The sequence below is a fragment of the Triticum dicoccoides genome, chromosome 2A (assembly GCF_002162155.2).
Source record: "Triticum dicoccoides isolate Atlit2015 ecotype Zavitan chromosome 2A, WEW_v2.0, whole genome shotgun sequence".
Lineage (NCBI taxonomy): Eukaryota > Viridiplantae > Streptophyta > Magnoliopsida > Poales > Poaceae > Triticum > Triticum dicoccoides.
Window position 1 is genome coordinate 67,247,398 of NC_041382.1, and position 72,089 is coordinate 67,319,486.

A 72,089-nucleotide genomic window follows, 5' to 3' on the forward strand; every position below is an offset into this window, starting at 1 on the left:
GTCCATATATACATCATTCATCCTTTCAATCTATTGCCCCTTGACTTTGCATGTAGCTTCTATGACGTTGTTTTGTTGTCTTAAAACAGTATAAAAACAACCTGACCACGTCACCTTGCTATTCTAATTCAAATCCAAGGTAAATCTAGTAGGATACATTACATTTTTTGTTGGGAGCTAGACTTTTCCCCCTTTGTTGGAGAGGAACCGGAAGCGGGCATTTGAGTTGTGACAACTCCTGCGTGGATCACCCATCCAGCATTCTACCAGACCGGGATTCGGGATCAAGATGCGGCAGATCACCTATCCAGGGCACACGCGCCTGCATGCATGGAGATAACAACTTGAGGATGGCTTATACGCGCGACGGGCTATGAGGGCGACTCCCCGGGCGACGGTGGAGGCGACCACCGAGGCGCGTCGCCCCGCGGCGACGGACTGGGCAGGCGTCGGCGGCCGTTTCTGGGCTCTTCTGGATTCGGACGACGAGGATGCCGACGGGGACGGAGAGGATCCAGGGGGTTCACCGACGTCGCCTACTCCATCGGATTTGATTTTAGATTTATTTCACGCAGGTTACTCCGAGGATGATGTAGCCACAACCGTAGACTCGGTTTTGCCGGTGGAGGATCCGACGCGGATCGGGCTACATCCGGACGAGAGGAAGGAGATGGTGCGCCGTGTCGTTCACCGGAGAACGGCGGCGACGGCGGTCAGGCCCTGGAAGGGCCCCATACCTAAGGTACGCCTTCCAAACCTCACGCTTTTCGATTTAATTCATCCGAATTCGTGGACGGTGGTCAAGAAGAGAAGGGCTGATCGCCGGTCGAGAGCCGGATCGCTGCCGGCGGCGGCGGCTGTGGTGACGTCGAGGTTGCCGAGCGGGATCTGGGAGGCTCGCAGCGAGCGCTTGAACGAGCTGCTGGGCCGGTTTGGGCCGGATTCAACTTGCGTTGACGCCTTGCTAGGTGGGCCAGAGATGGCTGGGTATGAGGCCCAGGCCATACCGGGCGCCACATGCATAGCCGCTAGCGCTGCATGCGCGGACGTGATTGATTCCTCCTACGCGTGCGTGTTTGCATCTTCGCCTAGGGTTCGTCGGCGCGGGACACATGTTCTACCTCCCTGCGGTCCTGGCGGTGCTCGCCGGATTCCTCCACTACGTGCGATGGCCGATCGAGGAGCGGGTGGGCCGCCGGCGGCGAAGCCCCAAGCGGCTACGAGTAGGGCCGGGGCTGTCGTGCCGCCGCCGCCTGGGAGTGCTGGTCGAGGGGCCCCCGGCGCGGGGCTTAGCGCAGCCGGTGCTGGGCTAGTTGTAGCCGGCGCCGGGTGAGGCGCTCCCGCCCCCTCGGGACGGGCTAGCGGCAACCATGGGACACGGCCGCCCGTGCCTGCGGCGGCCAGGCCGCCGGTGTTACCTACTGGAAGAGGAGGACCCGCTGGTCCCCGACCTACAGGGCCAATGCCTGCCAGGCCGCCGGTGTTACCCGCGGGAAGAGGGGGCCCAATAGGGCCGCGGCCTCCGGGGCCATCGCCTCCGGTGGCTACTGCCATGGGTCGTGGTGGCGGGTCTGGCCCAAGACCTGTGGTGCTGGTCCCGGGTGGTGCTCTGCCTCGGGCTGCTCCGCTGCCGCACTATGCCGCGAGGCCGACTCAGTATCGGTCGGGGCCTTCGCAGCCTAGGAAAGATTCGACAGTTCGAGAGTCTTTTGAGTCACCCCGAGGTCAGTGGGGTGATGATGGTGTTGATGCGTATGGAGACGGACAACACCGCGGTTCCTCGTCTACCGGTGGAGGCCGAGGCTATACTTGGCAGAGTGACGGGTCTGCTGAGAGACCATTCCTCGGACCTCCTGGTGGCTTTGTCGAGGGGGCATCCGGTCCGGATCACCGCCAGAGAGGTGGCTACCGTGGACATCGGGGTGGTCGGGGCGGTGGCCGTGGGAGGTATCGTCGGCAGCCTCCGCCCCCGGCTGCTGTTGACCATGCGGCTACCGCTGCTGAGACAGATAACACTCAGCCTACTGATCTTACTAGTCAGGCGATGGAGGTGGTAACGGCCCTGGCCAAGGTTGATGTTCCTGTGCCTGGGGCTATGGGTGAGGCGTCTGACAGATCTGATTCAGAGAGGGCGTCCAAGTGGGCGCGCAAGAAGGAAAGGATGCTCTGTTACCGATGTGGTGAGAAGGGCCATTTTATTGCAGAGTGTGTGGCAGAGCTGTGTGACTCGTGTGGCAAGTAAGCACATGATTCGGGACAATGCCCGTTAGTGCGTGACCAGGCTCCATCTCTAACTGTGTATGGGCTTTACTGTGCGGAGCTTTTGTTCTTCGAGTCCCCGGCCGCGAGGGAGATTCCAAAGGAGACACAGTGCTTGACTACCGGGATTGTGAAAGCAACTCAGGGCGAGGTGACTGAGGCTCAGATTATCCGAAGGCTTCAGGAGTTGGCACCGGTGACTTCCAGTGGGAGCTGGTCAGCCTCGAAGCTAATGTATTCAAGGTGGATTTCCCTTCTGTGGAGGATTTGCAGAAACTGCTGAGCTTTGGCTTGTGTAGAGTTCCTGGTACTACGTGTATTTTGGAGTTTCACGAGTGGACGAAGGTGGAGCCTAAAGGAAAGCCCCTTACACAGGTCTGGTTGAGGCTTTCTAGGGGCCCATCTAAGCCTTTGCAGGATGTTCGAGTTGTGGCCAGTATGGGTATCATGGTGGGGAAGACGGAGAGAGTGGATATGGCTTTCACTCGGGCGCATGGAGTGGCTCGGATCTTGGTGAGTGTTCTGAATGTTGATTTCGTGCCTGATGTGGTACACTGGACATATAGGGGAGAGGTATTCCCGCTCGACATTGAGTTTGAGGACGTTGAGATGTTTGCTGAGGAGGGTACTGGGGATGATGTTGATATGCACGAGAGTGACGGCGGTGCAGGAAACACGGGGGCGCCGACCGAGTCCGCTCGAGAGGGGTCGACCAGGTCTCGCCCAGATGATCAGTTGCCTGTGGAGGGGACAGGGGTTGAGCCGGCACCGTCACCTTCGGTGCCTGCGACGTTGTTGCGTTTTGGGTCCTTTGCGCCTGCTTCTGCGCCTCCTAGACTTTGGAGTGATAGGGTGGAGACTGAGGATGTGTTTGAAGACACGCTTCCTTTGTTGGACTTTGAGGGGGTTGCAGTTTGGGAAGTGGAGCCGGAGGTCGCTCCTATTTCCCTTGCTTCACCGGTTGACGCGGTTCCGGTGATATCTTCTACATTCGAGGTGGGCCTTGGGGGAGGGGGTCAGGGAAGGTGGCCTTGACCTCTCCCCTACCTATACAGACGCCGGTGACGCCGGTCGCGTCGGGGCCAGCCAGCACTAGGAGTGGAGCCCGAGGTAGGCGGCCTCGGCTCTTCTTCCTCAGGTCCTGGCAGTGGCACCCGGGTCTCCCGTGGCGCTGGGGGAGGGGGGGCTGGGGCAGGTGACCCTAGACCTCCCTTCCTCGTCTGCGGTCAGGAGGACCGCGCCTTCTGCGACTTCGACGCTTCGCTCTGAGCCGGTGGGTGGGGCAAGAGGAGGGAGTGGGCAGGTGGCTCCAGCTGTCCCGTCTCTTATCCTACCCGCCGGGCACTTGTCCGAGGGCCTTGGGAGCCCGCAGTCACCTCCTCTGTTCACTAGAGAGGAGGTTGTTGCCTTTGGCGGGATCCCAGACCCAGTCTCGACGGGGAGACGGATGAGTGCTCGCGTTCTGGACCTTCCGGAGGTGGACGATATGCAGCAGCGGTGCGCTATGAGGGCGGCCAAGCTTCACGATGCTGCGATATCTTCTGGTATGTCCGTTAACATATCTAATTCTTTATTGCATTTTCCTCCTGAGGAGATTATTAGTAATGCAAACCAATTAGGAGTTTCACTAGGTGCCACTGATAATGAAATCTCCAATTCGGTGAATGATATGTTAGATTTAGAGGCGGAGCGGGCCTTAGAGACTATTCGTAATCTTGCTGCGGTTAAACCCATGAATGATGAGGAGATTGATGCGTTAGGGGTTAGAGTGCTAGATAATCTGTGTGCGGATCTAGCACCTTCTAATCAGGAGTCTGAGGACGATGATGTGCCCTTAGATGTTGCAGTTGTTAGTTCCGTTCAACCCGGTTATGAGGATCGGGTGACAGAGCCCACTAAGCCAAAGCGTAAGTGGAAACGAAAGATTTATCCCGATTCTGCAGTTCGTAGGAGTGCTAGGATTCGGACTGCTAAAAAATTCCATGATGAATAATAAAAGGAATCTTTTGGAATAGCAGAGGTCTGAAGGACTTGGCTAAAAGAAGGTTTCTTGCTGAGGCTTCTCTGGAACATCGGTTAGATTTCATTGCTCTATCGGAAACTGGTAGAGAGAATTTTACACCGCAGTTTCTATCCTCTCTTGTGGGTGGTATTGATTTCGACTGGCATTGCCTCCCGCCACGAGGTAGATCGGGCGGTATCTTACTGGGTGTGAGATGCGACTCCCCTGAAGTCCGGAGTGTAGTAATGGGCGACTTTGCGGTCAAGTTTTGAGTTAGGTCTAAAGTTGATGGGTTCAACTGGGCTTTGGTGGCGGTTTATGGTGCTGCACAACCCGAGCTTAAACCGGAGTTTCTGGCGGACCTTGTTTGGATCTGTGGGTCTGAACAGCTTCTGATTTTGGTCGGGGTGATCTCAATATTATTAGGAGGAGAGAGGAGAAAAATAATGATAACTTTGACGACAGGTGGTCGTTTATGTTCAATACCATTATTGAAAGCTTGGATCTGAGGGAGATAGAGCTTTCTGGTAGAAAGTTTACCTGGGCTAATGCTCTGCCAAACCCGACATATGAAAAGCTTGATCGAGTTCTTGCCAGCGTGGAGTGGGAACAGAAGTTTCCTCTTGTTACGGTGCAAGCTCTCACGCGGGGAATTTCAGATCACACACCATTATTCGTAGACTCAGGGGAGCCGAACCATATGGGAAACAAAAACACCTTCTCATTCGAGATGGCCTGGTTCGAACGCGAGGGGTTCCTAGACCTCATAGCCAGGGAATGGGCAAAGGGTGTAGGAGGAAGGACGGCGGTCGAGCGCTGGCAGAATAAAATTAGGCATTTGAGAAGTTTCTTACGGGGTTGGGCTAAGCACCTCAGTGGGGTGTATAAGATCGAGAAGGATAGGCTCCTCTCTCTTGTACAGGCCCTAGACATAAAAGCCGAATCCGCGATTTTGCTGCCTCCTGAGCTCCAGGTCAAAAATGAGGCGGAGAAGAGGCTGAAAGAACTTCTCCGCGAAGAAGAATTGAAGTGGGCTTTGCGAGCTAAGGTCCGCAAAGTGGTCCAAGGGGACGCGAATACTCAATTCTTTCACCTCATTGCTAATGGTAAGCACAAAAAGAAGCGGATCTTTCAGCTTGAACAGGATGAGGGTACTATTTTAGGTCAGGATAATCTCAAACCTATATTACCGAGTATTATAGACAGTTATTTGGACCTCCGGAGGACAATTGTGTGTCCCTCGATGAGTCTAGGATTGAGGACGTGCCTCAATTATCTGCTGCTGATAATGATATCCTGGTTGCCCCGTTCTTAGAAAAGGAGGTGTTTGATGCTATTGCACAAATGAAAAACAATAAGGCCCCCGGTCCGGATGGGTTCCCGGCCGAGTTCTATAAAAAGTGCTGGCACATTATTAAGGGGGATTTACTACCTATGTTTCATGATCTATTCTCTGGACAGCTTCAATTATTTCACTTGAATTTTGGAACTATCACATTGCTCCCTAAGAAAGCGGATGCTGCGAGGATTGAGCAGTTCAGACTGATCTGCCTCGTCAATGTTAGTTTCAAAATCTTCACCAAGGTCGGGACCAATAGGCTCTCACAGATTGCGCAGTCTGTGGTGCAACAATCCCAAACTGCTTTCATGCCGGACAGGAACATCCTTGAAGGGGTGGTGGTTCTTCATGAAACGCTTCATGAAATCCATTCCAAAAAATTAGATGGAGTAATTTTTAAGGTGGATTTTGAAAAATTGTACGATAAGGTTAAGTGGCCATTCCTCCAACAGGCATTGCGTATGAAAGGTTTTGATGAAGCCTGGCGCCGACAGGTCGAATCCTTTACGCAAAAAGGGAGTGTGGGAATTAAAGTGAATGACGATATAGGTCATTACTTCCAGACACATAAAGGCCTCAGACAAGGAGATCCGATGTCCCCTATCCTGTTTAACATTGTGGTGGATATGTTAGCAATTTTGGTAGGAAGGGCTAAGGAGAATGGTCAAGTAGGTGGTTTGGTACCTCATCTCGTTGATGAGGTGTATCCATCCTTCAATATGCAGATGATACAATCATCTTTATGGAGCATGATTTGGCCAAGGCGAGAAATATGAAGCTAGTGTTATGCCTTTTTGAACAATTGACCGGGTTAAAGATTAACTTTCATAAGAGCAAGTTGTTCTACTTTGGTAGAGCCAAAGAAGACCAGGATTCTTATAGGCAATTGTTTGGGTGTGGGTTGGGGAGTTTACCCTTCTCCTACCTTGGTATTCCGATACACCATCGTAGGCTAACAAACAAAGAATGGAAGTGCATCGAGGATCGCTTTGAGAAAAAACTGAGCTGTTGGAAGGGTAAGCTCATGTCATACGGAGGCCGTTTGATATTGATTAATTCGGTGCTCACGAGTATGCCTATGTTTCTCTTATCGTTCTTTGAGGTCCCAGTTGGTGTTAGGAAACGACTGGACTTCTATCGGCCACGTTTCTTTTGGCAGGGTGATGAACTTAAAAGAAAATACCGGCTTGCTAAATGGGACATCATCTGTAGACCGAAAGACCAAGGGGGCCTTGGTATTGAAAATCTTGAATTTAAGAACAGATGCCTTCTTAGTAAGTGGTTGTGGAAGCTTTCTTCCGGAACTGAGGCCATGTGGGCGCAGATCCTCCGCAACAAGTACCTCCAGACTAAAACATTGTCCCAGGTCGCAGTCAGGCCGACTGGTTCGCCTTTCTGGAAAGGACTAAGTCAAACAATCAATGTTCAATAGGACGAGATTTGTTATTGGAAATGGTACAAGTACACGTTTCTAGGAGGATACTTGGCTTGGAGACGCACCTTTAGCCATTCAATATCCGTCTTTATATCGGATTGCTCAACGACGTGAGGTGTTCGTGGCAACGGTATTTCAATCTGTCCCCCTTAACATTCAGTTTAGAAGGTCGCTAGCGGGTAATTGTTGGGAAGAATGGCTCCATCTAGTTAGGAGACTGATGGAGATTCAACTTTCTCACCAACCCGATGTATTACACTGGAAGTTGACTAGTTCTGGAGTATTTATAGTCAAATCAATGTATATTGATGTTATTAATTCGAATGCTATTCCAACTTCCAAGTATGTTTGGGCTGTCAAAGTTCCTTTAAAAATTAAAGTGTTTATGTGGTTTGTCCATAAATAAGTTATTTTAATAAAGAACAACTTGATCAAGCGTAATTGAACAGGACCTACTAGGTGTAGTTTCTATGATCGGGATGAGACGATTAAGCATTTATTCTTTGATTGCCCGTTGGCCAAAGTTCTTTGGCGGACGGTCCATATTGCTTTTAATATTACTCCATCGACTTCGGTCAATGCATTATTTGGGACATGGCTTAATGGGGTTGAGCCAGACTTAGCAAGACATATTCGGGTTGGAGTTTGCGCTCTGTTGTGGACCATCTGGAATTGCAGAAATGATTTGGTTTTTAACAGAACATCACGGTTTCATTTCTTGCAGGTTATTTTCTAAGCTACGGCACTAATCAGTTCGTGGTCGCTACTCACTCCGATGGAGGCCAGGGAGCATTTGGTTACTGGATCTATCCGTTGGGAGATGGTAGCTCGGGATATCTTCAACCGGTTTGGATGGCGGTCATGTAATAGGATAGGCAATTAGTTTTCCTATCTTTTTTAGCCAGCCGGTTGTGGCACCTTTCCCTGGCTAGTCTGTGTGTCTAGCCTCTTTTAGCTCTGTGTGAGCTGCATTTATCTTTTTTCTTTCTTTAAGCTGGAGACTTTGGAATCTTGTTGGCACATTTTGTTATTTGGTTAATAAGATGGCCGTATGCATCACTCTGATGCAGAGGCCGGGGAGCCTCCTCTTTTCGAAAAAAAGATAAATCTAGTTGAATGCCCTTGCGTTGCCATGAAAGAACAAACTTATCTATGGAAACATATATCGAAATATGATTATATGCAGAGTGTACATCACATGCATATCACTATGTCGTGACAAATAGTTCTTGTCTATCTCTCGCTTTTCTCTAAATATGTTTTTCCAAGCATGCATTTCAATTTCCGCCCTCAAAAAAATATCTAATTTTATGTGCTCCTTCAACCCCACAAATATGTTTTGTTCGCCCCCTCCACGAGATTCCCTTTGCATAGTTGTGTTGCACATGTGATCTTTAAAAACATGGCAAGTGAGTGGCAGCATTAGTCATGTGCATTGGGCAATCAGGAAGAAGGTACAATAGGCTTCTCCGAACAGATTTGATTATGTCCAGGTGTTACTCTTCTATATTGACGAGCTCCGTCTCTGAAGCGAATTCTGGGCTTCCCCTTGTTCAACACAAGTACTAAAATTGAGATGGAAAACTTCAAGACATACATAGTTTCTTGCACAAATAATCTTGCCAAATCATGGAGCTTCAAATTTCCTACCGACAAAATCATCTGAGTGCAGTGTATTGCAATGCCTGAGTAATACTGGATATCGAAATAGTGTCACCAAGTGTAGAAACAGACACTTAAGTTGGTAGCATGAGATATATTAGCATACATAAATTATTTTTCTACCCCACACTATTTATAGTAACTACTTATCGAGCAGCTTTGATTCGCACACTATCCATAGTGAGTAGGGTTTATAGTCAATGCAAGAACAAACAATTGAGAAACATATGGCTAAATCAAGCACTGCTAAAGAAAACATAGTATGACCCCTCCTATGTTAGCAACCTAGTAAAAAAATTACGTAAAGAAAGAAGCTTCTAAAATGTGATAAGTATCTACTACTTCAAATGACACAATCAGTTGAACTAACTAATTTAAACCTTAGTTCTTAATATTTTTAGCAAAAAGGAGTAGAACATAATCCTGACATTTGAACTATGTATACGTTACACATAAGAATTGCCAGACAACTGATAATACCAATAAATTTAGACATCAATTTGAAAGAACCCAAACCCGATAGCTCACTTGGTAAATAACTGATATTATTTACCTCGAGGAATGTATATCAAGTCATTTTTCCTTAACAGAAGTATGACACAATTTGGTGAGCTACGATAATTCTGAGCTTGTGGTACCGCTACCACAACCCTAGCCTACTAGCTAGCCAATAGATTTCCCATTGTTCATTGTTGCGTTGCACTAGGAACACCATACCAACCGTACTATATCCATTCTCCAACCAAAATAGACAGTACCGGTTGTCATGTTACACCAAATGGACTGTCACGGGCTGCACAATCGCTTGAAATTTGTCAGCTATATAAACGGATGTATGTAGTCATGGTAATGCAGGCCATTGCATAGAGCTTTCATCTCAACAGGATTAGTGCCTGCTTGCATACGGAAGTACACTGATGGCAATGGCAATGGCCTCTTCTCTGTCGGTGCTGTTGCTCCTGTGCCTGGCGGCATCGTCCTCGGCGCAGCTTTCGCCTAGGTTCTACGCGACGTCGTGCCCCAGGGCGCTGGCCATCATCAGGAGGGGTGTGGCGGCCGCCGTGAGGAGTGAGCGCCGCATGGGAGCGTCGCTGCTCCGGCTGCATTTCCACGACTGCTTTGTCCAAGCAAGTCCCTCACGCCTTCTCTCTTTACTTACTGTAGTTTCTACTGCATACACTGCTGCTAATCTCTCCAATTCATATTAATTGTCGTTGATTTAGTGGATTAGAGGGAGTACTTAATTTAGAAGGTCTCAGTTTAAACTGTAGTCAAAGTCATTACACTATCAATAAGTTAGTGGCGTGGATCACTACATGTGTACCTAACTAGTGATAAGTTGACACTCTTTAGATCGATAATCCTAGATCTAAGAATGACTCACCTACCTACAGGTTAACATACCTTCCTATATGTTCTTGTTGCCCCGCTACGTAAATCACGTAAGTTGTTTTACGCAGATGTAGCATTACTCCTCTTTAGACTCTTCACTTGACAGTGACTTTCCAATTTATTTTTTTCTTGGCACTTTGACAGTGACTTTTCAGTTCAAATCAACTAACGCTGCGTTTGGATGTTCCCATTGGAGGCTTGGAATCCAAATTGGTATTGTAATCTTTCAATTCATGTGTTTGGTTGCACAGCGAATTGGCAGGCTATAATGAAACGAAAACACCGGCTGAATTACATCCCACGCGAAGTGCCTGCCCACGATACGGAGCCCTCCTGCTCTGAAACGCGCTGAAATCAGCCTGCCCGCAAGCGACCAGAAAAAGGAAGGGGATAGGATAGGCTGACCGCGACGACCTAGCAGAGGCCGGTGGCGGCGGCCACCACCATGGAGTCCGGCGGCGGCGCAGGTGCCTTCCTCCCCTCCTCTCCAGCTCATGCTCGCCGTCCCCTTGAGCCACTCCCAACCATGGAGTCCGACGGCGGCACATGTGCCTCCTCCCCGGCTGGCCCCGCCCTCCTCCCCGGCTGTCGTGCCCCGCCGTCCTTATCCATGCCTGGCCGTCCTCCCTGCCCGTTGTCCCCTACCCCTCTTCTAGTCGATTGGCCCTCGTGCTCGCCGGCGTGGAGGTCCTGTGCTCTAGATCTCGCGGCCGTCGGAGTTTCCCATACACGAGGGGCTGCGCCTGCACGAGTTTGAACCATCACGCTCGCCGGCGTCGCTCCATCCCGGCCGCGGATGGTCGGCTGACTGTCGGGGACGACTGCGTCCTGTGCTCCTCACTGCTGCTCGTCTGGCTCCGTTCATGGCGCAGCTCAGGCAAACCGTCAATGCGATTGTATGGCATCCAAACATAACATTGGTATTGCTAGCTTGTCTAATTCCAACCTGCAATATTTTGTACATCCAAACATCTGTATTGGTATTGGAGCCCATTGCAATACAAAGGTTGATTTGGTATTGGATCCAATGCAATTCAAAGGCTCTTAATGGAGACATCCAAACGCAGTGTAAGGGAATTAGAATGTACTGAATTTATGTTGACGGAAGTAGTTTCTTATGTGTGTGACAATCGATGCATCAGGGCTGCGACGCGTCCGTACTGCTGAGCGACACCGCCAGCTTCACCGGCGAGCAGGGGGCAGCTCCGAACGCCGGCTCAATTCGTGGCATGAACGTCATCGACAACATCAAGGCGCAGGTCGAGGCCGTGTGCACGCAGACTGTCTCGTGCGCCGACATCCTCGCCGTGGCCGCCCGCGACTCCGTCGTCACCGTAAGATCGATCCGGCGCCGCTGCAGTCAATTTGCTGAACGCATGCGACAGTAAATTAAGCAACTTATTAGTTCTTTATTATTTGCTTGCAGTTGGGAGGGCCTTCGTGGACCGTTCCTCTGGGAAGGAGGGACTCGACGATGGCGAGCTTGTCTCTGGCCAACAGCGACCTTCCGCCGCCATCCTTCGACGTGGCCAACCTCACGGCCAACTTCGCCGCCAAGGGGCTCAGCGTGACCGACATGGTCGCCCTCTCTGGCGCCCACACCATCGGTCAGGCACAGTGCCAGAACTTCCGGGACAGGCTCTACAACGAGACCAACATCGATACGGCCTTCGCAACATCTCTCAAGGCCAACTGTCCCCGGCCGACCGGGTCCGGCGACAGCAGCCTGGCACTGCTGGACACGACGACACCCAACGCGTTCGACAACGCGTACTACCGCAACTTGATGTCACAGAAGGGGCTCCTGCACTCTGACCAGGTTCTGATCAACGACGGACGCACCGCGGGCCTGGTCCGGACGTACTCGTCGGGGTCGGCGCAGTTTAACAGGGACTTCAGGGCGGCCATGGTGAGGATGGGGAACATCAGCCCGCTCACCGGGACGCAGGGGCAGGTCAGGCTCAGCTGCTCGAGGGTGAACTAAGCTACCGGCCTAAAATCCGGGGCGATCAAAGGCGGACATAATAAGGCTGTGGAGTTATTGTACTTGTACTGATCATGTGCAAGAACGTTGTGCCATTTCTCGGATCATCATCAAGTGTGGGAAGATGGAGTGTCATGTGATGTATCCGAGTATCTCAAGGGGCCGTCGTGCAAATGGACGAGTTGCATACGTATTTTTTCTTTGCTTATTAATCATGCCCACTTGCACATAAGCACTTTTGTTTCTGACGAACTCTACACTTTTAGTTAGAAAAGTCATGGGTTTTCATCGGTGCACACCACCATGCGGCAGATCATATGGAATGATTTCAACGCTTAGAGCATGCATCTCCAACAGCCGCGTCAAAAGACGCATGCGTGGTAAATTGGCATTTTAGCCCACGCGGGACGTTTTCACGCGCTACAGCGGTAGCGGTAAACTAGCGCGCGGGAAACGATTGCGCGTGCAGGGAAAAGGCAGCAACTCGCGCGCTACATTTGGCGCGCCACGTTGGGCGCGTCTATAAATTGCAGCACCCTCCGCCGCTCTCTCCATCTCTCCATTGCCCTCTACCGCCCTTTGCCGCCGGCACGCCATCACTGCGCCACCATGCCGCCTCACCGCCGGGGAGTTTCGGGCTACCGCGGCGTCCGCGTGCGTCCGTCCGGCACCTACTCCGTCGAGATTCGGTCGGGCGGCGGCATGCTCCTCCGCCTCGGAACCTTCGACACCACCCAAGAGGGCGCCCGCGCGTACTACGCTGCGGCGTGGCGCCTCCTGTGGCCCCGTTAGGATATGAACTTCGCCGACGTGGCGACGTGGGAGCAGACACGAGAGTTGACGCCTTTCCCCCGGCTTCTCACCGACGAGGATCGTTGCAAACACCGGAGGCGGGAGCGTCGTCTCAGGCTGGCCGAGATGGACGAGCAAGCCATGGCGCTGTGGAGCCATCGCTTCCCGGAAGACACCAACGAGGAACAGTTTTTCGCCCAGAGGAGGGCGAAGAGGGCGAAGAGGAGGAAGGAGCGAGCCGCGTATCGCGAGGACAAGCGAACGCGGAGGGTGGTAGCTAAATACAACATCGTGCTAGGAGACGCGTCCTCCTGGGACTCTGGCGACGAGCGGTTCCTTGACGCCTACGCACATACGTCGGACGAGGACATCATCGAGACAGAGTCCGAGTCGGACGAGTAATACTAGTTTTTCGTTTTATTTTGTAGGGTGTTTAGGGCACATCTAGATGAATTTTAGTTATTGCACATCTAAGTGAGTGAATTAAAAATAAAGAGAAAAAGAAAATATTCACATGAATCTCAATGTAAGATCAATGACATATGACTTAGATGTGCAATACTTATGGCACATCTAGATGTGCTTTAGCAAAACTGATTTTGTATCGTAGAAGTAGGCTATTGTAGAAGCAGACAGAGTCCGAGTCGGACAAACTATGAACTATCAAATCGTAGTAAGAAAAAACAGATGAAATATAGCGCGCCTACTGGAGCGGCTCGGGCGTGTTTTAATTTGCAGCGGCCGCTGAAGCCAGCGCACCGTCGCGCGTAAAAGCTGGCTAACCCCGCGCTGTATTCTGACTTTTAAGACGCGGCGTATTGCACGGCTGTTGGAGATGCTCTTAAGAGCGACTCTAATCCATCCTAAAAAAGACATTGGATGGTCAACTCTTCAGGGAATTAGAGCACTTATAGCCGGATGTCTCAAACCGCTTTGAAACGCACACGCGATCGGCCTGCTCATTAACCGGTCAAAACATAATAATTCATTCAGGTGTCTCAAACTGGCCTCAAATGTCGGGCTGATCGTACCCCTTATATCTAGCATATATATAAATAATGAAGGGCGGATATGAAACAGTTTGAATTCGTCCGACCTGTCATGCTGACGGCGGGGTCCCACACGTAAATACCCATCGGTCTGGTGGGCGTCTCTTCCAGTGAGGGTGCGACTGTGGCGTGGCGCCGCTCCGCCTCGTTGCCCGAGGAGAAACGCCGAGCACGAACTCTTGGAGAACCCAGTCAACAAAACACGACTAAACACATGCAGCATCCATATCTGAGGACTAGCAGCCGGCACCGTTCGGTTTCCACTTGTATGTGCATGCATGTCGTGGTCATTTGATTAACGAAATCAGCTACCAGTCCATGTACAGAGTTTCGAGCCAAGACCAATCCCTTGCTGAATGGCTGGCATGCAATACGGGGTGTCTAGTGGACAAAACTATTTGTTTTCTCTTGCTCGCGTGCATAAAATTGCTTACTTGCTGACTTAAATATCTTGGATTCAGAGTACCCGGCCCAACCATCTTATCCTATTGAATTTTGAAGGACGATGGATATCGTCTGAGAGGGGAAGATAGATGAGGGATTTTTGCACGACCAGCCACTTGCTGCAACCGTCAGCAAAAATCTCAACCCATGATCGACGGATATTGGAAATACCACATACATTTTCTGAGATCTACTCTCTCCGTTTCTAAATACTTGTCTTTCTAGGCATTTCAATAAGTGACTACATACAAAGCAAAATGAGTGAATCTACACTCTAAAATATGTCTACATACATTCGTATGTAGTAGTCATTTAAAATGTCTACAAAGACAAATATTTAGGAACAGAGGGAGTATATCGCATGCATTAAAGTACTACCAGTAAAAAGTACCAGTGCACCACGTAGGTGCACGAAGAACCATGATCTCGTTTCGCGCTCAATTAGGGCTCATATCTAGCCATGAACCGCGGCGACCTAGAGCATCGATCAATGAATATCATGTGTGGCCATGTGCATAGCAGAAAAAATAGCAGTCATGTGTTAGAAAATAAGCTGCACACACGTGCGTCAAGCTATATACTAGCTCTAGCTCATGCTCTATCATAGTGAGTTATTTACCCAAAACCATCACACTTGGAACTAGGGTAACCACTTGGTACCACATTGAAGGCAGATCAGAAAAAACCACCAGAAATGTGCCTAATGCGTAACGCGGAGCACTGATAGTCGGATAACCTCGCGAAAACAGTCAAACTGACTGGTTGGGCCCACCTGTAAGCCTGACGTGGAATGCCTATGTGGAAATTTTGCTGAGTTGGACCTAGGTCCCACCTGTCATCCATCCATTGTCTTCTTCCTCCCCATCTCTTCAATCGGTCAAGCAGATGACGGGAGCTCCGGTGGAGAGGTGTTCGCCGGCGGCAGCCTGGAGCGGTGCAGGCCACCGCCCTTCCATAACTGAAAAAGGCAGGCCACTATGGTGATGGAGTGGTGCTCGTCCGCGTCACCCCCTTGGCCAGAAGAGAAATAGTAGGGCAGGCGCATGGCGGCGGCGCTCCGGCCACTGAACGGCGGCGGCGGTCGGTGTTGGTGGCCTGGAGCTCTGCGGCGGCGGCGGCGCTCAGGAGTGGGAGCGAGGAGGCAGGGTCGCGCGGCAGGGAGAGCGCGATGCGAGCGCGGAGCAAGCTCGCACGTCCTGCTGCCGAAGCTGCTCCCGCTTGCTGTGTCTCTGCCTCGTCCCTTCATTCCGTGCCGGCGGCGGCGGTCGGTGTTGGCGGCGTGGAGCTCCGCAGCAGCAGCGGCGCTCGGGAGTGGAAGCGAGGAGGCGGGGTCGTACGCTGAGCTCGGGCGAGATCCCGCCCCAGCCATGTCCGCGTCCACCGGAGGACGAGCGACCACGCTTCCACGACGCGGCCCGCGGACGCGAGCTGGTCTCCCGGAGGAGCTCGCCGGCGGCAACCAGGAGTGGTGCTGGCCAGGCATTACCGCTGCACATGTCCTCTGTGGTGGCGGCGCCGGTGATGTCCGTGTCCAGTGCTCGCCCACAACCTGTTCGGTCAAATGCCCACAGAGAAAAGGAGAGAGAAATAAAAAAGAAAAGGTGAAAAAAAATAAACACTTTAGTCATTAACAGGTGGGACCTAGGTCCAACTCAGCAAAATTCCCACATAGGCAATCCACGTCAGCCTTACAGGTGGGCCCAACCAGTCAGTTTGACTGTTTTCACGAGGTTATCCGACTATCAGTGCTCCGCGTTACGCATTAGGCACATTTTTGGTGGTTTTTTGTGATCTGCCTTCAATGTGGTACCAAGTGGTTATCCTAACTCCAAGTGTGGTGGTTTTAGATAAATAACTCTACCATACTAGAAGAACTTAGTCACCCGAATATCCCTCTGATGAGTGATGATTGTGACTTTGCAGTATCATTCCATGCATGCACCAAGTTGCACCATAACGGCCCCGTAAAAGAGGAAAATTTTGCAACCCAACGGCAGAAGTGGGCGTGTGGCCACTACAATCGCCATGTGCCAGAATTGCCAAGCCTGCGAGCGGCTATATATATATCTGCATGGAATGCAGGGCATTGCATTGCATCCAGTACAAGCGCCTCTTCCTATCACAATTAAGCTAGTGTCTCTCACTAGACGTTGGCTAGCAAGAAGCCATGGCCCATTCGTCTCTATCAACCGTGTTGCTCTTGTGCCTGGCCATGGCGGCGTCGGCGCAGTTGTCGCCGACGTTCTACCAAACGTCGTGCCCGAACGCTCTGTCCACTATCAAGGCCGCCGTGACGGCTGCCGTCAACAAGGAGAACCGCATGGGCGCGTCGCTGCTCCGGCTGCACTTCCACGACTGCTTCGTCCAAGTAAGCTCTTCAAATACATAACCTGATAGTCGGCACGCTCCCTGTTTTCATTCCGGTTTTGTTTGTTAAACACTAGGGTCCATAGTTATCCATGCATGCTTCCTGATTATGCTGCTTAACTACATGTGCAGGGTTGTGACGCGTCTGTTCTGCTGTCTGGCATGGAACAAAACGCTTTCCCGAACGTGATGTCGCTGCGAGGCTTCGAAGTCATCGACAGCATCAAGGCGAAGCTCGAGACCATGTGCAAGCAGACCGTCTCCTGCGCCGACATCCTCACCGTCGCTGCCCGCGACTCTGTCGTCGCCGTAAGACCTCCAACGTGTGTCACGTCATGATCACCACCAAGTAGACCGGCTAATTTGTTGGAATTCTGCCCACAGGATCGATCACATCAAAGTAGACGAAGAACACGCACACGAAAAACTTTAGCTAAGGGCATGTGTCGTGCCCCTTCTTTTTATTCCTTTTTCTGTTTTCCACTACCTGATACAATCAACCGGCCGTGCCGTGCATATAAATATGCAGAACCAACCGACCCAACACAAAGCCTATCTTACACGGGCTTGCTTTTGGACTCCAAAAGCATACACGGACACGCTAAACAATACCAATAATTTGTACTCCTAATCTCCTACACGTACCAGACTCATGAGCTGACTCACGGCAACTTGCAGGACTAGTACATAGCAATAGCCACGTACGTAACCCACTAGTACTCCAACTGGACTTTGACTCTTAGCACTAAGCGCATGCTAAACACAACTTAATCATCAAGATTACTCTAACATAATTTGCTCACCCTGGATATTGTTTTGTCCTCTGGTACAGTTAGGAGGGCCTTCGTGGACGGTTCCTCTTGGAAGGAGGGACTCCACCAATGCAAACGAAGCCGCGGCGAACTCCGACCTACCTCCCCCATTCTTTGACCTCGTTAACCTCACCCAATCCTTCGGCGACAAAGGCTTCACCTTGACCGACATGGTCGCCCTCTCGGGCGCCCACACCATCGGGCAGGCGCAGTGCCAGAACTTCAGGGACAGACTCTACAATGAGACCAACATCAACTCCGGCTTCGCGACGTCGCTCAAGGCCAACTGCCCCCAGCCGACCGGCTCCGGCGACCGCAACCTGGCCAATCTGGACGTGTCAACCCCGTACTCCTTCGACAACGCCTACTACAGCAACCTCAAGTCCCAGAAGGGTCTCCTGCACTCCGACCAGGTGCTCTTCACCGGCACCGGCGGCGGCACCGACAACACGGTCAACAACTTCGCAAGCAACCCAGCGGCGTTCAGCAGCGCCTTCGCCTCAGCCATGGTGAAGATGGGGAACCTCAGCCCATTGACTGGCTCTCAGGGGCAGGTCAGGCTCAGCTGCTCAAAGGTGAATTAATTGCTAAAAAATGGTCATATATGTGAGATTAATAAGGCTAGCAATGGCCATTATACAACATCCAAAATGTACTTGGGCGCCCTTTCTTGGACCATAAGCTTCTGAAAACAGGAGATGTGTCATATATGTATGTCAAGGCCTCGTGCAAAGGCATGAAGGTTTCCCTTGCGTCAGTTACTTGTTGACTTCTATACTATATGAATTATTGCTGCTTCATCCTTTTTTTCCCTGAAAGGAGGAAAAATCCCCCTGACCAACACCCGTAGTATTTTAGAACAAAGTCCGAAGCAGGAGAAAAGTTCAAATACATGGGCCGAACTAGAACAACGAAAACAGAAAGTATTACATCGCCCACTTGTTCCCCTAATCTCCAGCTATCCTATCACCAGATCGTCATCCAAAATGGACGAATAAAGCCCTGACGATAATCTCCCAACAGGTGCACCCAAAGCCATGGACTCCCACGCATCCACATCCTGGAGAGAGCATCTTGTACTGACCCAAAAACTGGTGGCTCGGAAGATGACTTGTAAATTTTTTTGAAACTTTTGCCTAGTTAAAAGCATGATCATTCACATCTCCATATTGCCCAAAGAAAAATGCACACAGCAACACAGATGTGCACTTTGAGCCAAGGATGAATTTCTTTCAACAAATTACCAAACATATTCCTTATTGATGTCGGCCGTGATAGATGGAAAGCAATATGGATGGCTCACTGGAGGAGCATTTCAAGTGTGTAAGAGAGGAGCAAGTGTCGAATTAATTCATTGTGATCACAAAAGGCGATATCTACTGCAACTTGTCCATCCACGGTTCGAAGTTGTCTTTCGTTAAGACTACTACTCTTTGTCCATACCACATGGATATCTTGATTTTAACAAGACTGTACAATTCGGGCCTTCATTCATGATATACTAGATGATACCCTGCGCGTTGCTGCGAAGATTTCTTGCAATATTTTTTATGAAATTTAAAATAACTATGATACATGTACAGATTTAACAGAAAATGCCCTGGGCAAATGGAGTTTCCAGGGAAAGCCGTTTGGGCCCTGCAATAATTTGTCCCCCATCAACCAAGCAGAGTCATGCTGTCCATTTTCCCCGTCAGGGTCTGTTGGAACACGACATTCAATCACACATGACTTAATACCGAGGCTATGGAAATATTTTAAGAGCTAATGCAATCATATTATAGAAGTATAAATTTAATCACGAAAATTGAAATATAATAATAACAATTTTCTTAGTGCCTCGACATATTTCCAACATATATTTTGGCCTATGTTACCCTCAACTTTGATAACTGCCCATGACCTCTCATGGTGCATTGGCCTCCACAGGACACTAAGGAAAGGCTACAAGTGGCAGGAGAGAGGACATTGAGGAGGGTGAGGAGATGTGATGAGGTAGGGTCGTCTTTCATAACAGGCGCTCCAGGATGCCTCTGAGGTGCCGTAATGCTAGCAAGCGTCACAGTCAGCATTTTTAACAATGGGCGTATATGGCAGCGATGTAACGGGTTGTCGTATACTTGTGAGAGTCACACAACGTTATTGTTTTGACCGTGTTCGGTGACGACTGCATGTTGAGTGTGGCGTAGCCACTTCGAGGGATGTATCCTCGATCACAATTTGTCAACCTAGAACCGTGTCGGTAAACGATCTGTCGACATGATACAACTTCAATGGTGATCCTTTTTTTTTCGAGCGAGGCGGTAGGTGAAAACATACCTGAACCCACTATCCAAATAGAAGTATGAAACTCGTCATTCACCTGAGACTGTTTTCAACTACTCTCTTCGTTTCTAAATATTTGTCTTTCTAGAGATTTTAACAAGTGACTACATACGAAGCAAAATGAGTGAATCTACACTCTAAAATATGTCTACATACATCCGTATGTTGTGTCCATTTGAAATGCCTAGAAAGACAAATATTTTGGAACGAAGGGAGTAGAAACCTAAACCTCAGAGATAACCTTCACGAGAGCATGCATCGGAATTGGATAATTTCTTTGCATAATTCTTTTCATATGAAAATCATTAGATGCCCTATGCACCTGGACATAGGAAGTAGTATAAGTAGGATCGATAGCAATTCTCCATGTCTTTGCATGACAAAGTGGGAATGCGATCGTTACATATATATGTAGATGCATGCATGATTTGCTGCTGCTCGTACATAAAATACAAGTTTTCAAAGAGCTGGTATTCATATTGGTCACTGGTTCTGTGGTCTTATTCATTCACGTGTGGTGCTGACTAGTAGACAGTAACTCGTCTGTCAATTATGAGTTCACCCTGGAGCAGCTGAGCCTGATCTGGCCCTGCGTCCCTGTCTTCGGCGCGATGTTGCCCATCTTGATCATGGCGGTCGTGAAGGCGCTGCTGAACGCTGCCGGGTTCGAAACGAAGTTCCGGACAGTGTTGTCAGTGGTGTCGTTGTTGAACAGCACCTGGTCCGAGTGCAGGAGCCCCCTCTGTGACATGAGGTTGGTGTAGTAGGCTTTGTCGAACGCGTTGGGGGTCGTCGTGTCCAGGTTCGCCAGGCTGCCGTCACCGGAGCCCACTGTCTGGGGCAGTTGGCCCTAAGCGACGCCGCATAGGCCGCACTGATGTTGGTGTCACCGCCGTAGATCCGAGCCCGGAAGGTCGAGCACTGCGCCTGGCCGATGGTGTGCGCGCCCGAGGGGGCCACCATGTCGACCGTATTGAGTCCACCCTTCCTGAGGAATGCTGCCTCGAGCTCTGAGCGGCTAGAATTAAAGCCTGGAAGTTCGCTGTTTGCCTCTGCCTCGTTTGCATCTATGGAATCTCTTCTCCCCAAAGGGACTGTCCATGACGGCCCCCCGAGCTGCACGCGAAGAATTCAAACAAAAGGCAAACAAACGGTTAACGATAAAAGATGCCGAGCATCCAGTCGATGATCTACATGATCGTAAGATGATATTCTTACGGCGACGACGGAGTCGCGGGCGGCGACGGTGAGGATGTCAGCGCAAGAGACGGTCTGATTACAGATGGCCTCGATCTGCGTCTTGATGCTGTCGATGACGCCGAAGCCCCTCAGCGACCCCGCGTTCGGGATAGCGTTTTGTTCCATGCCAGACAGCAGAACAGACGCGTCGCAGCCCTGCACATCACATACGCATAGTGTTCAGCATTCAGCAAGCAAAACCGATAGAAAACCGGGTACGTGACGGCTATCAGGCCATGCATGCATGTGGCCAACTTACTTGGACGAAGCAGTGTGGAAGTGCAGCCGGAGCAGTGACGCGCCCATCCGAGGGTCGCTGCTCACGGCGGCCATGACGCCGCTCTTGATGGTGGCCAGAGCCCTGGGGCACGACGTGTCGTAGAACGTCGGCGACAACTGCCCCGACGCCGCCGTGGCCAGAGCCACGAGCACCACCAGAGAAATGCAGGACGCTGAGGCGGCCATAGTTAGCTAACTAGCTACAAGAGCTGAAGAGCAAAGCCACGCCTGCTTACTAGCTACCTGCACTTCTCACTTCTTACTGGAGCGGTGGTGACTTGGTGGCTTGTGCAAGAGAGTAGTGCATCGCATGCATATTTATAGCCAAAGATTCAGCTCACCTGCATATGCAGATCGCCCACGGTCTCCTAGTAGGGATAGAGCTTCCAACATTCACTTTATGCATGCATGCATTGCAATTAATGCATTCATAAACACAATTTTTTAAGAAAAACAAGAGCATTAATTGAATGCTTTTGCAAACTATAAAAAATATTCCACTACTCATCGTCTATCTTGGTTGATGAGATTTTTGAATTGAGCCTTATAAACCGAAAATGAGGGAGTAGATGGCATATTGGCATCGATCGACAAGCTTATTTGGAAGGAAGGGTCGCGCATGCATCCAAGGCTTAGGCTGCGGCAGCTTCCAGCTTGAGTCGCTACTCGCTACCACCAACACCAACCTGGCCAACTTGAGCGATCTCTCTTGGAGTTTATCGCGCAGATATATGCAAAACATTGAACGATCTCTCTTTTTTCATCAGTTCCATGCTCACGGACGCCTGGAGCCATGTGTGCGTGGACGCCAACCGTTTGGCCTTACGTACATACGAATAGTAGAGTCAGCGTTGTTCCAAGGCGATTCACCCTCGTTTTGACCGGTGCGCAGTCATCTTGCGCTCCCGTCGCCAACACGAGACAATTCTGCAGCTGGGACGCTGAGAGGTGAGCCTAGCTTCTCAAACGCACGGTGGGAATGGTGAGGCAGAACTGAGGCCGCACAGCCGTAGACCGGCACCGACGGATGTTTAGGCCGGCCCTAACGTGGCCCGGTCTACAGGCCGGACGAATTTTCTTAGGCTTCCTTGCCTCCGAAGAATTGCTGGTTAGATTTGAGTTTCTGAAGCATGGGGGAGATGGACACCGGAAGATTGAGGCGCCATCGGCCGTGTGCATTTTTTTTTGGTCTAGAAACTGTAACTACCATTGGTCGAACTTTGCTTGCTAAGTCGGTCGATTCCTCCTAAGCAGTGTACTCCATCACGCCTCTCATCGTCCCGCTGAGCACGCTCTAAAACCTCAACAAAATTGAGCGGGCTTTTCTTTGGTCTGGCTCCAACAAGACCACCAGCGCTAAGCACAATGTCAAATGGGAGATTGTATGCTGCCCGAGTGAGTACGGTGGCCTTGGCGTTCTAAACACTCAAATTTGTGAGAGCTCTGCGTCTTCATTGGCCATGGTATGAATGGAAAGGGCCCAACAAGCTGTGTGTGAGGCTTGAAAATCCGTGCACCAAGAAGGATCTAGATTTTTTATATGCTTGCACCACTATCACCGTGGGCAATGGCGCAAAGACACCATTTTAGGACTCCCCATGTCTCCTTGGCCGTAAGCCAAAGGACATCACATCTTATCTTTGAAGCTTCGAGAAGGAAGAATTTAAATGAGAGTGAAGCCCTTAAAGATAACGCTTAGATCCTCGAGATCAAACAAAACACTATCGTCTCCGTTGCCCACATCTGGGAGTTTTTTACTCTTTAGACGCATGTGCATGACTTCCCTCTTGATGACCTCGTGGAGGATGACATTCTCTGGAAGCACTCTAATGATTAGATCTATTGGGCAGTCATCTTGCGCTCCCGTCGCCTTCAGTGAGCACGAGATAATACCTCAGCTTGGACGCTGAGAGGTGAGCCTGGCTTCTCAAATGCACGGTGGGTAATGGTGAGGCAGAACTAAGGCCGCACAGCCATAGGCCAGCACCGACGGATGTTTAGGCCCGATCTGTAGGCCGGACGAATTTTCTTAGGCTTCCTTGCCTCCGAACAAGTGCTGGTTAGATTTGAGTTTTTGATGCATGGGGGAGATGGACACCGAAAGATTGAGGCGGCATCGACCGTGTGTATTTCCTATTTCCAGAAACTGTAACTACCACTGGTTGAACTTTGCTTGTTAAGTTTGTGGTTTCCTCCCAAGTTGACCGGTGTACTCGATCACGCCTCTCACCGTCCTGCTGAGCACACGCTCCAAAACCTGAACAAAATTGAGCGGGTTTTTCTTTGGTCCGGCTTCAACAAGACGATCGGCGCTAAGCGCAACGTCAACTGCAAGATTGTATGCTGCCCCAGTGAGTACGGTGATCTTGGCGTATGTCCTAAACACTGACAAATTTGTGAGAGCTCTGCGCCTTCGTTGGTCATGGTATGAATGGAAAGAACCCAACAAGTTGTGTGTGAGGCTTGGAAATCCGTGCACTGACGAGGACCTAAAACTTTTATATGCTTCCACCACTATCACCGTGGGCAATGGCACAAAGACATCATTTTGGGACTCCTCATGGCTCCTTGGGCGTAAGCCTAAGGACATTGCATCGCATCTTTGAAGCCTCAAGAAGTAAGAATTGAAAGGTGCATGAAGCCCTTAAAGATAACGCTTGGATCCTTAAGACCAAACAGAACACTATCATCTCGGCTGCCCACATTGGGAGTTTTTTTCCCTTTGGAGTTTGGATGCTTGTGCATGGCTTCCCTCTTGATGAACTTGTGGAGGATGACATTCTCTGGAAGCACTCCAATGATGAAATCCACCCGGCGTCCACCGCATATAAAAGCATAATTTCTTGGGAGGACTCTTTCCCCGATGGATCCCGTGACATGAAAGGCTTGGGCTCCACCAAAAGTCAATTTCTTTTCTTGGCTCGCGATCCAACACCGGATTTGTCTTGAATGTTTTGCACTACCTCCGTCCTACTTTATTCGTCACCTTCATGTTTTGTGCCAAATTTTGACTTTAAATTTAACTAACAAAATATTAATGCATGTCACTAAAAATAGCAACATTGAAAACTATGTACAAATACGAATCAAAGGATGTAATTTTTTAATTATGGCATGCATTCATATTTTGTTAGTTAAATTTATGATCAAAATTTGACACAAAATATAAAAGGGGCCTGTAAACCAGGACAGAGGTAGTACATTGATAAGAGTCAATTACACCAGTGGTGCTAGAACTTGGCGCAAACGGTCACTTTAGTGCTAGAACTTGCGGGATACATTAAAGTGGTGCAAAAACTTGGTTTGGACATGCAAATATGGTGCAAATCTTGTCTGTATACGGCCGCAACACTGACGAGGCATGGCATCGTGGCATAGGGCCCGCTGTCAGTGACTGCATAGTGAAGGCTGGGCATGTGGCGTGCTCTTTTTGCAAAAGCACCCTCAGTTTTTTATTTATTTTTTCTCACGAAAAGGCACCTGTTAGACGTGTGGCATCTGGTGGGTCTCACTTCTCAGTAAAACATCACAATTTTTGTTAGAATGAAAAATATGATGCAGAGGGATTCATACTGGTGACCGTGGTCTAACCACAGCGCGCGGCTAACCACCCACCCAGAGTTCACTTGCTGATGCATAAGCATACACAAGTTTTATATCTTTGAATTAAGTAATATAAATCAACAATTTTAATCTGTAAAAGTTTCGCCCGTGGGGTTTCGAACGAACTACCCATAAAACCCATTAACAGTCACGTAAATGGCGATCCATAGAGTGAGCCACGTCATCACAGGCAAACTGTTGTGGGAGGCCAATCGGGAGAGAGCTTTGTGCCCGGCCAATTGCGTTATCATGCGTGAGAAGAAGAAAAAAGCGATAGAAAAAATGCCGCTAGATAGCACCTCCTTGTGATTGGGCACAATGCCTTTGTAGGGAAGCAAACTCTTTTCCTCCGATCCTGCAGCCTTCCTCATCCCTCTTCCTCGATCCTCCCTCCACCACCAGCCGCTGCTACCGCTCCTCCATGGCTCAACCCCTCCTCTTCGTCCGATGGAGGTGACCGACTTTGCTCGGTCTCGAGCTGCTCGTTCTCTCCTCTCCCCCGACGACCAGTGCAGGGGAGAGAAGATGAGAGAGGAGGGAGAGAGAAGGAAGGAGAGGAGGGATAAAGAGATAGGAAAGAGAAAAGGGAGGTACGACGGCGGACGGGGTAGGTTCACCGGTCGGCGCCGGCAAGGTCGGGCGTGGTCTCGGGGTCGGTGGTGGCTTGATCCGCTCTTGGATCGGGGGCCTCCCGTCCGCGCCGCAGCGTCGCTGGCATGGAGGCCCGGGCTCGGGCAGCCACTGTCGTGTCGGGCGTGCTGGTGAGGTCTCTAGGGACACCATGGCCCCAATGTAAACGGCAACGCGGCCGCCCCAGAGGAAGTCAAAGACGAAGGATCACTGGCAGTTTGATCGAGTTCATCTTCATCCTACAGGTGGATCCAACAAGTTTGAGTGAGTAATGCTACTATTCTTCTCTTGGCTGGTGTTCGTGCTCTGCTTTTGGGCATTATTGTTTCTCATTTGATGCTGATGCAGCAGCTGGAGACACAGAAGAAGGGAGGCAGGTGGAGCAGTTGATGGAACAGGAAGAGGACATCATGGTATTTTCAATCAGCATCTGCACTTCTCCTTTTTCTTCTTTGTTTAGGTGTTTCAAATCTCAATTCATCGGTTTGGAACTTGGACCCTCGGAACTCTTTTTTCAGTTCTTACTAAAATCCCAATTTGGTTGTCTTATAATATTTTACTTCTCTGAATTTTCTCTTTTGCCTGTTGGTTTAGTTGTTCTGCATGCACTTGGCCCCAAATCTTTTAACTTAGTTGGTCACAACTCACAGCTGGTGTTTATCTTCTTAGGATCTACCTAGCTGAGGATGGCATGCTGGCACAACAACATGGTCCTATTGGGGATGGTGAAGAAACAAACCCCACTGTCAGTTCTCCAAACCCTACTGGGGATGATGCGCCTCCTGCTCTCGTCCTCTGTTCGTCCGTCCACCTCGCTCCAGCCGCCGCCTCTCGTCCTCGGTTCGTCGTTCCGCCTCTCTCCACCCGTCGTTGCACTGCTTCTGTAGACCACCATGAAGGTGAGATTGCCCCTCCCTTACCCGACATTCTTCCCTTTTCGGATCTATTGCTGCTGTGCTTACTGGTCGTGGATGTTCTGTCGTTGTAGGTGGTTGTTGGTTGAGTGTGAGAGCTGTAGTTCTTCGTCGATCGCTGATCTTGTTCGTCAATGAATTCTGCGGCTGTCATCGTCACCAAGGTATGGTTTGTGGTCTACTGATGCGTATCCATGGATGTTTCTGTGTCGATTTTTGGTTCGTGCCTGTGTAACTCATGAACTGTTTGATCTTATGTCCTCTCACTGTGGGACGTTAAATTTGTTTTTCTTTTTTCAGAAATCGCACTAATTGGTTCGTCGTCAGATTTGCCTTGCTGTTTCTTCTGCTCAAACGATCATCTTTGTGTTGAGGTTCGATTTTCAGCACTTTTCCTTGCCGCTTCAATTTATTGTGCTTTTTCTTGTATGAGATTTCAAGCAAGCTTGTTGAGTTTGTCCTTCTTCTTCTTCTTAGAGAATCTGAGGAGAATTGTTATGTGCGAGTGTACAAACATAGATTTGAAATCAATTCTGCTGTGTTATATGCTTTAAAACGAGATGTACCTAACTGAACTTGTTTGTGCCGTTTAAAATTCAGTTATGTGCAAAGAAACAGCAAATAGCGGTTTACTGTAACTTTTCTTGTATGAGATTTCAAGTGAGATTGTTCAGTTCGTTATTCTTTTTGTTCATAGAGATTCTGAGAAAGATTGTTATGTGCCACTGTATAAAGATGAATTTGAAATCAATTGAGCTGTGTTGTATGCTTTAGTAGGAAATGAACTTAACTGAACTTGTTGCTGGCGTTTAGAATTCAGTTATCTACAGAGATACAACAAATACCAGTGTAGTGTAGCTTTTCTTGTATAAGGTTCCAAGCAATATAGTTCGGTTAGTTCTTATTTTTCTTCTTAGAGATTTTGAGCAAGATTGTTATGTGTGATTGTGTGAAGGTGGATTTCAAATCAATTCTGCTGCGGTGTGCACTTTAAAACAAGAACTGAACTTGCTTGTGCCATTCAAAATACTGATCTACAAAGAAACAACAAATAAGTTGCCAGTTTTAGAAGTGGTGCAACAGATAGTTTGTTAGATGATTGAGACAGCTACAAGGTCATTTGACTCTCCAATCGTTCAAATTTTCATCCAAAAGTACAGATTCGCTGCTCATAGACCACATGAATCGATTGACGTCGTATGTGCTAAATGCACATTAAGATTCAGTTTCGCGTACTGTTTCAGTTACATGAATATTTTTGTCATCAATACATCCATTATATATTAATCTACTCCCTCCGTCTCAAAATAAGTGACTCAACTTTGTACTAACTTTTCCATTTTGCCTTCCTGATTGTACTATGCTCTATCCATTTTGGCTTACATTTTGCCTTCCCGGTTGATCACGTACATGCTTACCTGTACACATAATTCTCATCACTCTTTTTCATGATTCTCGACATCGCAAAAAATAATAAAGAGCAAGTAATTTGATAATAATATGTACCCTGAAAGCCACTCTTCTTCATGACTATATCGTTGTCATCGGATATTATATAGATATTAAGACTTTTGTTCTTAGAGATTTTGAGCAAGAGCAAGTAATTTGATAATAATATGTACCCTGAAAGCCACTCTTCTTCATGACTATATCGTTGTCATCGGATATTATATGGAGATTAAGACTTTTGTTCTTAGAGATTTTGAACAAGAGCAAGTAATCTGATAATAATATGTACCCTAAAAGCCTTGTCATCAGATATTATATACAGATTAAGACTGCATATCGAGGTCATTTTATAAGATTTCGAGTTCCATCTTTAAGGACAATTTGCAATATCATGTTTACTACGTCTGTAATACTCTTACTGCTGTATTGGGTGTTGAAATGAACTAACTGATATTGAATGTAATGTAGAATCTTAGTTATCATAGTTACACTATGGAATTAGGTCATTGTTGCTGAATATGGTATGTGCTTCTCATGAGTTGGTTGCTTTCAATCACTTAAGTTACGGTATCTTTTCTCAGGAATTGGCGTCATCAATTGATACTCGAGTTTACCTTGTTATTTGATCTGGGCATATCGACTCTGCGGTAAGGTGTGCTTGCCACTCATTTTATCTGGGTTGAGTTACTTGTGCTTGGATTGTGTGCGAAAGTGCCTATGTGAGCCCGAGCTCCTGTACGCTCGCTATCTGTGCCGCTGCTTTGCCCCGAGATGCTCGTCCTAAGTAGTATAGGACCAGGTATACTGCCTGTATTCGAATAAATATAATAGGCCCATGGCCCACATCTGACGAATGACAGACTTAACCCCGTTGCCTACGTCCGGCTGGCCCGATGTAACCAGACTAACGCCGTCGCGTTGGAGAACTTATTGGGCTGGCCACCCATCCGACACGGCGCTATCTCTCTACAGCACGACCTCTCATGTTTTGTCTTCAAAGAAACCCAACTCTCACCCTGCCCACGAAAAATGATTCGGATGGATAGCACCGTGTCGGATGGATAGTGCCGTTGTAGTACAGTACACATTGGCCAACTAAAAAGAAAAGTAGTACACATTTGTATGCGACAACTAAGATCAATTTCCCAAAATATTTTTTTTTGAACAACAGAAGGCGCACAAAGCGCCAAACTTTACTATTCAGCTCAATAACAGTGTACAGCATGGATTACAAATCCCTGGAACTGAAAATTGGAAAGAAGAGAAACTACAGGGCAAGATCCATTTCGATGAGCTGAGGCAAAACAGCATATGTCAGGTCCTAGATAAGGCCTAAGAACCTGTTGAGCCATATTGTGGGCAATCCCATTGATCTCCCTAGAAATGTGAAACACCTGAGCATGAAGATCAGAGGAGAAGAAGAAAAATTCAGCTAGTATTTTCCTGATAGCCCAGGGGATGGCAACATCAGAAGCCTTAGAAGAAGCAGCAAACGATGCCAAAGAGAGGCAGTCGGTGAGGAAAGTAGGTTGAGAAATGTTAAGGCGATTAGCCACTTGAGCCACCAAGAGAAGAGCCAAAGCTTCCGCTTTCAAAGGAGAATCTGTATCCGCAGAAGACGCTTGAATCTGAACATTGATTTCCGTCGGATCTTGTGGCAAACAAAGGTAGACTCCGATGCCAGTAGCCACCATTCCTTGAGTTAAACCAGGGATTTTTTTACACCTGAAAGCTGCATCAGAGTAAACTCTTGGTCCTGTTAGCAGAAGATCAGACTTAATTGTTTTTCCCTGCACAGGTAGCTGGTTAACAGTAGGCACAACACAAACAACGTTATTTTGGAGAGAAACATGCATATTATCATTCAATTCAACATCGAGAGCTTTAGCAGCAATATGAATTTGATAGGGAAGAGCTCTCTTCCTGTTGAAAAGATGGTCATTCCGAGCTTTCCATAGGCACCACAAAAAATTGAGAATGTTAGGCACAGATGCATGGGAATGAATCATGTTAATTAAAGCATGTAAAACGCTGTGAATAGTAGGATTGGCTTGAATTAGTGCATCCGTTCTAATGCACCAAGGAGAAGAGAACCAAGCAGCTCTAGCGAAGTCGCAAAGAAAAAACAAATGCATCTCATCTTCTTGCTGTCCACATCTGCAACAAAATTGAGAGATATGTAGAGAAAAGCGGCCAGCTCTCAAACCTGTGGGAAGGGCCTCCCGGAGAAGCCTCCAAGCAAAAGTCTTGACTCTAGGAATTATTGTCTTTTGCTTCCAAATCAGCTTTAGAAGATTTTTAATCTGCAAAGGAACTTGAGAAGGAGCAGATCTAGGATTAGCATGAATGTCCTGCAAGCACAATTTATAAGTGGATTTGGAAGTACAATTGCCATTAGGTGTTAGATCCCAACAAAGTATATCCGGACAGTTCTCTTGAATAATATCAGTTTGAATAATAGCATTAGCAAGAGGCTGTCGGAAAAGAGAAGAAATCAAATTATTATCCCAAATTTTGGTTCCAGGAACCCAAAGATCTTTAACAAGAGAAGGGTAAACATAACCTGAAGGCTGAACAATAAGGTAATCATAAACAGTAGTCCAAAAAGAGCACCAGGGTACATCGGCGATATTATCTTCTACTTAATGCCGGCACTATAAAATATGATAATTTAGCATTATAGCACACTGTATACTAACAAACTCAAAACTTAGGACATCTCTATCGCTGACCCTCAAACCGCCCGCACACATTACGAACGCACTGCCTGGACATATTATGTCATCCAACATAATGCCAAATCGGTCCGCGGACCGGTCCGAATGTTTGCTTTTTCATAAACCGGAAGCAAACAGGGGGGCTTTACGTGTGTCCAGACCGCTACCACGCACACGCCGGGCAATCTGGTTCCACCCAAAATCGTCTCGCTCGCCCTTTCCTGGCCGAAGCAGTTGCCCCGCATTCATGTCACTCTAGAGCGCTAGCTCCACATTGATGCCGCCCCAGAGCGGACGTGGCCTCTCATGTCGGCATTGAAGCGGCTCGCTGGTCAAGAGCGTCGTCCGTGACATGTCCCCAATGTCCGCTCATGTTCAATGCCAAAGAGATGCTGCTGCACAGGACGGGGCGGATATCTACCGCTTTCAAATGGGTTGCCCGTTCGTCCGCCTGCCGTCATTATGCAGGCGCTCTGCCCGAGAATCCAACTCCGGCGCATGTATCGACACACCCCGTTGCTTGGTCTCACCGGTATCCGCTATTTCAGAGATGCCATTCCCGACACAAACCGCACCACAACACGTCCGCTCCACATCCTTCTCCCGTGCACCACATCTGCCATGACCGCGAGCAGTAACATGTTGTGGGAGCGACTATCAACGGAGCAGAAGCATGAGGTGGCCACTCTTGCAGTCGTCTAGCAAGGCCGTCGTGCCAGGTGGATAGAACCCCACATACCAGGATGTTCCCCGGAGGTCCCCGATGATAACCCAAAGATGGAGACAGGCTCTAACGACGACTCGGTGCCGGAGCTCACGCTGGCCCATGCCGGTTTGACCATGGATCAGACGTAGGCACACTTCGACGATACAATGGCGGAGGAGCAGCTGGCGCCGCCAGCATTGTCGGCGTTCCGACAAGTGCAGGAGGAGCGGGGGTACAACCTCTCCTTCCTGAGCAGCACCGGCTGGCGGAGAGTCAAATCTATGGCGAGCGCGCGAGTGAGGAGGCCATGGCAGCCATGGCGGCGAAGAACCCCAACTTCGTCACTACGCAATGCGTGCTCTACGAGGCCTCGCGTTCTCACACCGCTCGCAATGCGGTCTCGGCTTAGCCGGATGTGCCCATGATGCTAGCGGCGCAGGCGATCACGAAAGACAGAGCCAGCTATGCGTCCTTCATGCCACTAATGACGCCTTGTTGGGGTCGGTGGCACGACAAGCGTTCCACCCAGTCCGTGTCCATCGTTGACCTCACAACCATCGACGACGAATAGGTTGCTGACTCCGACAAGGAGTAGTACATGGGAGGGTGCGAAGCCTCAAGTCCCAAGTGGGCTGGTCCATGTCTCATGTCCTACTCTTCCTCGCCGGCGACCGCACCTTCACTTCATGGGTCTCATCTCCATCAGACATGAACACGACCAATGTTAGAGGGGAATAACATGACCCGAAGGACGGGTGCCCCCTGTATATTTAGACTAGCTTCAGATTCGATCTTTTTTAATTGAAATATGTTTAAAATGTAACGAATGTGCTCCGGTTTAGATGAAATCATCCGCTTTGTTTAAATTTGTTTTGAAATGGATGCGTGCATGATTGGATTGACGACTCTTGCATCAGTGTCCTCGAACTGGTCCACACCGGTCTACGAACAGATATGGTGTCTAATTTGGAAGTCAGCGTTGGAGATGCCCTTATCCCTCTTCATCCAAAAGTTGGTTGCCCACACACCCAACACATATGACACTACGACAACAAATGCACCTTGTGTGAAGTGAAAGGCTATTGTGAGCTCGAGCTCACATGAGTTCGGGTGAACAGTAAATTTAAATAATAGTAAACAATTAAAAAAAACTGATTTTTTTCAAGAAACATTGATACTCCCTCTATTCCAGAATATAAGGTGTATTGCTTTTTGTGCAAATCAAACTTGTGGATGTTTGATCGAGATCATAGCAAAATATCAACTAATATAATATAAAAATACTTTTCATGATGGATCGAATGATACAAATTTGGTACTATAGATGTTCATATTTTTTCCTAAAAACTTAGTCAAATATGCAATATGCACATGTTTGACTTTTGAAAAAACTAATACACCTTATATTTTGGAATAGATGGAGTAGTTTTTCTACATGCGTGAAATTTTTCGTAATGGAATCACATTCGTGCAGATGTGGACAAAAAAAATCAATGCTTTCAAAAGCACACTTTTTGCAATATGCACATATTTGACTTTTGAAAAAACTAATAGACCTTATATTTTGGAATAAATGGAGTTGTTTTTCTACACGCGTGAGATTTTTCATAATGAAATCACATTCGTGCATATGTGGACAAAAAAATCACTGCTCCAAAATGCTTTTAAAAGCACACTTTTTGAAGCATCGATTTTTCCCCAGACCTCCAAGAATGTGATATCATCACGAAAATTTGCACGCGTGTAGAAAAAAACATCAATGTTTTTTGCCAAAAAAAACATATTTTTTCTAAGTTTTTCTTTTTTGGAATTTCGAGCTCACGTACTGCATGCTTCTCCACTGCATGCTTCTCCGTCTGAAATGACAATGATGCATTTCCAAAACAGAGGATAATCAGTATTTACTCCAATACATGTTCAGAATTTCGGACTTTAACCATTTTTGCAAAAATAAAAAAAATACGGTTGCTCGCACACCCACTTCAGGCTCTTTAGTTCATACGCTGAAGTAAGTGACAGCAACACATGCATGACTTTCCTGGCTTCGAGCTACTGATATTAACCTCCGTACATTTTTGCTACTGACAGATTCCCATGAACGGAGGTCTTAGGAGACAACTACGCCGAGTTAGCCATCATTTCATTCATTTACTACACGCCTATCGGAGTTAACCAGAAAGCGGAAATCCTGATCCACGGATCATAACGGAACTAAACGAACCCGTTCCGCTGCTCCGCTGACATGGCCCACTGCCCAGGTGCACCACCGTGCGTATATTTCCTTTTCTCTATTATATTCCTCTCCACTGTACATGCTGCATTTATTACACGCACCACATCACGAAGCAGTTCTGAACAGCCCAGATAACGAGCGCCTGTACGCCCGCGCTCACATACTCCATGTCCGATTGTGTGTGCTTACTCACACTTTTTTTCTTTCACCGGCTGTGATATTTATATGCATAAAAAACAGAGAACATGAATTCCACTGATCCTGATTTCGATCATGCTGCTGCACGTAGTCGAACTGTTTCCCAACACCGTAACAGAGTGGCAGCACGTCTTGCCCTATTCCAAAGTGCGCTATGGTTTGACATGATCATAGGTTATTCTTGTCCTTATAATATTACGTTCTGTGTGATGTGAACTTATGTGCAAATGACTTGTTTAGGTGCCTTGAATTCTGTACCCGGATCATTGTCCTCTGGTGCAAATGGTGCATTTATGGGTATGGATCATCAACATTCTAATTCAAGCCTATTATGGTAGTGCCCTTTTAACGTATATTACAACATTCTTTCCGGTTGTCTCGCATACATACATACAGCTAGTTAAGGCGCCGTCAGCGAATGCAAAAGAGAAAAATGCGTATCTGGCGTCGAACAGGTCTGTCCTGCTTGTGTCGCCTTGCGATCAATTGTAAAAACAACACCTAGGTCATTATCGAACTGTGCTAAATTAGTTCTTTCGTTTGTTTGAAAGTTACCCCTACCAGACTACATCTACCACACGCTCTGTTTTCTTGTGATTACACAGAGTTTTTAAAAGGTATTTTTGTAGTCAAGGTCATATACCTTAGAAACTTTCTGAAAACATCTAATGCATTCTCTCTACAGCATCGTATAAAAAGAGGTCGTATCTGGGAGCGCCTGAGTACACATGCCAGTTCTATGGCGCCGTGTTTTGGTTCCGCGAGAGATGTAAGAAAGAAACGTGTGTGCCTGAGCATCGTATCATATATAACCTATGCTGCAAGGGCGGTAAAGTGTCAATGCCTGCTTTCAGAAACCCACCACTTTTTCTGTCAGAACTACTTAGGTTTGAGGGTGATTCACGTTCTAAGCAATTCTTGGATAAAATCAGACAATACAATTCCCCTTTTGCTTTCACCTCCATGGGAGCAGGTATTGATAAACATATTAACGAAGGTGGTGGTCCATATGTATTTAAAATTCATGGTCAGGTATATCACCGTATTGGATCGCTTCTGCCAAATAGAGGTGTGACTCCAAAATTTGCCGAGCTATATATTCATGACACACAAAATGAGGTCTCAAATCGAATTAATGCCGTGATGAACGAAGATAGTGAAAAAGACAGTGGTATTGATAGAGACATAGCTGATGGTTTGATGAAGATGCTTGATGAGTTTAATCCTCTTGTACGGACATTTAGAATGGCTAGAGATTGACTTGAAAACCAAGGCGAGGAAAGAATTGCTATTAGAATAGTTGGTGCGGAAAAAATGATTCGGTGCAATATAATCTCCCTGCATGCACAATCAACAAGACGTTTGCCAAACCAGGCCAGCGCATGGTATGCTCAAATGCACAGCCTATTCAATATTTACTAAGTTCATAGTATACCAAATTGTATCTCCATACTGTGCAAGTCCCACTTTTTATTGTCTTTTTAACAGAAAAGATGCTGCTTGATTTTAACCGAGCATCTCTGCTTTTAACTTTATCTTTTCAACAACACTACTAATGCTTTAATGGCACGCGCACACTGTATATGAAAATGACAAATTTGCCTTGTGTAAGCCCAATTTTCTTTCATCGCCATTCTTTCCCACTCCCATACTTTGTTATACTCAATGAGATTCATTCAACTCACTTTTAAAATATTACTCTGTAGTCGACCATTCAATTACAAGCACATTTATTTTTACTTCTTCATCTTCCTTTACTTCTCCACTCTTTTCATGTGCTTCATCGGCCATTTTACAGAATATACAGTGTTGTTTTGTTATGCATTTTAATTACCTTAATTGTTGTAAGTTTGTGATGATACAAAGGGAAGTTGCATACATATTTTCTTATTTATACTATTCTTCTATCCATGCTTAAGATATAAAAAATCTTGTTCTGTTCATACTACTTAACAGTCAGCACTTTAGTCATCTTACAAATACCAATTATGTTCCCCTTCTCACTGTATATCAGATAGATCAGCACCTGGTCTGTTGTTATTTTTCTCCTGCCCCTTTTGAAATTTCTACTTTATCTTTTCTAGCTTACCATTTTTCATTCCTTTGTTATCTATTCATACACTAGGCTGTACATACTCAAATCATCAATTGGACACCAGAAATATTGACTTCTCTTTGCTCTTTCATCAGCCATTTTACTTGAGCATTCATAAATGTGGGTCCTCAAGATATGTACTCACTAACGATACTTTCCTATCACCATTAATATCATTAATATCCATAGAACACGCTCCTATCTTCCATATCACACAACAATTTCTGTCCATGTAAATAACTTGCTTTCTTTTACCAATATTTTCAGGTTAACTATACTGAAGAGAACCTGCTCGACTACATTGATCCAAACAATGATACACTCATGGTCAGACTTGCAGACGACCATCTGCTCGCCGAATGTCGCATCATGCTAGGAACTGACAAGAGGGCCACTACAACCACCAACATTCGTGAAGGAGACATCTGTGCATTTCGTTTCAGGATCACTTCAAAGGGCCGCCTGGTTCTCACCGTGCACTGCCTCTAGATGCACCATCGAAGACGCTGCAGCCCATGTGTGACTGTGTCAATATAATATAATATAATCCTATGATAACCTATGGTTCGCTTTTGGGCATCATGGTTGTCACTATTCTTTATAGTATATATTTCTATTTCTCATATTAAATTTTTGTTAACTAAAGCAATCATCCCAAACGCTAACTAGAATAGAAAAGAGTGTTAAAGGGGCGAGTACAACCAGGCACCGCCCAGCTCCCCCTCAAGAGGCGCGCCACGGGCGTGCCCCAACACCTAGTGTAAAACAAGTAGGAGGGCGTGCCACTCCAACTATGGACTCTCACATGTTTTTTTTTGAGACAAATGGATTCTGATGTGTCAATTTTTTTGGGAGGAGTGTAAATATAATTGTTACAGTACATGTCTATAACAGAACGTGCTCCAGGGCTACAATTTACCTGTATATAACAGAATATGTATAAAATTTGTAATTATAAATAATATACATATAAATAAATATATAAACCAAAAAATGCTCACCTATTAATTTAAAATCCATCAAATTAAATTATGATTTTTTTATAATTTTAATTTTTTGCATATGAATTGAATATCAAAGTAATTTTAGAAAATATTTGTATTAAATAAATTATGCAATAAGTTAAAAAAACTATTTTTTATAAAATAACTATGTTGTATATAAAATTGTCCAAGATTTAATCTGTTTATTTTGTTTTATAAGTGTTCATGCATTTTTTTATAAATTTTGTGTGTTTCTATAAATTATATTTGCATTTCTAGATTAATTTAAATATATGTATGAAGAAAATTTAGGCAAGTGTGCCTCAGACTGCAGATTCTCAAATGAATACGTATTTACAATACAATTTACATTTTTGAGGCTAAAAATGAAAAAGAAAAAAACTAACATGTTTAAGGCACGAAACGCTAGTGGTTGTATTGCTAGGTCCTGCTGGTGGTAATTGTCAGGCCGCTAGTACGAAATCCCACGGCGGTATCTTTTTTGTCTTTTCAAATTTACATTTCTTATTTTATGTTCCCTGTGTTTTTTTTCCTTCTTCTTATTTTACAATATTTTAGGTCAGGATGTAAAAGGCTTAATATCATTATATGACATCGATTGTTATTTGCTGGGTTGGCTACCCGCCACACTCCGTTTGACCCAAGCGTCACTGGTTTGAGTAATGCGTATAGAAACGATATTTGCACCGTATTTGTACATTCGAGCCAAGTTTTTGCACCACTTCGATGTATGCCACAAGTTCTAGCACTAAGGTGATCATTTACGCCAAGTTCTAATACTACCGATGTAATTGACTCATACCTGCCCAGCTCGGCACAATGCTAAAAGTCCTTTTTTTTGGGGTTGGGTTTGCCAAAATAATTAACTGCTCTTGGTGTACCTACTTGCATGATTACCAAGAGAACCCTTTCATACAGCTAGTCGACAAAAGGCAGTAATGCTACATTCATGGGGAGGTTTTTTACAGACTTCACGTGGTAGCAAACGTGAAGGCTGAAGGCTTAAGATTGGGTTTAACGGGTGGGAAGAGGCCCACCCCTGGTGAAAATCAGGGGGAGGGGGGCTAGTTTGATTAGATGGAACAAGCCCGTATTAGTCCCCTAAAGGCCCATGAGTCTAGCATTCTTGCGACAAAATGTATTACGGCAGTTGTCTTTTTGCTTGTCCCATGCTGGATATGACGGCCAATTTAATTTCTTGGACTACAGAGTAGTGTTCTCGATGGCCAACTCTTGATGGTCCTCAAGCTTTTGGTTTTGCAACTAGACCTAATAATATATAGAAATATGAGTAATTTCAATTTTTGCCCTGTCAGCTTTTACTCCGTTTAGGAAAGGTTTTCTACTACCTCTATAAAATTTTACAAGTCGTTTTAGCTCATTTAATGAGTTAAATGACTAATAAAAATTTACAAAGGGAGTAGCTTTTACATCACTTAGTAATCTATGAGGTGGGTCTTAAAACGTGTGTGAAAAACAAATTGTAACAATATCTTTTTTCAAAATCTTCTTAGTTGAGACGAACAACTCAACTAAAAAAATACTTTTTACGTTACATCGTACTACCTAATATGATGGGTAGTATTTAATTGATCAAATGATCAACATTGGCTGACTCGGGATTTGGCTTAAGGACATATTGGTAATTCTTTGTGTGGCACCGCTCCTGTATGATGCCAAAAGGGTGAGCAATATAAGAGGAGATCTCCGCTTCGGCGCCTAGGGCAGCTCCGACAATGTCCCGCAAATTTGCTCCGGCATTCGTCCACAGTAATGGGACCAGTCCGCTTAGGGCATTGTAATTAATGGTAGAAAAAATCCAGTCATTATGCACCCAATATTAGGTACACACAATGCATCAGCATGACAACAGTGCTCTCAGGTTCTGACGGTTATTTTAGAGGATGATGATACAACATAAAAGTAAATAAATAGTTCCTTCGCAGAGGGAAGCAGTGATTTGCAGTTGTGCCAGAGCTCAATTTTTTTAAAACAGATGTAAATGATATTTTGAGACATGCATCCTTCTCATTTACTTCACGACTATCAATTATCAATATCTTCCATACTAAGCACGCTAGTGGCGGTTCCCAAGCGATAAAAGTAAATGTTTTGACTCCATTGGGAGTTTTTGTTTGATTATTTGTAAGCTTTTTCTATTTGCAGTTTGGGTCTGGCCATCTCTATTGCCGTCATTTTCTCGTGCGATGGCGAGTGAATAAACACTCGATCTGAGAATAATTCGCTTAGCATGGAAGATACCGACCACCTCCTATCGTTCCATGAAAGATCCAGACACACAAAAAAAGATATTTATTTGAAGTTTATAGAGGTGGCACATGCAAATTTACTTAGGACGGCAGGGTAATACCGCATATAGGTAGGTATGATGGACTCATCTGGAATAATTTGGGTTCAAGGTTTTAGATGTACAAGCAGAATTCCCACTTAGTACAGGTGAAGGCTAGCTAATAGATTGAGAAGCGGCCAACTAGAGAGCAACAACGGTCATGAACATGCATCATGCATAAGTAACATTGGACATTAGCATGAGTAGGATATGAACACCAAGAACATAAATATCATAGATGCTATGTTGGTTTTGATTCGACTACATGCATGAACATGTGCCAAGTCAAGACACTCAAACATTCAAAGGAGGATACCATATCGTCATACTACATCACAATTATTTTAACGCAATGTTGATATCCAAGATAAATCATTATCCACTCCCAACTACTTATGCATGGCATGAGAAACTATAATATCTAATTGTTATTGCAAACATGTTTAATCATAATAGGCCGAATCATAAATACTAGGTTAAACATATTTACAAAAGCAGAACAAGTCGAGTTCATACCAGTTTCTCTCTGCCACATCCAGTTCATCAAATATTGTCATTATTGCCTTTCACTTCCATGACCGAACGATGTGAAAATAATAATAGTACAAGAGTGCCGTGGACTAAGCTGGAATCTGTAAACATTTTATTCAACAAGAGAAGACAAGGTAAAATGAGCTCTTTGTTAGATCAACAATAATGCATATGAGAGCCACTCAACATTTTCATCCTGGTCTTCTCCTCGATATGACTCAAAAGATGGAAAAATAAATTCAGAGAAACACACTGAAATATTTTTGGAGTTTTTGGTTTTTTTGAACAAGCAAATAAAAGGGAAAAGCAAAAACGAGAGAAACTATTTACACGGGAAAGCTCCCAAGAAGCAAAAGAAGAGCAATGAAATCTTTTGTGGTTTTCTTTTTAGTACTACTCACTACAACTAATTTTTTTAGTTTTTCTAAGGTTTTTCAAACACACAAGAAGAAAGCGAGAAAATAAATCTAACATGGATGGTACAATGAAAAAGTGTGGACACCGACAACTAGAATGAAATATAAAAACATGAATGTAATGTTGGTGGAAAACACGTACTCCCCCAAGTTTAGGCTTTTGGCCTAACTTGGTAATCAGTCAGTAGCCTGGATAGTAGTCAGAGTGGTAGCTCACGAAGGCTCTCGGTGCGGACACCTCGGCCTGTCGTGCTGCCTCAACCGCCTCATTGTGGGCTCGGGCCTCGCTCTCAAGAACAGAATACCTCCCCTTGTTGTGATAATCAAAGAGAGCGGGCGTAGGCAAATATGTGTATACCACAGATGCTTGGTTAAACAACAATTTATAGGTGAAATTATGAATATCTCCTTTAAGGATCTTATGATGTTTCATAGCATCAAAATCTAAATACTGCGTGGGTAGGATATGGTCAAAGGGCAAAGGTGAAACACCCAGCTCTCTTGCTAAACGCATGGCATAAATTCCATCATAGAAATAGACACTATTAGCGTTGTGTTGCAGTCTGCGTGCAACAATCGCTCCAAGATTATAACTCCTATCACCGATGAGAGCGATGCGTAAAAGGCTCAAGTCTGGAGCATAAAGTGTACTACAATCTTGTTTTCCTACAATACATTTCGCATTGAATAAAGCAAAGTACTGAATTGCGAGAAAATGAATGCTCTTTATTCTACCTTGCGTCACTCCGTCGTCTCACCGTACCAAAGACTAGTTAAGAATGATTGGTACTTAGCCCTTGGCGGTTCGTCAAGCGAACCCCACAATGGGAGTTTGCAGTGGTGAGCAAATATCTCTTGTGATATGATAAATGAATTTTCATACAGTTTAAATGACACCCTAGACTCACAAGAATGAAATTTAAATCCTTTGACAAATGATTCAGTGAGGGTGTGGTGTTGATCGCACTTATTTGAAATGTAGGGACCGTGACCGGCATTGTGAACATATTGCTCAAATTCCTCCTTAATGCCCACACGCACCATATAATCATCGCATGGCCATAGGCATGTTTTGGTGGCGGCATCTCGAATGGAACTTTCACTCGGTTCAACATAAGACCGACGAGTGGAGTTGTCACTAGAAGCTGCCCTCGAGGATCTCCTCCTCGAAGAACTCCTTCCAAATAGGTTCATCATGTTCGCATACAATTTTCTGAAATTTTTTGGGGTGACAAAAATTCATCAACAAAACTTTACAAGATTGATAGCAACTACTCATAGGGATACATAGAAGCCATAGCAAGCATTCAAACTACTTAGAACTATAAGAATTCAACATGCAAGCTCATCTACATAAGCACCAAGAGTAGCTAATTATTCAAAATGTAAACCATTAAAGCAAAAACTAATTGGAAAAATGGAGGAGTCACATACCAAGCTACAATCCCCCGAAACAGTTTTGGAAACGGAGCTTCGAGCAAAGAGATCGAAATCCACGGGTTTGAGAGCAAGAACACGAGAGAGAGCAATGGTGAATTTTTCTGGAGGTAGGTGATGATGTGGTGTGAAGAGATAAGTGTGGGGGGCCCACGTGGGGACCACAACCCACCAGGGCGCGCCTGGGGGTCCTGGCGCTCCCAGGTGGGTTGTGCCCACCTGGTGCACCTCCCTCTGATATTATTTGCACCAAAAATTCTTAAGTATTCAGAAAAAATCGTATTAAATTTTCAGAGCATTCTGAGAACTTTTATTTTTGGGTCTTTTTTTATTGCACGGGAAATTCAGAAAACAAACAAAATATAGAATTTTATTTTATTTAACTAATAAAAACAGAAAACAAAAGGTAGGGACAAAAGGTAGTGCTTACTAAATTCATCAACTTCACACCTCTAAAAAATGATCCATTAATATGGTTGATCAAGTCTTATTAACAACTACTTTCGATTAGCATGAAACCGAAGAACTTTCATAAATCACTAAGTTACCTCAACGGGGATATGGATGTCCCCAAAAATAAGCATTTCATATTTCTTTTTGGCACTAGGTAGAGGTAGTTGAAAACTTCCTATATTGATTTTTCAATCAGGGGTTCCGGTAACCTCCCGGTACTCCGAAAAATACCTGAATCACTTCGGAACCATTCTGGTGTCCGAATATAACCTTCCAATATATCGATCTTTACCTATCGACCATTTCGAGACTCCTCGTCATGTCTATGGTCTCATCCGGGACTCCGAACAAACTTCGGTCATCAAATCACATAACTCATAATACAAATCGTCATCGAACGTTAAGCGCGCGGACCCTACGGGTTCGAGAACTATGTAGACATGATCGAGACACATCTCCGATCAATAATCAATAGCGGAACCTAGATGCTCATATTGGCTCCTACATATTCCACGAAGATCTTTATCGGTCAAACCGCATAACAACATGCGTTTATTCCCTTTGTCATCGGTATGTTAAATTACTTGCCCGAGATTCGATCGTCGGTATCATCATACCTAGTTCAATCTCGTTATCGGCAAGTCTCTTCACTCATTCCGTAATGCATCATCCCGTAACTAACTCATTAATCACATTGTTTGCAAGGCTTATAGTGATGTGCATTACCGAGAGGGCCTAGAGATACCTCTCCGATACTCGAAGTGACAAATCCTAATCTCGATCTATGCCAAAACAAACACCATCGGAGACACCTGTGGAGCATCTTTATTATCACCCAGTTACATTGTGATGTTTGATAGCACACAAAGTGTTCTTCTGGTATTCGGGAGTTGCATAATCTTATAGTCAGAGGAACACGTATAAGTCATGAAGAAAGCAATAGCAATAAAACTAAACGATCATAATGCTAAGCTAATGGATGGGTCTTGTCCCATCACAACATTCTCTAATGATGTGATCCCGTTCATCAAATGACAACACATGTCTATGGTTAGGAAACTCAACCATCTTTGATTAACGAGCTAGTCAAGTAGAGGCATACTAGGGACACTCTGTTTGTCTATGTATTCACACATGTACTAAGTTTCTGGTTAATACAATTCTAGCATGAATAATAAATATTTATCATGATATAAGGAAATATAAATAACAACTTTATTATTGCCTCTAGGGCATATTTCCTTCAGCTGGATATGATGAAAGCCCATGACCGGGTCAAGTGGATATTTCTGAAGCAAATGCTTGGGAAATGCGGCTTTTAACCAGCCTGGATTGAGATGATCATGAGATGTGTGACAACAGCAAGTTTTAGGGTTAAATTAAATGGAGACCTCTCAAGGTGTTTTTCTCCCTCGAGGGGTCTGAGGCAAGGTGATCCTCTATCCCCTTACCTGTTCCTCTTCTCTGTGGAGGGTTTCTCAGCTCTCTTAAGAAGGCACAAAGAGAAAGAAAGATAAAAGGGGTGAACTTTGGGGGCACTAGCCCTCATGTGACACACCTCCTTTTTGCTGATGATAGCATTGTATTTCTTGAGGGAACCAAAGAAAATATGGACACACTCAAGGATATATTACAGCAATACGAGAGAGCCTTCGGACAAAGTGTCAATATGCAAAAATCATCTATCTTCTTAGGGAAGGGGTGTCAAGAAGACAAAAAAGCGGAGTTGAAAACTGCTCTCGGGGTACAATCTGAAGCTTTGAGTGAAAGGTACTTGGGTCTACCAACACTGGTTGGAAGATCAAAAGATGGAACCTTCAAGTATTTGACCGAGACATTGAAAGGAAAGGTGAGTGGGTGGAAGGGGCAAGGTTTGTCCAAGGCTGCAAGGGAGGTTCTTGTCAAGTCCGGCCTCCAAGCAGTACCCGCTTTCACCATGAGCCGCTTTCACCTCACAAAGAAGATGTGCGGGAACCTAACATCCATCTCTTCGAAATTCTAGTGGGGCGTGGCTAATGGTGAGAGGAAGGTACATTGGATCTCCTGGCAAAAGATGTGTGCAGCAAAAAGGGATGGCGGAATGGGGTTTAGGGATCTCAAAGTTTTCAACCAAGATTTGCCTGCAAAACATGCTTGGCGAATTCTCCATACCCCTACCTCTCTTTGTGCAGGGGTTCTCAATGCAAGGTATTTCAATGAGGACTCGATTCTCACAGCATCCTGCCCCCCAATGGCGTCGTATACTTTCAAAAGCATATTACATAGGAGGGATCTGCTTAGAGAGGGGCTGATATGGCGCATAGGCGATGGAACACAGGTCCGCATTCATCACACAAATTGGATCCCGAGGAGCAGCAGCATGAAGCCGTTGCGGCAGATTTATATGTCGGGTGTAACAAGAGTTTCCCACCTTCTCTCTGCTGATGGGAAGAGCTGGAATGTGGGCAGACTAGAAACAATGTTCTCACTAGATGATGGGAAAGACATCAAGCAAATTGCGGTGGGAGGACCGGGCCATGACGATTACCTAGCGTGGAACTTTACAAAGAACGGGTGCTTCACGGTGAAGTCTGCATATCACATGAAAATGGCTATGCTAAGGGCGGGGACCGGACAACCGGAACCCTCATCTTCAGTTGCAAAGCATCGTGGCTTCATGTCTTTATGGGATACTCAAGCGCCGACAAAGGCAAAAATCCATATGTGGAGACTCATCAAAAATGGCTTGGCCATCGGAGCCGAACTGCATCGTCGTCGGATAAAACCCGGAGTTTTTTGTGTTGCCTACGGCCGGGAGGGAATAGTCCATCACATGTTTTGGTCGTGTCAGCATTCAGTACAATTTTGGCAGCTCCTACAATTGGAGATGGGAGTATCGGTGGCGATCCCACCGGTCCAGATAGGCTCCCAGAGTGAATTGGCTAGCTGGCTTATTGACTAGTTTTCCGGCGCTTCGGGTGATGAGAGGGAGGTGATGATACATGCGACTTATGCATTATGGCTGGCACGGAACGAGGCGAGAGATGGGAGAAGGATTGCAGCCCCACATGAAATCATAGCTACGGTTGTAGCTCACGTGCAGGAGTGGAAGGAGGTGCACTCAAATCAGAGACAACCTGCGATGCTGACGCCCCGTCCAAGATGGCAGGCACATGAAGATGGTTGGTTCAAAGTCAATGCAGATGGTGCAGTGTCAAAGAATGGAGACAAGGGAGGAGGTGGAGCGGTGGTGAGAGATCACTAGGGTGCTTTTAGGGCGGGCATGAGCCACTTTTTCCTGAGTATCACTGACCCAGAAGCTACGGAGATTATGGCGTGTAAAAGGGCACTGGAGCTTGCAAGGGAGGTGGTGCCAGGAAGAGTTCATGTAGAACTAGATAGCCAGAATGTGGTGCACATGCTAAATCAACCATCAAAGAACCTGGGAGCTGCTGGACCCTGGGTGGAGGAGATTAAAAGCCTCTTATGTTCTTTTGAGAGTTTTAAAGTGTCTTGGGTTGGAAGATCCGCTAATGTTGCCGCGCATAAATTTGCTGGAGATGAACTAAATAAGATTTGGTTGTGGGCTTCCTCGGATTTTGTTCTTGATGTAATCTCGGAATACATTCCGAGCTTCGTTGGTTAAATAAAGCGGCAGTATTACCCTAAAAAAGACCATTCTATTTTTGACCATAATGTCTAGCCACCTTTGTATACACAAGCTGTATGTATGCGTACACAAACAGATCAGCCAGAGCGCACAGCCCCTCCATCTTGAGCTGGCCCATTTTTTCCTTTTTTATTTTTAACCTTCAAAAAATAGTTGAAGGAGATAGGATTCAAACTCCCAACCTCTTAGTTTAATCTTTCCCTAATATTAAAGGGAGGATTGTTTCTCAACCTTTTTTGTCCATGGTGGGGCCATCAGTTTTTTCGTCCGTCTTGGGTGCCTATATGTCCCTAGCCTTGGTTGGTCCTCCGTTTTTATAAGAAGAAAAAAAGTCTGAACTGGAAAAAACAAACATGCAAGGCGGGATTCAATCCCTGGACTGCTTGGTTGGTACTCGCGCTGCCAACCAGCTCAGCTGTGCTGCTGTTAGTGCTTAAATTAAACACCTCTACCTTTTGATAGAGGAGTGGGCGTGCGGAAATAAGGTACTACAAAAGTCATGCGAGGAGGGTTACATAATTTTTTTGAGGGGCGGATTAGGTACTTAATATCGTTCACTACAATGAGGCCAGCCCAACTAATCAACCACTTGGCCTTAACCCGTTTAACAATGCAGCCGCATTTAATTCATTATTGGCCTCAAATTATTAAATAGTCCCATCTTGTTTTCTTATATTCAGTCCTTCTAATTTATATATCTCTTTCAAGTTCCTAGGTATTAAGGAAGTGTCCCGGGAATCAGTAAGGTTGAATGACAAGGGATGAGGAATGGAAAAAACTTTGGCCCAGCCACGTGATGCAACCATTCGGAAGGCGGCCGTTTGGTCATTTACTACCACTGTCGTTATTTGGCAGTCTTTACGAGATATGAGATTTCGTTCGAGTCCAAACTGTTACTTTCTTTGGTAGATTTATTCATTATTCTGATCCGTGCTTGACTCTTTCAAATGAAGTGTACTAAAGTGGTTGTACTAGCTATGTGGTTTGTTTTCACTAATGTGTATTTGAACCATTGAATATGTTTAACTATAACAGTTGCGGTATGAGAAAGACATGCATAAAAAAGTGATTGATTAAATGGTCTATGTTGTTCTTCTCACTAATTTGACTTTTTGTTTATTTAAATCCTTCATTTTTAGAAGAGAATTAAATAGATGTTTCACTTGATTTTATGTGTTATTATTGGGCTAGGGTCATATGATATTTTATGTAGTTTTCTTATAAAGAATGCTTTTATATTTTTTCCTTCTTTCCACCGTCACTCTGAATATTCGGATGTACTGAATAATACGTCTTTTAGTTTCAAACTTTTTGTCTCAGTGGTAACAGCTAATCAAACTTTTGCTCACTTTAAGAATAATTATATTATTATTTCTCAATTCAACCATAGCTGACATAATTTGCATTGTTCACTGTAGCAAAAAAAATAGGTAGATATTTATCAGTTTAGATGTATTCTATTCTTTAAGATGAGGCTGGGTATGGGGATAACTTTTTCCATTGCGAGACACCGTAAGGTCTTTCGAAAGTAGCATGCTAGACTCTGATGATGTAGCTCGTTGCCTTGAGATTGTCATGTTTGTTGTCATGTTTGTCGTGAGGTGGACAATGTGACCATGATGGCCAAGAGAGTGGTAACATGGATAGGTCACTTGGAGCGTGCGAGGATTTTCTTTTGTCCCGTTGCAATGCACGGACATATGTGCTAGTTCCACACAATGTAACCAACTGGGAAAGCTAAGTTGTCATGCGTAGGTACTTCTCTTACCCTTTTTGTTGTCCATCTTCTCAGTCGTTTTTTTGTTTTGTTTGGCCATTTTATTCTTTGGTTTTATTCTTTTTTTATTTTTCTTTGTAAAACACGCTCGTCCCCGTGTTAACAAAACGAGTCACACGCGTGACGTTAAACACACACAGTTGACACAAAAAAAATATTAAATACAAAAGGTGAGCGCGTTTCAGTAAATCAATGAAGGAAAAGTCCGCATGCATAAGATGGATGGATGATCCATTCCATGTTGTCTATACACATGACGTACAGGTTCTCATCGCATCAGTTGCCATATCGGTCCTCAGAAAAAGAATTAAATTAAACGCAAAACAAATAATAAGACGTGTTTCAAGGAACGAACGAAAACGTATACTGACTGGGCAGTGCTTGGTTTCAATGTAGATTTTACTAATTTAAATGCTTCGGTTATTTGCAATTTTTGTTATTATCAACCAACATTAACATTTTTTATGTCCTAATCATTTCTTGAAATTTGTCAACAATTTTAGAATTTTAAATTGTGTATAATTTTTTTGTAAACTTGAACACTTATTCTAGATTTATTAACAAATTTGCAACAATTTTAGAATTTTGCGTGTGGAACTGCCAAGAGCATGCCCACATGCTGGCAAAATTTGATGTCATTTCGTGTGTCAACAAATACACCATGTTCTACCGGGACCGTTCAGGTCTGCCGGTAGGGCAAGTCTCACAACACTTTTTTCACCTCACCAAACATAACCAATTTTCCCCCACACAATTGCATCACCATGGCCAGCGGGCATGCAAACTTTTGTTCATTTCCGGCATTCTATGCATTTTCTATGGATTTTCCCTGTGAAAAATCCCTAAACACAGGGCGGATGTGACACAACGTGCGTTCGGTGTCCGAATTCGTTCATTTTTTTGCGTTGGGGGCTTCTCACATGCTGGCAAAATTTGGTGTCATTTTGTGCAGGGCAACAAATACACCATGTTCAACCGGGATCGTTCGGGTATGCCGGTAGGGCAAGTCTCCAATCAGTTTTTTCTCCTCCACCAAACGTACCTAAAACTCTTCCACACAATGACATCACCATGCCCAACATGCATGCCAAGTTTTGTTTCTGACATTCTATGCATTTTCTAATATTTTCCCGGTGAAAACCCCTAAAACAAAGGGCGGACGTGACCCAACATGCGTTCGCTGTCCGAATTCGTTCATTTTTTTGCGCGGGGGGCTGCCATGGGCATGCGCACATGCTGGCAAATTTCGGTACCATTTTGTGCATGGAAACAACTACACCATGTTCAACCGGGACAACTGGGGTCTGTCGGTAAGACAAGTCTCGAAGCACATTTTTTCACCTTCACCAAACGTACCCAAATTGTTTCCACACAATGGCATCACCATGGCCAACATGCATGCCAAGTTTCGTTCATTTATGCCATTGTATGCATTTTCTATGGTTTTTTCAGTGAAAAAACCTTAAATAAAGAGGTTGGACGTGTTGCAAAGTGCTCGGCGTTAGAACTTGTTCATTTTTTCGTGGGAGTGGAGCTGATCCGGTGTTGCGTGGGGTCCCAACATCACATATCCGTTGGTGGTGATGTGCCAATCCTTCGGCAACCACGCCGACGGTGGAGCGAGCAACCCGCAGTGGCTCAACTCCGCCTGCAGCCACGAGAGAGTCGACGACCAAGATCAGTTGTCGTCACTATCAGATCCGGAGCGAGCCATCGAGAACAGAAGGGGCGACTGGGGAGGACCGGGGCGACGGTGGAAAACCGGGGCGATGGGGGACCGAGGAGGAGGAGGAGGAGGGGGCGATGTTTGACGGTTGGCCGGCCCCGGCTTTTTATAGACGGCGGCTGTGATGGCAATAGGTTGGTAGGCGCTGCATCGGTGGGAATGCGGGGCCAGGCGGCGCGACGCAACGACTTAATGGCGGGGCGGGCAAGGTGGCATGCGGCAGCGAAAGTGGCGCGGTAGGCGAGGCAGGTATCGTGGATCTAAGACTGACAGTAGAATGGGGGTAGGTATGAGGAGGCAAGATCCTAGCTATGGCGAAGTTGTACACACGAGTTTTACGAGTTCAAGCCATTCTTGGGGGAAGTAACAGCCCTACGTCTCGGTGCCCATAGGCGGTCGACTGGATTATGTATGTGTGTGTTTACAGGGGGTGCGAACCCTTGTGCCAGTGGAGGGAGGTGGCTTATATAGAGTGCGCCAGGACCCCAGCCAACCCACGTTACAAGGGGTTTAAGGTACATCAAGAGGGGGGCGTTACTGGTAACGCTAGCAATTAAGTGACATAAATGCCTATTAAGTCTATGGAGTAAACGTCCGACCGTTGTCGTGCATAGTGACTTTAGGTCTTTTGTCTGTCGAGTGATAATTGTTGTGGTCGAGTGACTTTGAATCTTCCGAGTGGAATGCCTTGTAGTCGAGTGGATGATGCTATCCCTTGAATGCTTCTGGTTTTAAGATGGTGTCCCAGGGGAGGGTGTCTAGGTCAGGCCTATGACCCTACCCTAGGTACATAGCTTCATCATTAGCCCCCGAATGGATCAGGGTTTGAGTGGAGAAGGAGTTGAGAACACCTCCGATTCAATTTTCGTGCTTCAGAAGCGTCTTATTGGGACCAAATGAGCAATCATGATGACTTCAACTTCTTTTTCAGTCGCCTGGATCCATTCTTGGTTCTTCCGAGTGAACTTTTACTACGATGCTTCGAGTACTGATATGAGAAAAATCTTCCGTCTGACAGGTTGCTCTGCTGCTCGCGGATATTGTGGGATTCGAATTTTGGGGAAGCGCGCGGGGCGGAGGAGGTCGCAGTAATCGGACGGGATTAGGCAGGGCCGCCCCGATCATCGCGCTACCTTTTTCGCCACGTATCTCGCGTGCGACTGTTGCGGGATTTGATAGGATCGTCCGGACCCACACACTACTAGGGAAAAGCCTATACACAGAATCTTACCAGCAGTGCGCTTTAAAATCAGGCGCTACTGCTAAGTAGCAGTAGCGCGGGCCATGGAAACTCGCTGCTGAAACAAGTTTATCACTAGCGCGTTCACTCCAAGAAGCGCTACTGCTAAAATTCCCACGACGCCGCCGCGAGGCCAGTTATAGCAGCAACGCGTTAAAATAAACAACGCTACTGCTACGTAACGTAGCAGCAGCGCATTCAGGCAATAATCGCTACTGCTAAATTAACTACAAAAATCAATGAGCATTCAGCGCATTTAGCGCATTCAGCGTAACGTAGCAGCAGCGTATTTTTTATGTCTATGTCTATTTTTACATACTAACACATAGCAGTAGCGCGTTGAGGCCGAAAGGCGCTACTAATAGGTAGTTTAGCAGTAGCGCATTTACCTATAGCGCGCTACTGCTATTCCATTCCATCTCCCCCACTCACTAGCCTCATCCACAGATCACACTCACACACACTCACGGTCTCCTCCTCACCCCCCGCGCCGCCGGTCCTCCCTCGTCGCCCCTCCCCCGATCTGCGCCGCTGTCGCCTCATCCTCCTCGCTGGACTCGGTACCGGCCTCCTCCTCCGTCCTCCCTCCACTCGTTGCTGGCCGCCCCCTCCTCGCTCCGCCTTCCTCCTCGATCCGTCCTCCCTCCACTCGCCGCCGGCCGGCCCCTCCTCGCTCCGCCTTCCTCCTCCGTCCTACTATCTTCTCCCTCCTCGAGTCACCCCTCCTTGTCCCTCCTCCCTCATACATTTTGATTTAGTAGGCTTTCATATGTAACATTTTGATTTAGTTGATATGATTCAGTTGATTAGTAAGCTAGTTGATTTAGTTGATTTAGAACATTTTGATTTAGTTTATTTAGTAGGCTAGTTGATTTAGAACATTTTGATTTAGTTGATTTAGTATGCTATTGGATTTAGTATGCTAGTGGATTTAGTATGCTAGTTGATTTAGTTGATTTAGTATGCTCGATTTAGTTTTTTTGTAATAAGTTATTTTTTGGCAAAATGTAGGTGCCAATTTAGTTAAATTTGCCACTTGTTTCCTGTGAAGTGAATCGTTAATCCTTTGCTCATATTGCTTTAGGAAAATGGTGCCACCACCAGCACCACTATGTCGACTGTGCAAGTCAAGGTGCGCCAGCAGCCTTGCAACTGGCAAGCTGTTCGACATCTACTTCCATCCGAGTTTTCGTCATGTGGCGGTAAGAAATTAGATGAAATGTAACAACTATTTTATTTTTAGTGTTGGCATTATTGCATTGTGTCATTTTGCTTTTCTTACACAGATCGTCCCATGCAATGTGAGGTTGAAATTCAACAAGCTGACAGGAGACACTGTGATATTTGAGGCTCCTGGGGGGCCGTACACTATGGAGGTCGAGAAAGGACGCAATATGTCGCAGATTGGAGGAGATGGATGGGCCCGTTTCCTCGCTCGCATGCGTCTTACTGGTGGTGAGTTGATCAGATTCTCCTTCAGAGCAGAAAGACCCAAGCTGGTTGTCATTTATATCAACCTGGTGGAAGATGATGAAGATGACGAAGATGATGAAGATAATGAGGACCCACTCAATGAAGATGATGAGAACCCACTTCATGAAGCCATCATAGCTCAAAGAATGAGGCTGAGCGAGGAGGAGGTGTGCAACCTATGGGACATAATTCCGCCACGTGATGACTTTGTCGGGGTGCCATTCGTAACCCGCCTGACAAGTACCATGGTCGATCGGCATGAAATGGTATGTTATACGTACTGCATGTAGTAATTTGATGATATATATGCTTTATTGTTATACTTACAAATGCAAATTATCCGATTATATGCTTAGTGAATCCGATGATATGCTTAGTGTAGAGTCCAATGATATGCTTTGTGGAATCTAGTCGATGATATACTTTAGTGTAGAGTCTGATCACATGCTTATTAGTGTAGAATCCAAGGAACTATTAATAGTGTAGATAATCCATATATATAATTATTAGTAGAATTCATGATTAATTAGTACAAATGCGTAGTACCGTGTCTTTTGATAGTGTAGAAATCTAGACTTCATAGAAATATATTTGCAAGAGTATGTGTGAGGCTATTTATTAATTGATATGTTTTTCTTATTCAGACATTGCCAAAGAACCTATCTGTGAGTTGTGGTATCGAGCCTGATGAAGAAGGCTCAGTTGGACTACGCCTTACCGCAAGGGGCTCCGTCACCACATGTACTTACTGCATGGGCACAAATGGTCGCACACACTTGAACTCGGTTGGGTGGAAGAGATTCCTCATTGGCAAGAATCTTCGTGCTGGATAGGCCATCCTAATTACTATCAGGAACACCCACCGCCCAGGCCTGAGGATGATGATCGTCGTCGATATCATCTAGAACTACATATGTGTGTGTGGCTATATCATCTAGAACTACATATGATGATCATCGTTGATATCATGTAGAACTACATATGATGATCGTCGTCGATATCATCTAGAACTAAATATGATGATTGTCGTCGATGTCACCTTGTACTGCTTGAGGATGCATGTTGAGTATATATGAAATTGTTATCTAGTACTCCCTCGGTTCCAAATTACTCGTCGTGGTTTGAGTTCAAATTTGAGGTTGGGAAATGGTGAAAGATATAACAGTAGCGCTGGACCAGGAAATTGCTACAGCTAAGTAATAACAGCGCGTTCCTGAAAAGCGCTGCTGCTATAGTCAATAGTGGTAGCGCGGGTACAGGCAGCGCTACTAATAAGAGTTAGCTGTAGCGCCTTATTGGTAGCGCGGGCACCCGCGCTGCTGATAGGCCTAAAACCCGCGCTGCTGCTAGCCTTTTCCCTAGTAGTGACAGGTCAGCCACTCGGAAACGGCCTCATATAAGGTGCCGGATTGGGGTTTTTTGCACAGTGTGTTCCCATTCTCCCCCGCCTTCTCCGCCTCATCCAACTCTGCTCCCGGCGCCGCCGCTCTGCTCGAGCTCCGCCAGCTGCAATGGGGAAGTGATGTCTACTACACAACCTTCTTCTTGTAGACGTTGTTGGGCCTCCAAGTGCAGAGGTTTGAAGGACAGTAGAAAATTTCCCTCAAGTGGATGACCTAAGGTTTATCCATCCGTGGGAGGTGTAGGATGAAGATGGTCTCTCTCAACCAACCCTGCAACCAAATAACAGAGCCTCTTGTGTCCTCAACACACCCAATACAATGGTAAATTGTATAGGTTCACTAGTTCGGTGAAGAGATGTTGATACAAGTGCAGTATGGATGGTAGATAAAGGTTTTTGAAATCTGAAAATATAAAAACAGCAAGGTAACTAATGATAAAAGTGAGCACAAATTGTATCGCAATGCGTTGAAACAAGGCCTAGGGTTCATACTTTCACTAGTGCAGGTTCTCTCAACAATAATAACATAATTGGATCATATAACTTTCCCTCAACATGCAACAAAGAGTCACTCCAAAGTCACTAATAGCGGAGAACAAATGAAGAGATTATGGTAGGGTACGAAACCACCTCAAAATTATCCTTTCTGATCGATCTATTCAAGAGTCCGTAGTAAAATAACATGAAGCTATTCTTTCCGTTCAATATATCATAGAGTTCGTACTAGAATAACACCTTAAGACACAAATCAATCAAAACCCTAATGTCACCTAGATACTCCAATGTCACCTCAAGTATCCGTGGGTATGGTTATACGATATGCATCACACAATCTCAGATTCATCTATTCAACCAACACAAAGAACTTCAAAGAGTGCCCCAAAGTTTCTACCGGAGAGTCAAGACGAAAACATGTGCCAACCCCTATGCATAGGTTCATGGGCGAAACCCACAAATTGATCACCAAAACATACATCAAGTGGATCACGTGATATCCCATTGTCACCACAGATAAGCACGTGCAAGACATACATCAAGTGTTCTCAAATCCTTAAAGACTCAATCCACGGAATAGTGGGAGTATCATAAGAGACTTGAATACTATAAATTGTTTTCACATTAAAAGAGTAATGTTCAAAAAAGGGGTAATCATAATCATGACAAGTTTTATAAATATAATCATCACTACTTTTTATAGCATACTTGTCATCACAATAATCATCATAAGTAGCAACTTTGTTCTCATCATAATCAATTGAAACCTCTTGCAAGATAGTGGAATCATTACTAAATAAAGTCATGACCTCTCTAAATCCACTTTGATAATTATCACAATAAGATTCAACATCCTCCAGAATAGTGGGATCATTACTTCCTAAAGTTGACACTCTTCCAAACCCACTTTCATAATTATCACAATAAGATTCAACATCCTCAAAAATAGTGGGATCATTACTTCCTAAAGTTGATACTCTTCCAAAACCCACTTTCATCAATATAATCATCATAAGTAGGAGGCATGCTATCATCATTATAAATTTGCATATCAAAACTTAGGAGACTAAAAATATCATCTTCATTAAACGTAGCGTCCCCAAGCTTGGTACAAACATTAATTGCAACAAATATATTCTCAAAAACATCATATTCATCAAACATAACATCCCCAAGCTTGGGCCTTTTCATATCATAAGCATAATCACTCTCATCGTTAATAGTATGGATAGCACCAATAGTATAGCAATTATCATCATCACAAGGAGTAATAGGAGCAACATTATTTGGGAGAGATACCTTTCTACCTTTGCTTCTCCGTCTTTTCTTTTTCTTCTTCACATCATGTGTGGGTTCAACCCTCTTTTTGGAGCTCCTTATTAATGAGATTGGTTGACTAGAAGGCTCCTCCTCGTTACCTGATTCATCATAAGAAATAATAGGAGGATATTGGGAAGTCTCTTCCCTTTCATTAGTATTCTCTTCATCTTCTATTTGTTTTCTTTTCTTTATGTAATTGGCAATATAAGGATTTTCAATACAATTCACCGCACAATACATATAAATTTCCTCTAGATCAAAATCAAGAAGTTTATCATGGGCAAATACTAGAAGATAGTTAGTTATATGTTTCATTTCTTCATAACCCATAAGAAAACTAAGTTCATTATGATTTGCAAGGGAAATCAAGTCATCACAATTTTTGGAAACGATTAGATCATGAAACAATTTGCATCGGATGGTTAAATGACCACGTTCATTGCAAAGTTCACAAGTACAGCTAAGAAAATTTAAATTTTCAGCACAAACATCTAGCCTTTCTTGCAACCATTTAGTTTCTAAGTACTTATGCCTCTTGCAAAATCTATCTTCCCTAATTGGTGTGTACTTGCAAACTCTATGCACTCCACAAAAATTGACATGCTTATAAGAGACATTCTCATCATGACTAGTGCAATCATCATTAGTACTAAGGATATTCAAAGAGTTCATACTAATAACATTGCAATCATGCTCATCATTCAAAGATTTAGTGCCAAACATTTTAATGCATTATTCTTCTAACACTTCGGCGCAATTTTCCTTTCCATCATACTCATGAAAGATATTAAAAAGATGAAGCGTATGAGGCAAACTCAATTCTATTTTTTTGTAGTTTTCTTTTATAAACTAAACTAGTGCTAAAACAAGAAACAAAAAGATTCAATTGAAAGATCTAAAGATATACCTTCAAGCGCTAACCTCCCCGGCAACGGCGCCAGAAAAGATCTTGATGTCTACTACACAACCTTCTTCTTGTAGACGTTGTTGGGCCTCCAAGTGCAGAGGTTTGTAGGACAGTAGCAAATTTCCCTCAAGTGGATGACCTAAGGTTTATCAATACATGGGAGGCGTAGGATGAAGATGGTCTCTCTCAAGCAATCCTGCAACCAAATAATAAAGAGTCTCTTGTGTCCCCAACACACCCAATACAATGGTAAATTGTATAGGTGCACTAGTTCGGCGAAGAGATGGTGATACAAGTGCAATATGGATGGTAGATAAAGGTTTTTGAAATCTGAAAATATAAAAACAGCAAGGTAACTAATGATAAAAGTGAGCACAAACGGTATTGCAACGCGTTGAAACAAGGCCTAGGGCTCATACTTTCACTAGTGCAAGTTCTCTCAACAATAATAACATAATTTGATCATATAACTGAAGGAAATATGCCCTAGAGGCAATAATAAAGTTATTATTTATTTCCTTATATCATGATAAATGTTTATTATTCATGCTAGAATTGTATTAACCAGAAACATAATACATGTGTGAATACATAGACAAACAGAGTGTCACTAGTATGCCTCTACTTGACTAGCTCGTTAATCAAAGATGGTTATGTTTCCTAACCATGGACAAAGAGTTGTTATTTGATTAACGAGATCACATCATTAGGTGAATGATCTGATTGACATGACCCATTCCATTAGCTTAGCACCCGATCATTTAGTATGTTGCTATTGCTTTCTTCATGACTTATACATGTTCCTATGACTATGAGATTATGCAACTCCCGTTTGCCGGAGGAACACTTTGTGTGCTACCAAACGTCACAACGTAACTGGATGATTATAAAGGTGCTCTACAGGTGTCTCCAAAGGTACATGTTGGGTTGGCGTATTTCAAGATTAGGATTTGTCACTCCGATTGTCGGAGAGGTATCTCTGGGCCCTCTCGGTAATGCACATCACATAAAGCCTTGCAAGCATTGCAACTAATGAGTTAGTTGTGAGATGATGTATTACGGAAAGAGTAAAGAGACTTGCCGGTAACGAGATTGAACTAGGTATTGAGATACCGACGATCGAATCTTAGGCAAGTAACATACCGATGACAAAGGGAACAACGTATGTTGTTATGCGGTCTAACTGATAAAAGATCTTCGTAGAATATGTAGGAGCCAATATGAGCATCCAGGTTCCGCTATTGGTTATTGACCGGATACATGTCTCAGTCATGTCTGCATTGTTCTCGAACCCGTAGGGTCCGCACGCTTAAGGTTTCGATGACAGTTATATTATGAGTTTATGCGTTTTGATGTACCGAAGGTTGTTCGGAGTCCCGGATGTGATCACGTACATGGCGAGGAGTCTCGAAATGGTCGAGACATAAAGATTGATATATTGGAAGCCTATGTTTGGATATCAGAAGTGTTCCGGGTGAAATCGGGATTTTACCGGATTACCGGGAGGTTACCGGAACCTCCGGGAAAGTATATGGGCCTTAGTGGGCCTTAGTGGAAGAGAGGAGAGGTGGCCAGAGATGGGCCGCGCGCCCCTCCCCTCTTGGTCCGAATAGGACAAGGAGAGGGGGCCGGCCCCCCTTCCTCCTCTCTCTCCTCTTTTACCCCCTCCGCGAATCCTATTCCAACTAGGAAAGGGGGGAGTCCTACTCCTGGAAGGAGTAGGACTCCTCCTGGCGCGCCACCTCTTGGCCGGCCAGCCCCCCCCTTTTGAGCCTTTATATACGGAGGCACGGGGCACCCCTAGAGACACCAGTTGATCCACGTGATCATATTCTTAGCCGTGTGCAGTGCCCCCTTCCACCATAGTCCTCGATAATATTGTAGCGGTGCTTAGGCGAAGCCCTGCGATGGTAGAACATCAAGATCGTCACCACGCCGTCGTGCTGACGGAACTCTTCCCCGACACTTTGCTGGATCGGAGTCCGGGGATCGTCATCGAGCTGAACATGTGCTAGAACTCGGAGGTGTCGTAGTTTCGATGCTTGATCGGTCGGGCCGTGGAGACATACGACTACATCAACCAAACACTTCCGTTGTCGATCTACAAGGGTACGTAGATCACACTCTCCCCCTCTCGTTGCTATGCATCACCATGATCTTGTGTGTGCGTAGGAATTTTTTTGAAATTACTACGAAACCCAATAGTGGTATCAGAGCCAAGTTTTATATGTTGATGTTATATGCACGAGTAGAACACAAGTGAGTTGTGGGCGATATAAGTCATACTGCTTACCAGCATGTCATACTTTGGTTCGGCGGTATTGTTGGACGAAGCGGCCCGGACTGACATTACACGTACGCTTACGCGAGACCGGTTCTCCCGACGTGCTTTGCACAAAGGTGGCTAGCGGGTGACAGTTTCTCCAACTTTAGTTGAACCGAGTGTGGCTACGCCCGGTCCTTGCAAAGGTTAAAACAGCACCAACTTGACAAACTATCGTTGTGGTTTTGATGCGTAGGTAAGATTGGTTCTTGCTTAAGCCCGTAGCAGCCACATAAAACTTGCAACAACAAAGTAGAGGACGTCTAACTTGTTTTTGCAGGGCATGTTGTGATGTGATATGGTCAAGACATGATGCTAAATTTTATTGTATGAGATGATCATGTTTTGTAACCGAGTTATCGGCAACTGGGAGGAGCCATATGGTTGTCGCTTTATTGTATGCAGTGCAATCGCGCTGTAATGCTTTACTTTATCACTAAGCGGTAGCGATAGTCGTGGAAGCATAAGATTGGTGAGATGCCAACGATGCTACGATGGAGATCAAGGTGTCGCGCCGATGACGATGGTGATCACGATGGTGCTTCGAAGATGGAGATCACAAGCACAAGATGATGATGGCCATATCATATCACTTATATTGATTGAATGTGATGTTTATCTTTTATGCATCTTATCATGCTTAGATTGACGGTAGCATTATAAGATGATCTCTCACTAATTATCAAGAAGTGTTCTCCCTGAGTACGCACCATTGCGAAAGTTCTTCGTGCCGAGACACCACGTGATGATCGGGTGTGATAGGCTCTATGTTCAAATACAACGGGTGCAAAACAGTTGCACACGCGGAATACTCAGGTTATACTTGACGAGCCAAGCATATACAGATATGGCCTTGGAACACGAAGACCGAAAGGTCAAGCGTGAATCATATAGTAGATATGGTCAACATAGTGATGTTCACCAATGAAACTACTCCATCTCACGTGATGATCGGACATGGTTTAGTTGATTTGGATCACATAATCACTTAGAGGATTAGAGGGATGTCTATCTAAGTGGGAGTTCTTAAGTAATATGATTAATTAAACTTAAATTTATCATGAACTTAGTCCTGGTAGTATTTTGCAAATTATGTTGTAGATCAATAGCTCGCGTTATTGCTTCCCTGTGTTTATTTTGATATGTTCCTAGAGAAAATTGTGTCGAAAGATGTTAGTAGCAATGATGCGTATTGGATCCGTGATGTGAGGTTTATCCTCATTGCTGCACATAAGAATTATGTCCTTGATGCACCGCTAGGTGACGGACCTATTGCAGGAGCAGACGCAGACGTTATGAACGTTTGGCTAGCTCAATATGATGACTCTTGATAGTTTAGTGCACCATGCTTAATGGCTTAGAATCGGGACTTCAAAGACGTTTTGAACGTCATGGAGCATATGAGATGTTCCAGGAATTGAAGTTAATATTTCAAGAAATACCCGAGTTGAGAGATATGAAGTCTCCAACAAGTTCTATAGCTAAAAGATGGAGGAGAATCGCTCAACTAGTGAGCATGTGCCCAGATTGTCTGAGTACTACAATCGCTTGAATCAAGTGGGAGTTAATCTTCCAGATAAGATAGTGATTGACAGAATTCTCTAGTCACCATCACCAATTTAGTAGAACTTCGTGATGAACTATGATATGCAAGGGATAACGGAAACGATTCCCAAGCTCTTCGTAATGCGGAAATTGACGAAGGTAGAAATCGAGAAAAACATCAAGTGTTGATGGTAGACAAGACCACTAGTTTCAAGAAAAGGGCAGAGGGAAGAAGGGGAACTTCAAGAAGAACAGCAAGCAAGTTGCTGCTCAAGTGAAGAAGCCCAAGTCTGGTCCTAAGCCCGAGACTAAGTGTTTCTACTGCAAAGGGATTGGTCGCTGGAAGCGGAACTACCCCAAGTGATTGGGAGATAAGAAGGATGGTAAAGTGAACATAAGTATATTTGATATACATGTTATTGATGTGTACTTTACTAGTGTTTATAGCAACCCCTCAGTATTTGATACTAGTTCAGTTGCTAAGATTAGTAACTTGAAACGGGAGTTGCAGAATAAACAGAGACTAGTTAAGGGTGAAGTGACGATGTGTGTTGGAAGTGGTTCCAAGATTGATATGATCATCATCGCACACTCCCTATACTTTCAAGATTAGTGTTGAACCTGAATAAGTGTTATTTGGTGTTTGCGTTAAGCATGAATATGATTTGATCATGTTTATTGTAATACGGTTATTCATTTGAGTAAGAGAATAAATTGCTGTTCTGTTTACATGAATAAAACCTTATATGGTTACACACCCAATGAAAATAGTTTGTTGGATCTCGATCGTAGTGATACACATAATCATAATATTGAAACCAAAAGATGCAAAGTTAATAATGATAGTGCAATTTATTTGTAGCACTGTCGTTTAGGTCATATTGGTGTAAAGCGCATGAAGAAACTCCATGCTGATGGGATTTTGGAATCACTTGATTATGAATCACTTGATGCTTGCGAACCATGCCTCATGGGCAAGATGACTAAGACTCCATTCTCCGGAGCGAGAAACCGACTTATTGGAAATAATACATACTGATGTATGCGGTTCAATGAGTGTTAAGGCTCACGGCAAGTATCGTTATTTTCTGAACTTCACAGATGATTTGAGCAGATATGGGTATATCTACTTGATGAAACATAAGTCTGAAACATTTGAAAAGTTCAAAGAATTTCAGAGTGAAGTGGAAAATCATTGTGACAAGAAAATAAAGTTTCTACGATCTGATCGCGGAGACAAATATTTGAGCTACGAGTTTGGTCTTCAATTAAAACAATGTGGAATAGTTTCACAAACTTATGCCACATGGAACACCACAGCATAATGGTGTGTCCGAACGTCATAACCGTACTTTATTGGATATAGTGCAATCTATGATGTCTCTTACCGATCTACCACTATCGTTTTGGGGTTATGCATTAAAGACAGCTGCATTCACGTTTAAAAGGGCACCATCTAAGTCCGTTGAGACGACACAATCTGAACTGTGGTTTGGCAAGAAACCAAAGTTGTCGTTTCTTAAAGTTTGGGATTGTAATGCTTATATGAAAAAGTTTCATCCTGATAAGCTCAAACCCAGATCAGAGAAATATGTCTTCATAGGATACCCAAAGGAGACTATTGGGTACACCTTCTATCACAGATCCGAAGGCAAGACATTCGTTGCTAAGAATGGATCCTTTCTAGAGAAGGAGTTTCTCTCAAAAGAAGTGAGTGGGAGGAAAGTAGAAAACTTGATAAGGTAATTGTACCATCTCCCTTATTGGAAAGTAGTTCATCACAGAAATCTGTTCTTGTGACTACTACACCAATTAGTGAGGAAGCTAATGATGATGATCATGTAACTTCAGATCAAGTTACTACCGAATCTCGTAGGTAAACCAGAGTGAGATCGGCACCAGAGTGGTACGGTAATCCTATTCTGGAAGTCATGTTACTAGACCATGACGAACTTGCGAACTATGAAGAAGCGATGGTGAGCCCAGATTCCGCAAAATGGCTTGAGGCCATGAAATCTGAGATGGGATCCATGTATGAGCACAAAGTATGGACTTTGGTTGACTTGCCCGATGATCGGCAAGCCATAGAAAATAAATGGATCTTCAAGAGGAAGACGGACGCTGATAGTAGTGTTACTATCTACAAAGCTAGAATTGTCGCAAAAGGTTTTCGACAAAGTTCAAGGTGTTGACTACGATGAGATTTTCTCACTCGTATCGATGCTTAAAAGTCTGTCCAAATCATGTTAGCAATTGCCGCATTTTATGAAATCTGGCAAATGGATAACAAAACTGCAATCCTTAATGGATTTCTTAAAGAAAGAGTTGTATATGATGCAACCAGAAGGTTTTGTCAATCCTAAAGGTGCTAACAAAATAAGCAAGCTCCAGCGATCCATCTATGGACTGGTGCAAGCATCTCGGAGTTGGAATAAACGCTTTGATAGTATGATCAAAGCATATAGATTTATACAGACTTGCGGTGAAGCCTGTATTTACAAGAAAGTGAGTGGGAGCACTACAACATTTCTGATAAGTATATGTGAATGACATATTGTTGATCGGAAATAATGTAGAATTATTCTGCGAAGCATAAAGGAGTGTTTGAAAGGAGTTTTTCAAAGAAAGACCTCGGTGAAGCTGCTTACATATTGAGCATCAAGATCTATAGAGATAGATCAAGACGCTTGATAAGTTTTTTTTCAATGAGTACATACCTTGACAAGATTTTGAAATAGTTCAAAATGGAACAGTCATAGAAAGGGTTCTTACCTGTGTTACAAGGTATGAAATTGAGTAAGACTCAAAGCCCGACAACGGCAGAAGATAGAAAGAGAATGAAAGTCATTCCCTATGCCTCAGCCATAGGTTCTATAAAGTATGCCATGCTGTGTACCAGATCTATTGTATACCCTACACTGATTTTGGCAAGGTAGTACAATAGTGATCTAGGAGTAGATCACTGGACAGCAGTCAAAATTATCCTTAGTGGAATAAGGATATGTTTCTCGATTATGGAGGTGACAAAAAGGTTCGTCGTAAAGGGTTACGTCGATGCAAGTTTTGACAGTAATCCAGATGACTCTAAGTCTCAATATGGATACATATTGAAAGTGGGAGCAATTAGCTAGAGTAGCTCTGTGCAGAGCATTGTTGACATAGAAATTTGCAAAATACATACGGATCTGAATGTGGCAGACCCGTTGACTAAACTTCTCTCACAAGCAAAACATGATCACACCTTAGTACTCTTTGGGTGTTAATCGCATAGCGATGTGAACTAGATTACTGAATCTAGTAAACCCTTTGGGTGTTGGTCACATGAAGATGTGAACTAATCACATAAAGATGTGAACTATTAGTGTTAAATCACATGGTGATGTGAACTAGATTATTGACTCTAGTGCAAGTGGGAGACTGAAGGAAATATGCCCTAGAGGCAATAATAAAGTTATTATTTATTTCCTAATATCATGATAAATGTTTATTATTCATGCTAGAATTGTATTAACCGGAAACATAATACATGTGTGAATACATAGACAAATAGAGTGTCACTAGTATGCCTCTACTTGACTAGCTCGTTAATCAAAGATGTATATGTTTCCTAACCATGGACAAAGAGTTGTTATTTGATTAACGAGATCACATCATTAGGTGAATGATCTGATTGACATGACCCATTCCATTAGCTTAGCACCCGATCGTTTAGTATGTTGCTATTGCTTTCTTCATGACTTATACATGTTCCTACGACTATGAGATTATGCAACTCCCGTTTGTCGGAGGAACACTTTGTGTGCTACCAAATGTCACAACGTAACTGGGTGATTATAAAGGTGCTCTACAGGTGTCTCCAAAGGTACATGTTGGGTTGGCGTATTTCGAGATTAGGATTTGTCACTCCGATTGTCGGAGAGGTATCTCTGGGCCCTCTCGGTAATGCACATCACATAAAGCCTTGCAAGCATTTCAACTAATGAGTTACTTGTGAGATGATGTATTACGGAACGAGTAAAGAGACTTGCCGGTAACGATATTGAACTAGGTATTGAGATACCGACGATTGAATCTCGGGCAAGTAACATACCGATGATAAAGGGAACAACGTATGTTGTTATGCGGTCTGACCGATAAAAGATCTTCGTAGAATATGTAGGAGCCAATATGAGCATCCAGGTTCCGCTATTGGTTATTGACCGAAGACATGTCTCGGTCATGTCTGCATTGTTCTCGAACCCGTAGGGTCCGCACGCTTAAGGTTTCGGTGACTGTTATATTATGAGTTTATGCGTTTTGATGTACCGAAGGTCGTTCGGAGTCCCGGATGTGATCACGGACATGACAAGGAGTCTCAAAATGGTCGATACATAAAGATTGATATATTGGAAGCCTATGTTTGGATATCGGAAGTGTTCCAGGTGAAATCGGGATTTTACCAGATTACCGGGAGGTTACCGGAACCCCCGAGAAAGTATATGGGCCTTAGTGGGCCTTAGTGGAAGAGAGGAGAGGTGGCCAGAGATGGGCCGCGCGCCCCTCCCCCCCTTGGTCTGAATAGGACAAGGAGAGGGGGCCGGCCCCCTTCCTCCTCTCTCTCCTCTTTTCCCCCCTCCGCGAATCCTATTCCAACTAGGAAAGGGGGGAAGTCCTACTCCCGGAAGGAGTAGGACTCCTCCTGGCACGCCACCTCTTGGCCGGCCAGCCCCCCCTTTTTGAGCCTTTATATACGGAGGCACGGGGCACCCCTAGAGACACAAGTTGATCCACGTGATCATATTCTTAGCCGTGTGCGGTGCCCCCTTCCACCATAGTCCTCGATAATATTGTAGCGGTGCTTAGGCGAAGCCCTGCGATGGTAGAACATCAAGATCGTCACCATGCCGTCGTGCTGACGGAACTCTTCCCCGACACTTTGCTGGATCGGAGTCCGGGGATCGTCATCGAGCTGAACGTGTGCTAGAACTCGGAGGTGCCGTAGTTTCGGTGCTTGATCGGTCGGGCCGTGGAGACGTACGACTACATCAACTAAACGCTTCCGTTGTCGATCTACAAGGGTACGTAGATCACACTCTCCCCCTCTCGTTGTTATGCATCACCATGATCTTCTGTGTGCGTAGGAATTTTTTTGAAATTACTACGAAACCCAACAATAACTTTCCCTCAACATGCAACAAAGAGTCACTCCAAAGTCACTAATAACGGAGAACAAACGAAGAGATTATGGTAGGGTACGAAACCACCTCAAAGTTATCCTTTCTGATCGATCAATTCAAGAGTCCATAGTAAAATAACATGAAGCTATTCTTTCCGTTCAATCTATCATAGGGTTCGTACTAGAATAACACCTTAAGACACAAATCAACCAAAACCCTAATGTCACCTAGATACTCCTATGTCACCTCAAGTATCCGTGGGTATGATTATACAATATGCATCACACAATCTCAGATTCATCTATTCAACCAACACAAAGAACTTCAAAGAGTGCCCCAAAGTTTCTACTGGAGAGTCAAGACGAAAACGTGTGCCAACCCCTATGCATAGGTTCATGGGCGGAACCCGCAAAGTGATCACCAAAACATACATCAAGTGGATCACGTGATATCCCATTGTCACAACAGATAAGCACGTGCAAGACATACATCAAGTGTTCTCAAATCCTTAAAGACTCAATCCGATAATTTAACTTCAAAGTTAAAACTCAATCCATTACAAGAGAGTAGAGGGGGAGAAACATCATAAGATCCAACTATAATAGCAAAGCTCGCGATACATCAAGATCGTACCACCTTAAGAACATGAGAGAGAGAGATATCAAACACATAGCTACTGGTACATACCCTCAGCCCCGAGGGTGAACTACTCCCCCCTCATCACGGAGAGCGTCGGGATGATGAAGATGGCCACCGGAGAGAGATCCCCACCTCCGGCAGGGTGCCGGAACAGGTCTAGATTGGTTTTCGGTGGCTACGGAGGCTTCTAGCAGCGGAACTCCCGATCTATTCTCGTCCTCGAATTTTTTAGGGTATATGGGTATATATAGGAGGAAGAAGTACGTCGGTGGATCTCCGGGCTGTCCACGAGGCAGGGGGCGCGCCCCCCACCCTCGTGGGCAGCCCGGGACACTTCTGGTCCATCTCCGATACTCCATCGGCTTCTTCTGGTCCAAAAATAAGTTCCGTGAAGTTTCAGGTCAATTGGACTTCGTTTGATTTTCCTTTTCTACGATACTCTAAAACAAGGAAAAAACAGAAACTGGCATTGGGCTCTAGGTTAAGAGGTTCGTCCCAAAAATCATATTAAATAGCATATAAATGCATATAAAACATCCAAGGTTGATAATATAATAGCATGAAACAATCAAAAATTATAGATACGTTGGAGACATATAAGGAAGGAGAAGACGGTGGCCTTAGAGCGCGCGAAGAAGGCGATGGTGAAGGCGAAGGGGAAGAAGTCCAGCCAGGACGGATCTTCGTCGAGGTTCAGCCTGCCGCGCGACTGGATCCAGGGCGACTGGATTCGGTCGACGATTCGTCAGGACGACATCGATGATCTGGTCGAGGGGGGACTGATTCCCCATGAATTGGCGCGGCTCTCGGAGGGTGAGATCGAACCGCATCCGCGGGAGGGTGAGTGCGTTCTGCTCTCCACCCATGTTGATCGCGGATTTTCTTTGCCTCCGCATCCTTTTTTCCAAGGCTTCTTGAACTTCTTTGGAGCACAACTCCACCAATTTTCTCCCAACACCATTGTGTACCTCGCTGCCTACGTGTCCATGTGCGAGAACTTCTTAGGTTATAGGCCGCACTGGGGCCTTTTCAAGCACATTTTCACGTGTCGTTCCCAGTTGGTCAAGAAGGCCAACCCGGGTGATGAGAGGACGCACGTGATCCAGATGTGCGGGGGTCTTGGGATTCAAATGAGAGGTAAAAGAACTTTCCCAGCCATGATCCTTCCCGAGTCAGTCCGAGGATGGCGGTCGACCTGGTTCTATTGCAAAGACCAGCCGACTCCAGGTCAGTCGACCAGACTTCCTCCCTTCTCCATGGCTCGGGTCAAGAAGCCCTCCACCTTGAAAGTGATCCCGAAGGAGAAAGCGCAGGTGAAGGTGTTGGTCGAGCGGGTGGTCCAACTCGTTCGTGATGGCGTGACTGGTATGGATCTGTTGGAGGTCTTCCTCAAATGACACATTCAACCGCTTCAAGCCTGTGACCATCCGATGTGGATGTATTCGGGTATTGAGGATTCCACTCGGATCCATCCAGAAGAGGTCGATGAGGACACGGTGGAGAAGTGGCTGAGAGGTATCACTGGCAACAAAGATAACTCCAGGGGTATAGGAGAGTCCCTCCATTCGACAACTCGCGCCAACCAGACAAGGTCCAACTCTGAACTGCCGAGTGTTCTCTTGATTTGTCATGTAACTGCTTGTTGTCAACCGACTGATTTTTGCTTCGCTTGTTGTCTTTTAGGCCCTTACTGAGATGTACTCGATGCCCAACGGGGAACAGGATCCGGAGGGGGAGGCGAGCGGAGGGGAGAGCGGTGAGTGGCAATCTGATGAAGAGGAGGACGAGGAGAGCGACGACCGAGCGATGAAGAAGAGGTCGACTCAGCTCCCCGTAGGAAAAAAATGGTCCAAGTAGGCTCACGACCCGGCAAGCATCCATGACAAAGCGACCGTACCGACTGGACAGTCATCGAAGCGCCCTGGGACGTCTTCTCCAGTGCCGACTGAGAGGACACTTGAAGCAACCGAAAGCTGCACCGTCTCTAGCACAGACTCAAAAGGCGCCGACACAACTGAAAGCTGCATCGTCAAAACCGCCGAAGGCCTTGCCCAGGATCAAAGTGGCCATTCCTACTGTTTCCACGTAATGATCAGACCTGATTTCTTCGTTTAGTACGAGTCAAATTTTGGTCGACCCACCGTGATAGGCATGACCGACTGAATCTTGAAATTTATAGTGCTGCTACCTCCGGGACTTCCACCCACAGTATGAAGATGAAGAAATGGAAGACGCAGTCACTTCCAACCCGGGTATAACTTCTCGTAATCCTGTCTTCAGTTACTCGGTCGATTGAATTCTGACGATTAATCAGGAGTCGACTGATCTTTCTGCAACTCCTGCCAATGTCATTGAGCTTCCAGATGACGACGAGTACGTGCCGCTGAGGGCCAGGAGGAACAAAAAGGCATCAGCTGGCAAGACATCCAATCGGTGCTGGCGGCAGAGCCAGCGGTTCAACAGCCTGACAATGTGACTCGGGCTTCTGTTACTTTTGCTGATCTAGTATCGAGTGAACGCCCCACATCGTCGACTGTGCCAGAGCTTGCTTCCACCGTCCAGCTTCATGCCTCGGAACTTCCAGCTACTGCGTCTGGACCGTCAGTCCCATTCTTCACTACTCATCATGTTCCGGAAAGCCAGGCGGACGCCGCTGCAGAAGCCATTCATCAAGCTGGCCTAATGATGGAACGAGTGAAGGTGGTGCACGAAAACAGTCAGGCTGCTTATGACGCCAGCGCGGCCCTTCGAGCCAATGTCCAGGTAAGTTGGCTTCCGATTGAACTTATTATGTTAGGATATGCTACCTGAAAACTTTTCTCCATGCAATCTCTTGTTATCCTGCACTTCGCATCTGTGCACCAGTGGGTGTTTGGCATCTTTGTTATTTTCACTCTTCCACTCGATCTAGGCGGGCCATGTTGAGCGGAATCTGAACCAGTGGGGGAACGCTAAGTGCACCCACTAGGTGTAGTCCCCGAGACCATAGTTGACTGCTGGCAGTCGGTTGGGGTATGAGTATTTCTTTCTCTTTTTTTTCTTCCACTCGGTCTGGGTGGACCATGTCGAGTGGAATCTGAATCAGTGGGGGCACGATAAGTGCACCCAATGGGTGTAGTCCCCGAGGCTACTATAGAATGTTTGATTCTGCAGTAGTCTTAAAGTTTTATTCACTCGGAAGTAAATAATCTTTGATCTTCGAGTACATGTCTTTTGCTCATTGTAGAAATCCTGTGCGCTTATCTCCAAGTTCGATGAATTCGAGGAAAAACAGAGACAACTCAACCTTGACTTGGAGTTGGCCCATCAGAACTTGAAAAAGGCTAAAGATGAAGTGGCTGGTACTGAAGGTAACGACCCATCGACTGTTTATTTTGACTTCTGTTATTTCTTCGTTCTTCTGTCCGACCCAAGTGTATATCTTGCAGAGAAAATGAGGCTGGCTCTGGCGAAGAAGGACCTCGATCTTGCATCTACGCAATAGGAGGCTCAGGAGAAGACTGCACTTGCTAACAAAAAGCTGGCTTCGGTCGACGCGTTAGAGGAAGAAATCACCAAGGTGAAGACGTCTCTTACCGAGTCCAATCGAGAGGTGACTCGTTTGAAGAAGAATAAGGTGACTCTGAACGAGCAACTGGAAAGCACGTCTCGTAGGAGAAACGACCTGGAAGCTTATCTGAAAGCACTCGCCAAGAAGCTCTTCCTTATGCTCGAAGGTACTTTTCTTTATCCGACTGATTCACTGTTTGTAAGTCATCATGAATTGGTCGACTCACTAACTCCTCGAATCTGCAGAATTCTGCCAAAACTTTGAAGAAGAAACCGGACTGATCGAGACAGGCTTGGACCCTACCTTTCTCCAGTCGGCGATGAGGCTGCCATGAACGTGCTCTGACTGGAATCTCGTGTTGCCAGCGTTACAAGATATCTTGCTCGCCTGAAGGTGGCGATGTCATGCATTTATACATCACTCTAGCCAAGGGCAACGTTTCAAAATTACCTCGAGTCTCTGATGACTCGACTCAACGAGGTTCCTAGTCGAGTGCAGGAATGGAAGAAGTCTTCTGCCCGATGCGGTGCTGATGTGGCTCTGTCGCTGGTTAGGGTCTACTGCAAAGAAGCTCGAGAAGAGAAGCTGGTGGCGATCAAGGTTGCCAACACCAAAAGGCATGACTTCCAATCCTTCATGGAAACCTTCATTGCTGCTGCCACTCAGATCGCTGACGGAATTGATCTAGACGAGTTCGTCGAGCCTGCAAGCCCTCCTCCTGTGGAGTGAACAAACTTTATACCTCGCCTTAAATTTGCCTCGGAATTACGAGTGATTTTGTAACCGTTAAACTCCTTCGGGCTTGATGCCCAAGTACTCTTATCTTTGTTCTGGAACTTGGTTTATCTTCTGAATGTGCTTGCGTTTGCCTTCGAGTGGAACTTGTTCTTCACTTGGAATATTCTTTGTACTTGAGATGCAGTTCTGAGGAAGATATCCCAGTCGACCTGCACCTCGTCGTCCTTGCAGATGAGGATGGAGCACACGTCGTATTTGTGGCGTAGCTCCGAGGAGAAGGTTGCAGTCGACCTGCACCTCATCGTCCTTGCGGATGGGGATGGGGCGCACATTGTATTTGTGGCGCAGCTCCGAATAAAAGGTTGCAGTCGACCTGCACCTCATCGCCCTTGCGGATGAGGATGGAGCGCACATTGCATTTGTGGCGCAGCTCCGAGGAGAAGGTTGCAGTCTACCTACACCTCATCGTCCTTGCGGATGGGGATGTGTTTCAAACTTAGGCGAGTACTGGACTGCAGCTAAGCCCCCGAGTGTGAGGGGCTTGCTCACCACTCGGTAGGATTTTTCAAACTTAGGCGAGTACTGGACTGCAGCTAAGCCTCTGAGTGAGAGGGTTGCTCACCACTCAGTAGGATTTTTTAAACTTAGGCGAAACAGATTCGCAGCTAAGCCCCCGAGTGAGAGGCTTGCTCATCACTCGGTAGGATTTTTCAAACTTAGGCGAAACGGATTCGCATCTAAGGCACCCACTGGGGGATTTAGAACATATAAAAAAGGAACAATATCATTTAAGAGACTGTAAAACTATGTCTTTGATAATCAAACTAAAGGGTGTTTCTTATTACATCTCAACAGTCTGAATGCTTAAGTGTAAAAGGGGCGGAGCAGCTCCGCATTCCAAGCACGTGGCTCGTCTTTCTTGTGCTCGACATTGTATTGTTGGAAATATGCCCTAGAGGCAATAATAAAATGGTTATTATTATATTTCTTTGTTCATGGTAATTGTCTATTGTTCATGCTATAATTGTGTTATCCGGAAATCGTAATACATGTGTGAATACATAGACCACAACACGTCCCTAGTGAGCCTCTAGTTGACTAGCTCGTTAATCAAAAGATAGTCATGGTTTCCTGACTATGGACATTGGATGTCATTGATAACGGGATTACATCATTAGGAGAATGATGTGATGGACAAGACCCAATCCTAAGCATAGCTCAAAGATCGTGTAGTTCGTTTGCTGTAGCTTTTCCGAATGTCAAGTATCATTTCCTTAGACCATGAGATTGTGCAACTCCCGGATACCGTAGGAGTGCTTTGGGTGTGCCAAACGTCACAACGTAACTGGGTGACTATAAAGGTACACTACAGGTATCTCTGAAAGTGTCTGTTGGGTTGGCACGAATCGAGACTGGGATTTGTCACTCCTTATGACGGAGAGGTATCTCTGGACCCACTCGGTAATGCATCATCATAATGAGCTCAATGTGACCAAGTGGTTGATCATAGGATCATGCATTACGGTACGAGTAAAGTGACTTGCCGGTAACGAGATTGAACGAGGTATTGGGATACCAACGATCGAGTCTCGAGCAAGTAACGTACCGATTAACAAAGGGAATTGTATACAGATTGATTGAATCCTCGACATCGTGGTTCATCCGATGAAATCATCGAGGAGCATGTGGGAGCCAACATGGGTATCCAGATCCCGCTGTTGGTTATTGACTGGAGAGTCGTCTCGGTCATGTCTGCGTGTCTCCCGAACCCGTAGGGTCTACACACTTAAGGTTCGGTGACGCTAGGGTTGTTGAGATATTAGTATACGGTAACCCGAAAGTTGTTCGGAGTCCCGGATGAGATCCCGGACATCACGAGGAGTTCTGGAATGGTCCGGAGGTGAAGATTTATATATAGGAAGTCAAGTTTCGGCCATCGGGAAAGTTTCGGGGGTAATCGGTATTGTACCGGGACCACCGAAAGGGTCCCTGGGGTCCACTGGGTGGGGCCACTTATACCGGAGGGCCCCATG

General features: G+C 45.5%; 2 protein-coding genes, 1 long non-coding RNA gene and 1 pseudogene across 4 annotated transcripts; 3 read left to right on the forward strand and 1 right to left on the reverse strand.

Moving 5' to 3' along the window:
- The first annotated feature begins 9,566 nt into the window (after positions 1-9,566).
- On the forward strand, positions 9,567-12,288 carry LOC119353292 (peroxidase 2-like). Of its 2 annotated transcripts, none has more exons than XM_037619893.1 (3): positions 9,567-9,824; positions 11,232-11,423; positions 11,516-12,288. In XM_037619893.1, exons 1-3 carry the CDS (start codon positions 9,615-9,617, stop codon positions 12,071-12,073), a joined length of 960 nt encoding a protein of 319 aa, XP_037475790.1. In that variant the 5' UTR covers positions 9,567-9,614; the 3' UTR covers positions 12,074-12,288. The 2 variants fall into 2 exon arrangements, with proteins under 2 accessions (XP_037475790.1, XP_037475791.1); XM_037619894.1 differs by lacking the exon at positions 9,567-9,824 and adding an exon at positions 10,978-11,157.
- A 4,174-nt stretch (positions 12,289-16,462) lies between these two features.
- On the forward strand, positions 16,463-18,337 carry LOC119353293 (peroxidase 2-like). Its single transcript, XM_037619895.1, has 3 exons — positions 16,463-16,726; positions 16,858-17,034; positions 17,558-18,337. The coding sequence occupies exons 1-3, from the start codon at positions 16,526-16,528 to the stop codon at positions 18,119-18,121; spliced, it is 942 nt and encodes a 313-aa protein (XP_037475792.1). The 5' UTR covers positions 16,463-16,525; the 3' UTR covers positions 18,122-18,337.
- A 1,970-nt stretch (positions 18,338-20,307) lies between these two features.
- On the reverse strand, positions 20,308-21,621 carry LOC119358961 (annotated as a pseudogene).
- A 3,679-nt stretch (positions 21,622-25,300) lies between these two features.
- On the forward strand, positions 25,301-36,598 carry LOC119353294. The gene is made up of 9 exons (XR_005170387.1): positions 25,301-25,877; positions 25,962-26,026; positions 26,283-26,512; positions 26,602-26,691; positions 26,828-26,901; positions 28,558-28,628; positions 33,488-33,657; positions 34,071-34,127; positions 36,193-36,598. It is a non-coding gene; the product is annotated as an uncharacterized LOC119353294 (long non-coding RNA).
- The last annotated feature ends 35,491 nt before the right edge of the window (positions 36,599-72,089 follow it).

Coding starts and splice junctions, on each gene's coding strand:
- LOC119353292 (XM_037619893.1), top strand. CDS start 9,615: ATGGCAATGGCAATGGCCTCTTCTCTGTCGGTGCTGTTGCTCCTGTGC. Junction 9,825..11,231: donor TCCACGACTGCTTTGTCCAA/GCAAGTCCCTCA, acceptor TCGATGCATCAG/GGCTGCGACGCGTCCGTACT. Junction 11,424..11,515: donor CCCGCGACTCCGTCGTCACC/GTAAGATCGATC, acceptor ATTTGCTTGCAG/TTGGGAGGGCCTTCGTGGAC.
- LOC119353293 (XM_037619895.1), top strand. CDS start 16,526: ATGGCCCATTCGTCTCTATCAACCGTGTTGCTCTTGTGCCTGGCCATG. Junction 16,727..16,857: donor TCCACGACTGCTTCGTCCAA/GTAAGCTCTTCA, acceptor CTACATGTGCAG/GGTTGTGACGCGTCTGTTCT. Junction 17,035..17,557: donor CCCGCGACTCTGTCGTCGCC/GTAAGACCTCCA, acceptor CCTCTGGTACAG/TTAGGAGGGCCTTCGTGGAC.